Source organism: Pinus tabuliformis, chromosome 7, assembly GCF_031772625.1.
Source record: "Pinus tabuliformis cultivar Carrire ecotype Pingquan chromosome 7, CPIR1, whole genome shotgun sequence".
Lineage (NCBI taxonomy): Eukaryota > Viridiplantae > Streptophyta > Pinopsida > Pinales > Pinaceae > Pinus > Pinus tabuliformis.
In genome coordinates, this window is record NC_142293.1 from 1,963,935,980 (window position 1) to 1,964,008,068 (window position 72,089).

The 72,089-nt window shown below is 36.1% G+C and overlaps 1 protein-coding gene, 1 long non-coding RNA gene and 1 pseudogene across 2 annotated transcripts; 2 read left to right on the plus strand and 1 right to left on the minus strand.

Moving 5' to 3' along the window:
• Window positions 1-13,361: 13,361 nt before the first annotated feature.
• Window positions 13,362-13,847, plus strand: LOC149256323 (cysteine-rich repeat secretory protein 55-like). Its single transcript, XM_089455314.1, has one exon. The coding sequence runs from the start codon at window positions 13,362-13,364 to the stop codon at window positions 13,845-13,847; it is 486 nt and encodes a 161-aa protein (XP_089311440.1).
• Window positions 13,848-21,917: 8,070 nt separating this feature from the next.
• Window positions 21,918-22,679, plus strand: LOC149256324 (uncharacterized). The gene is made up of 3 exons (XR_016266459.1): window positions 21,918-22,176; window positions 22,288-22,426; window positions 22,528-22,679. It is a non-coding gene; the product is annotated as an uncharacterized LOC149256324 (long non-coding RNA).
• A 5,877-nt stretch (window positions 22,680-28,556) lies between these two features.
• Window positions 28,557-40,899, minus strand: LOC149256325 (peroxisomal membrane protein PEX14-like; annotated as a pseudogene).
• Window positions 40,900-72,089: the final 31,190 nt, after the last annotated feature.

Below are 72,089 nucleotides of genomic sequence, written 5' to 3' on the forward strand. Positions count from 1 at the left end.
GAAAGCTAACGGTTGATAGCAGGTTTATAGTTGAACATGCTCTGTGCTTTGCATGGAAGCCAGGACGTCCTTTTCACAATGAAAAACAAAAAACAATGAGTTTTTTGGCTTTATGTGTAAAGTCAAGGACATTGGCAGGTGTAATGGGAAAACGATATTTGGTGCCACTTGGGGAAAATGACGTTTTGTCGTGTAGCGGAGGTGGTAAGCGGGATCCATCGCACCACTTTTGGGGAAAATGGTTTTGGGGAGAGGCTGCCCGTTGCCATTCATCGGACGCCACATAGTAGCGGGGTGAGCAGTGAAACTGCTCACATCGGGTGAGTAAAGGTCGGCCTTTGGAGGCTGCCCGATATGAGCGTTAGACATTGGATCTGAATGGGTTAGATCGTACGGTGATCAGGGGTGTGATTCAATCAAGGAGTTAATAGAGGGGCCTGACGGGATATTTACTCCAGATTAGGTTGGCTTAATGACGCCGGGTGTGATATGATTGGAGGAATGGGTTATTAATTAATCACAATTTGATTAATTAACCCCTTTTGTTTGGCTAAGGGTTATGGCTCTTAATTAGTCGTGGATCGACTATTTAATCCAATTAAATAATTTATTTAATAAGGTTTATATTTCAAACCATTGGGGCGGGATTATTAATATATGGGATTTTAATAAAACATACAGGAAAGGGGTTTTCTTTGGGAATTAAATATAATAAAAATTAGGATTTCATATGAAGTGAATGTGGGAAAGAAAATGTGCCAAGTATAATGTTTTGATATTTATTTTTATATCCATATCTATACATCATTACTTAGGCTAAATGATTTTTTGTGGGTTTTTTGTGGGAAAAAAGGGGTTTTGTAGGTTCAATTAATTTCCCTAGGTAAATGATGATTTCACCTTCGGAAAAGGGATTTTTAGGTGAAATGAATGTATTATGATGGTAGTGAATGTTGGTAAGGGGGTTTTAGTACTTAGACCCTGTAAGTTATTGTGCCGAGGGTCCGGTCCATCCAGAAGTCAGAGAAATGCTCTGAGCTCCTTTAACTCTAAGGTTTTAGGTACCTTTGTCATTGCTTATGGGAATTAGCAAAATTGAAGGTAAAATGTATGGGGGGAATTAACCAATTGGCTTTTTGTAGCTGCTCCATTTTTCATCCATGATTTAATAACTTGATGATGAAAACAATTGATATGATCTTAACTAACCATTCATCATAATTCTACAACCATTCAAATACTTACCCATCTACTCATCCTACCATTTTTTCTACTCTTTATTAGGGTGCACTTGCGCTGGCAAACCCTTATCAAAACTATTTATTTTCCTTTACAATGGGAATCTATCTAAGTCTATCCTTATTACATCCAAGGGCTCAGATTAAACTGATGAGCTCATTTTATTCACTCTACTTATCTGCCAAGATTACATTGTTTGCTCAGATTTTATTTTCTATCTCTAAACATGAAATTCAAAACATGGAATAACCAAGATTAAATGGTTTGATTACCATGGATTGTGGCATGAATAACAAGTTTCACACAATCATTATTATGCAGAAAAGTAAATAGCGATGGCATTTGAGCTTGCACACTTTCATGGTCTTTTTGTTTTTGGGGTTCATTTTTTCATCTTTTTTCACCTTTTTCATTCTTTTTGTCCTTTGATTTTTCTTTTAGGACATACCCTCTTTACATTTTTAATTTTTTTTTTTTAATATGGAAAGCATTTGCAAAAAGCAAAGGTATGTACATATTACAGGTATAAATCTCATCCATTCATAAGTTATGACCCCTATTAGTATAGGAACCTAACAGCATAAACATATAAGTCAACTCTATTTTGGAAAATTTCGAAAGTTGGAACTTCTAGAAGTCATTTAGATGTTGGATAAGTGTTGATAAGTTAAAATAATGTAATTTGAGTTTTTAAACAAAGATTCCTTGTTTTAGTTGATGTTTCTAAATTGCATTAGTCCTGATATAGCAATTACTTGTTTTTTCCTATATAATGAGTGAAGATGCATTGCATATGAACCATTTGACTTTTATGAAGTGAATTAGACCACCTAGAGTGGTAATTCATATTCCTAATTTTATATAATTATGTAAAGACATGGAAAATGAGTTGGGTTGGTCAGATTGGAGAGGAAGGAACAATGTGCATATTGTACTTTTTTCTGAGTTTTAATGAAATTGGTGGATTAGAACTACCTGTTTAAATCTTTTCAGAGATTCATGTGACTAAACTCTCTTATGTGATTGTTTCCTATTTTGTGTGTGTTATATTTCTTCCTATGATGTTTAAATGAAAAATTGTTTCAGAATTCATCTATTTAATGCAGCTCTGTTGTAGTCATTTAGACATTCCATATGTTTTTCTTCCATAATAATTTTAAGATTCATCCATTGTTTGATGCCTTTAGATGGTTATCTACTTTCTTTATTCTTCTCACGTTTGCAACTATTAATTAGCATAAGGAAGTGTTTCTATGTAGCCTCTAAACAACTTTTTCCCAATTCACTGAGCACCCACCACGTCATTGATCTCATTTTTTACTAACTCCATGCTCAATGGGTTTTTATTTGCCCTTCCACCACACCTATAAACTCTTCTATTTGCCAAAGATCTAGCCATTGTTCTTCATTGAAACCAATGTTTAGTGACGGACTTGAAAGAGAGAACCCTCTCTGATGTTGGAAAGGCTAGTTTCCAATTTCGCAAGTGGTTTGTGGTTACCTCTAGGTTTTCTTCCAACATCTAAAGGAAATTACAAAATGATAACATAGTGGTGTCGTTGTCAAGGAGAAAAAACTCCATCTTTCCTGAGAAATAAAGAAAATGATCTAGATCCAATTATTTATGGTGAATAATAGTTAGACATCAAAATGCTATACATTTTTCACCAAGCTATTCCATTGTCATAGAATCTAGATTACAAAACACACATGGTGACTCCATTGTCCGAAGCATTCATAGCTTAAACTATTGATCCTGTTGCCTGTCAAACAATATGGCAGGGTATGATGCAGACCCTATTTTTATTGAAGGTTTCAAATAATATTGGGATAATTTTGATGATGATCAAATTGATAACGCCTTCTAAAATTTTTACCTATTTATTTAAATTCATGCAAATGTAGCTCGGAAGCCAAGACCAATGTTTTAGAAGAGTTCATTGAAAAACTTGAGAAAGATCTTCAAGCCTTAGAAGTTCAAATTCAATCCCACTGCTTTCATTGTCAAAATCAGCCTTTTGAAATAATTTTTTGGCTAGAATGAGAATTGGTAGTGCTGCCTTTTGATATTGAGATATTGGAGTGTTTTGAGAATGGGTTTGATGACTAATAGTTGAAAGTGTATGATGGAAATGAAAGCATATATGAAATTTCCAAGCATTATGATCAATTTATAGAATACATTGAAGATCGACCAATCAACCATGTATTTCATGATCCCATAGCTGTCTATGGAAGAATCATTCACTACAGAGTTCTAATCATGTTTTAGCTATGAATATCAAGCTTACAATCAATTTCCATTTCCCTTACATGTTCCAGTTTTGATTCTACTAAAGCATAGTTAAGAAGCTACAATTGAGAAGCTATTGAACTGGTTACATTGGCATTTTAGTATCACCTAATTCATCTTTTCAGATATCAGCTTAGAGCAGGTTGCTCTATATATAAATAAACTCATAAGAATGAGAACGCTTCATTTTTTAGTTGCAGTAGTGTCCTACTAGTGTAGACTGTATTTTCAGTCTATATATTGGTTACATTGCAACAATTTGGCTTTAGCTGCAAAATGTCATAGGTCAGAGTAGATTGCAGTTAGAATCCATGCCTAATGGATCAAGCTACTATTCTACGGTGTTCTTGGCACTTCACGGGGAGGATTCCATCCCCATTGGAGCCAATGTTAGGATCCTATAGTCTAGGAATCAAAGTGTGTTTGCCTCTTACTATTCATCTAGGAGGTTTGCAGGCATTAGAAAAACTACTTCAAGAGTTCTACACCATTACACAGAAATTTCAAGCCTACCCATTTAATCTATTGTGCTAGAGGAGGTGTGCAAACATACAGAGAATGGAGGGCTACTTGGACTTGCTACAAATTTGCAATGAAATTGATTACTTTTTCCATCATTTTCAAAAGTTGCTTCCGACCAAATGGAGCTAAATTTTGGAAAATTGAAAGAGTGGTTTTCCAAGCACGGGAAAAAGAACAAAAACCTCCTTTGGTTTCTATACATGTGTCATATATTGGAAAACTCAAGTGCATATTTACAGTCTATTTTTCAGGTTTTGGCATTTCCTGTTTTAGTTATAATGTTTGTGTGCAGATTGTGAGGAGTTGGAGAGGAAGTTTTGGAAACTGAGAGAGTTTTCTCTCAAGTACACTCTCATATACAAAAACATCCCTCTTTTTTTCCACAAATGTCCAGATTCAGGATATATGAGCTTGTCTTTGAACTCTATTTTCCATAAATTCAGTGCCCTCTATTGCGCAAACATATGAGTCAACTCTATTTTGGAAAATTTTGAAATTTGGAGATTCTAGAAGTAATTTTAGTTGTTGGATAAGTGTTTGTAAGTTAAAATCATGTAGTTTGAGTTGTTAAACAAAGATGAATTGTTTGAGTTGATGTTTCTAAATTGAATTAGTCCTGATATATCAGTTCCTTGTTTTTTCTTACATAGCAAGTGAAGATGCATTACATCTAGACCATTCGACTTTGATGTAGTGAATTCGACCACCTAGAGTGGTAATTCAAATTCCTCATTGTATATAATGATGTAAAGATATGGAAAATGAGTCGAGTTGGTCAAATTGGAGAGGAAAGAACATTGTGCACATTGTAAATTTTTTTATGAGTTTTAACGAAATTGGTGGGTCAGAAGTACTCGGTTAAAAGATATTCATGTGATTCCACTCTCTTATGTGAGTGTTTCCTATTTTTTGTGTGTTACATTTCTTCCTATGATGCTTAAATGAAAAACTTGTTTCAAAATTCATCTATTTAATGGTGCTCTATTGTAGTGTTTTAGACATTGTCATTTAGACATTCCATATGTTTTTCTGCCATAATCATTTTAAGATTCATCCATTGTTTGATGCCTTGAGATGGTTACCTACTTTATTTATTCTTCTCACATCTACAACTATTAATTGGCATAAGGAACTGTTTCTATCTTGCCTCTAAACGTCTTTTCCCAATTCACCGAGCACCCACCGCATCATTGATCTCAATTTTTACTAACTCCATGCCCAATGGATTTTTCTCTACCCTGCCACCACACCTATAAACTATGCTATTTTCCAAAGATCTAGCCATTGTTCTTCATTGAAACCAGTCTTTAGTGACTAATTTGAAAGAGAGAGCCCTCTCTCGGTTGGAAGGGCTAGTTTTCAATTCCGCAAGTGGTTTGATCTAACCTCTTGATTTCCTTCCTACAACCAAAAGAAATTATGGAGTGCTAATGCCTTTCAAAATATCCAACACTTTGTTCTTACCAAGAATAAGATCTATTCTGACTTTCCAAGCTCTGAAGTTTGATGCTCCCTCTAACTTGTTTTCAGATTTCATGGAGGAAGACACAAATATCAGTGTTCAAGAAGGAATTTAATGAAATTATATCTCTTGGGTTTTTGCAAATTTGATATCATGTACCATCTTTTTGTCACCAAAGCTCTAATTCCATGTTGCTTTTCTAGTGCACTTAGGGTTAACACAATATTTCTGAAATTATGATAGTTAATTTTGATGTAGATATTATTTTGTTTTATTCAAACATATCATTCAACAATTATACTTCAGAAATTCAACAATAAAGAACAGTAGAAGAGTAGAGATTACAATGCACAAAAGGGAGACAAGATTTACCCTAGGAAAACCCACTACATGGAAAATTCCAAAACCATTTTCAATAAAGAAATTATTCCTATTCAATAAGAGACATGCCTATACCTAAGGTCAAACTTGGTCTTCCCCTCCAAGTCGAGCCTCCCAACTTGATCCAACAATTCGCTTTACTGATCTCCCCAAAAATTTTACCTTCTACATTTGCTTCAAAAACTCAACTTTCTATAGCTTCTATGGCTTCATAAAAACTCATCTTTTTGTAGTTTCTGTGGCTTCATAAAATTTTTGGCTTTCTATAGCTTCTATGAATTCTTTAGAAACTTTCCTTTTTGTACTTTTCCGTCTTCTTCAGAAACTCAACTTTCTATAACAAAAATGGCTCAAAAAATATTCAAACCAAAGAAAGGAGAGAAGCTATCCACATCTGCAAGCTAGAAAAGAGAGATAGATAAATTTCATCCTTCTTTTTGTCCTCATTTTCCTTGACTTTCTTGCCCATAAATGATATTTTGTGAGAGAATATGAATTCCCAAGTAGGTGAGTTTAAATAACCTTTATATAGTGATTTGTGTATGTTGAATGGGTCCGTATCTTGGTTAGGGCCGACTTGACTTGGAGGGAATCCGACTTGTCATTTTTGGAGCCAAAGTTTACATTTCAAAAACTCAAATTTACATCTTTTAAAAGTCGTAATGAGATGTTGACTCAAAATAATTTTTCCTCTAAATCAAGCATTTATAAATACGCTTTACAATGATAAATGAAATTACATCAAGTGACCAATTGTACATTATGAAGATCATCTATAGTTACAAATTCAACAGTATGGACTAGTAAAAAACATTCTCTTAAAAATCTCATGGTATTTGGTTGTGACAGTTATGTCCATGTTCCAAAGGATGATAGGAGTAATATAAATAAGAAAGATGGAAAGTTTTTCTTTGTTAGAAATGAAAGATTGCAAAACTTGGAACCCAAGAACCTAAAAGCCTCTGCATGACCAAGATGTAGTATTTAGATAAGTCAAAGGTGTTGTCATTAAGGAAGCCATACCAAGGGAGAAATAAGTAGAGAAGATAAATTTTTAAATGAAGGGTGATGAATCAAACTTTACAAAAGAACATGAATCTTAAGTAGAAGAAGCATAGACTCCAACACCATGGAGACTAGTTCGAGAGTGAACGTAGTTATAAAGGTATTCTCCACTTGATTTTTGCTCAAAATATCCTTTGTTTAAATACTGCTAATGATCCTAGAATTGTTAGGGATGTAATGGATTTAAAGGATAGAAAAGTCTAGAAAAGGGCCATGGTAGAAGGAATGGTAGGCTTCGACCATAATGAGGCTTGGAACAAATCCTATTGAAAGAAAATGGGTGTTTAAGAAGAAACTGAATGTAGAAAATAGAGTGGAGAAATACAAAGTTCAGTTAGTAGCAAAAGGTTATTTTCTAGTAAAAGGAATTGACATTGGTGATATTTTCTCTAATGTTGTCAATTTAACTTCTATTAGATTGAATTTATAGATTATTGTTTCTTTTGAATTTCAAGTAGAATAGATGGATATGACATAACATTCCTACTTGGGGATTTGAAAGAAGAAATCTACATGAAGTAGGGATAAGGCTTTTGATATGAAAGGAAAAAGAGAGCTAGTACACAGGTTGAAAAATCCCTTGTATGAGTTAAAGAAATCACCAAGGATGTGGTACCAAAAATTTGATACTCATATATTAAGACTTGACTTAATAAGGAGAAACGTTGATCAAGCCTGCATTTCAAATTAGTTAGTGATTATGTCATTTATTTGGTATTGTATGTGGATGGAATAATTCTTTTTGAAAATAATAGGGAAATCATCGAGGGTGTGAAAACTCAATTTTTTATATAAATTTGACATGAAGGATATTGGCGCTATAGTTTTTTTTTTGGGCATGGAAATTAAAAGGGATTGGAAAAATAAGAAACTCTCATTAAATTAGAAGAAGTGTGTGAAGACAATATTGTAGATATTTAATATGCAAGAATATGAATCAATGAAGGTGCATATTCCTGTAGATGTAAATTTATCTACTAATCAATATCCCAAGTCATAGAAAGATGAAGAGAACATATCCCATGTTCCATATAACAATGTGGATGGAAGTTAAATGAAGGCAATGGTATTTATTGGGCAGAACATTGCACATAGAGTGTGATTATTGAAAAGGTGGAAGTAAAAGTTAAGGAAGGAGAATTATATTACGCTAAACAAGGTTATTCATATTGACACTACTATGTTTGGATTGTACTACTAGGAAAGACAATTATTAGATAGGGGGTTAGACATACATGGTTGTGTTGATGTAGACTAGGCTAGAGATCTAGCCCACAACATATCTACAAGTGGGTACATGTTAAACATATTTGGGGGAGAAATCAATTGTATGAGAAAGAGATAGTTTGTAGTGGAAATGTCAATTGTATGATAATATTAATACATTATAGCCACTCATGTAATTAAGGAAGTCATATGATTACAAATATTTTGTTCAGGTAGTAGGTTGGTTGAGTGAGCTTGATGATAGATTGTGATAGTTAGAGAGCAATCTCCTTAGAAAATAAGCCAACATATCATTCTAAGGAAAAAATATTGATATTCAGTATCACTTTGTGAGAGATATGGTTGAAGAAAAGAAGATGTTGCTAGTGAAGGTGAAAATTTTGAAGAATGTTGCAAATCCATTAACACAATATGTGACACTAAGAATTTCTCATAATGTAAAGGAATGATGGAAATTATTGCATTGAATTGTTGATCATGTACCACTCCACCCGAATGCATCCAAAGAAAGAAAACAAGTGAGAGAATGTTGGGTATGTGTTGTATTTTTTGCATGTCTATTTTCACAAGTTGTACGTTGCATTGAACATGGGGTGAGGGGAGGTCACACGGTGATGGAAGCCCTCTTGCACGTGGGTTCATGGATAATTACGGTTAACTAACTATGGTTTTATTATAATCCATGGAAAATGGATTTACTATTTATTGATGCCACATGATATATATATTGTTATGTAATATTGTACAAAAGAATATATAATGAAAAAAAAAAAGTGTTTTTCGTGGTTTGGGTTTTCAAGATAAAATTTCTATGTTTTCCATTGCAACTTTTCTATTTTAATTAGGAATATGTTTGCAACAATTATTTTTATAGGGTTAAAACCCACAATCAATAATAAATCTCTAATACATTCTACCGACCAGATGAATTTTAGGCTTGTTTAATGCAATTTTGTTATCTCAAATTGGCTGAATTCATAGATATCTAAAGCATAATCCACAAAGAATAACTCAAGATTGTTGGCTCATGTAGGAGTTAATCATTCCTTTCAATCCCATGGAGAATGATAGTGCATATTTGAATAAGTGTTTGATTTGAATTCATTTCAATATAACCAAGCACTTATAGAAAGAATGATGAGGCCTTAATATATCTAAAGGAAATGTTTGTGATTCAATCTCACACTTTCAACATATCCTTATTAGAAACCAAATAATTTTGATCATCAGCAGATAAACGATTTTTTAGAAGAGAAAAAAACCAACATCTAAATAATTAGATCCAATCTTTTCCTTACATATTTAAACATATGGACAACCATTCTACATTTCATAGCTCAAAAATGTGATATTACAATGTTTAAAAAACAAGTCCCAAAAAATGAAAAGAAAATATGCTTTCACACATATAACTCCATTCACATATTTAAAAATAAAATAATGAAGATTTAGCATGGTATGAGACCCTTGCTCTAGTACTATACAAAAGCCTTTTGATATAAGTCACAATGTATGAAATATGCGCAATATATATATATATATATATATATATATATATATATATATATATATATATATATATATATGCGGAAGTGTAAACTTATATATATATATATATATATATATATATATATATATATATATATATATATATATATATATATATATCTCTATATATATATATATCTATATATATATATATATATATATATATATATATATATATATATATATATATATATATATATATATATATATAGATATATATATCTATCGGAAGTGTAAACTTTTATATATATATATATATATATATATATATAGATATATATATATATAAGTGTAAACTTAGTTAAATATAGCTATAACAATGAAACAAATTATAAAAATACATGTTAACAACTCATATAAGTTAGCGCATTGAAAATGTGTTGCTTAAAAAAGATCAATTGTAACAAAACTACTATTCCTTTAAAGAAAAAATATTTTGTTAAATTAAAAAAACACAATACTTGTTTTTAATATAAATTTTTATTTATTAATCTTTTTTAATATAAATTTCTATTTTTTGAATTTACAGGGTATTAAATTTTCAATTCATTAAAAAGATTATAAACTATATGTACAACATTAAATTTGAATTTTATTAAATCTTATTATTAAAAATGATTGTACTTTCATTTGGTCATCTCTATCTAATAATTTTAATTTGGTCATAATTTAATGCTACTTATATCATTATTATTTAATTCATGTTTTATAATTAAAATGATGTTAATAATTTTTTTAATAAATTGTATTTTTTTTTCAAATTATAATTATAAATATTTTTATGTAATTTGTTGTTTTAAAACTAAGATGAATGTAGATTTGAACTAGCTCTTTTATTGGATAGAAGAATGGTTTTCACTAAGATATTATCATCTTAGAATAATTTAATTCCCCAAAATGACTTTTATCATTAGCCCCTTGTACAATTTAAACAACATTCATTTTCAATCTTTTCCATACAATTTAAACAACATTCATTTTCAATCCCTTCCATACCATTTAAACAAAATATCTAAATAAACTAAATCCACTAACAAAACTTCAGAAATAATAATAAAAGTTCAAAAATAATAATAAAACTACCCCCCTACATCATGAGTGTTTTTATCTAATAATAATAATACTTCTTTAGCCACTGTAAACAATGTGATTTTCAGAAATTAAAAATCCATACCTGAAAGTCAAACCTCACTTTAATATCCCAGCGAACACCCTAGCCATGCGAGTTTCTTAGGAGTTTCCAATTTCATAATTAGTGACAGTGACACTAAAGTAGTTTAAACATCAGATCTAATTATAACAATTAAAATTATGTGCCAATATAAACAATGTGATTCCAGAATTTAAGAAGTCATATTAGAAAGTAAAGACTCACTTTTAATATCACAAACTCACACCCAGGGATGGAATTTGACAGGCATTTTGCCCGTCATAAGCCTTTTTAAACGTATTTGACGGCTGGAATTTGTCCATGCCCGTTTTGACTGACGTGCCCAGAAGAGTTAAAAACGTTTTTTTGACGTTTCAAATTTTTTCCAAAACGTTCTTATACCTAGGGTTGGAATTTTTTTGAAAAACGTCATTCCCTTATCTCACAGCCTGCAGGGCCGTCACTGTTTCCTTCCTTTTGCGTGAAACTCTTGGCAATTGTGGAAATTTCAAGAGGGCGGAGGCTGTCAAATTAGCATGTGGGAGGAACGAAATTAGCATGTGGGAGCAGCCAATGGCAATAGCCATTTTTTCTCAGTCAGAGATTTAGTTTTTTTTTAGAGAATGGGCAATTCCCTTTTAGCCGAAGATTTTTTCTCTGGGAAAATTTGGAATCTTTCCCTGGATGATTTCGGAGATCTGTGCATGCCACTGCATGGTCTCCCTGTCTTTTACCCAACGAATGTGGCCCGTGGGCTTGTTTTCTTTGTACAATCGAGTTCATGATTCACAATGCACACTCTCTCTCAACGCATTGCCGATTCAAACTTACGCCTGTCGCCCAGCTCAAGATTGGCTCCAGCCTCCAAGGAAACTGCGAGGAAATTACAAATTGTGCTTCAAAGTTCAGGTTAGTGATTGATTTTTTATTCTTCAAACACTGTGGGTCTACCGTCTGATTGTTGTTAGCTTTTAATTTTTTATTTCATAAATTTCACAAGAGTCTACCGTCTGATTGTTGCTAGCTTTTAATTTTTTATTAGCATTTTAAGGTATTGTAGTTGTTCACGATTCCCAATGGATTATTGTATTTTACAATCATTTTTTTTTCAAATCTTGCTCTAAAAATAATATATTATACTGTTGTATAGGAGACGACTAGATAACAGTAGAGTTTTAGAAATTGGTACGAGAGAAACCCACTGTGATTTTGAAAAATAGGAACTTGTTCTAAAAAACAACACGGATTTGTTTCAGCAAATTTACATAAACTGTTCTTGAAAAAACATGCTATCATTTAACAGTTTTCCACAAAAAAAAATACTTTCAGTAAACAGTTCTTCAAAAAAAACACAATTTCTCCATGCAAACATTCCCATGATGCCATTTAATTGCTTTCAAAATTTATGCCTGTACTGGAGAATTTATTGTGCCCAAAACTACCGTAAAAAAATTAAATTCAATAAGAACAACCGAAATTTGACTTTGAAAACTATGTGTATGACACTCATTTCATTTTACTCCCACCATCATACCAATGTCGATGCGACATCTAGGTAGACGAAACAGAGAGCCCATACATCAGCCAAACGAAACTATCATTAAATATAAATTATTAAATAATCTAGACACTGAAAAACTATTTAGATATCTTCTATATTATTGCTATTTAGATATCTTCTATATTATTGATCAGATCATGTATTGAATTAAAAATATTTCGAGATTATTAAATCTTGACTATTCATAATTTAAAAATATGAAATTCTTTAAATATAAGTCAATATAGACGAAGCCTTATATCACTCTTGAAGGGCAAAATTTTTAATATAACGTTTCTTGACGGGAAGCATAAGGACCCAAAACGTAAAAAAAAAATTGTATGACGGGTAAAGAGAAATCGAAATTCCAACCCTGCTCACACCCCAAACTCACACCCTAGACGTGCAAGTTGCTTACGAATTTCCAATTTCATAGTCAGTCACGGTCAAACTAAACTAGTTTAAACACCATAAGCTCTTTGACACTATAAATAATGTGATTGTCAGAAATTAAAAATTCCATGTTAAAAAGTAAAGACTCACTTTAAAATCACAACTACTCCCCTAGCCTTGCAAATTTCTTGGAAAATTCCAATTTCATAATCAGTCACAGTCAATCTCACAACCATGCCAGTTTTCCACACTTTGAATGTTCTTTCTCACGGTTCGATGTAGGAGCCCGTTTCATGAAGTTTCTCTCGCTCGAATTTTCTGTGTGTAAGTCAATGGTAGAGTCATTCCATGCCCTCAGACTTGAAAAATGAACGAACATCTTTATCAGAAGTGCAGATTCAGTGTATCTAGGTAAACTGGAACAAAGGGTTAGAAAAGTAATAAATAACGCAGAGCCTTATGATCGTTGGTGCAGCTCCCCTCATCAAATTAGAAAAGAAAAGTTCGAGAGGAAAGCTTCGAGCTCTGTCTTGAGACGCCAATGGAGATGAAAACAATACACGGCCGCATGTTGCTTATCGTCACTGTATGGACGCGCTTGCACCTATTACTAGCTCAACCTATCTGGAGTGGTGAACCTCTCTGGAGTGGTTGTGGGGAAACGGAATATATAAATGGTAGCGATTTCCAGCGTAATGTAATCCAGGTTTTGGAATCATTGTCGGGGAACGCTTCTACCAGCGGGTTCAATACCTCAAGTGTTGAGGGGCAAAACAGCAATAGCGCTGTTTATGGGTTTATCCAGTGCAGAGGAGATTTAAATTCCTCCGATTGCAAAGGCTTTGCTTCTACGGCGAAAGAAAGCCTTGTAAAGAAATGCCACAACACTTCTAGATTCTTTTATATAGATGCCTACTTCTTACGTTACGACAATCATAGTTTTTGGCATAGTTACCAAATTTGCCCGAATCGGGCTAAAAAATTCGAAAATTCGCCCATTCTATACGAATACCGTATTATTCGATGAAATTCGATTCGGTTTTCAACGATGGTTAAATAAAAAATTAAACAAATTAAACGCGTCAAAATCTGTGGTGGGTGGTTTACGTAGACGGAGCAGAGTGTTCATTCACTACAAACGAGAGAATGTGAATGGTGGAACAAATAGTGGTAGGATGGGATCCGGGCCGAAGGAAAGACACTGGAAATTCAGAGTGTGTGAATGGTGGAACAAATAGTGGTAGGATGGGATCCGGGTCGAAGGAAAGACACGGGAGAATCAGAGTGGACCAGGAAAGTTCATAATTTCTAATTTTATTATTGTGTTTATGGGTTAAAAAGCCAGTAAATAAGAAAAGAAGAATTTGTTACACTGAATTTGTAAGAGTTGGTTAATTTGCAATAGATGTTAATTTTGCGATGACTATTTTTAAAAATGTTTATATTTATTATTTGATAAATCAGTTTTAAAATTAGAAAAATATTTTAGATTTAAATTTAGAAATAAAAAAATATTGAATAGAAGTTTTTTTTTGGTGAATTGTATTTTTAAAGTTATTATATTATCTAATTTATTGGATTTTATTCAAAATTCAAAACTAATTTAAAAAAAATGGGCTGAAAATATCACGTTACAACAAGAAATTTTTTAAAATAATAATTTTTAAGATGTATAGTGTCGAATTTTTTTCGAATTAAAAATTTTCTATTCGAATTTTTATCGTATCGAATTCGAATTCGAACTTAGTAACTATGGTTTTTGGAACGATTATGATGAGAGCAGTGACCATCATAGCATTTGTAACAATAATATTGCAAGCGATAAGCCAGATGACTTCACAAATATTACGCTGGAGGCTCTGTCAAAACTTATCAACAAAACTGTGCGGAGTCACACACTTTTTGCTACAGATAAATTCGAAACCAATGATGGAGGTTTCCGGAAATCTACTCCCTAGCCCAATGTGTTAAGCTCCATTAATTTTACACAAAAGCTACCTTGATTTATGAAGTTGCAGTTTTTCTTAACTTATGGAAACCAACTACAGTAGTTTCCTTAAGTTAAGAAAATCAACTGCAATTACTAAATTTATAATTAGGAGCTACTAAAGTGGTCCATTACTTTGATCTCATCTCTACCTTGATTTGTGGTTTTTCTAACACATAGCATTTAGAAGCTTGATGGAAGCTTAGCTATATGTTCATCTGTTGGTCCCCAAGCTCATATCTCAACCCCCTTCAGTTCTACACCATCTAGCTGAGATAGCAGAGCTCGGAAGTGCCTTCAGATCTTTTGTGTTCTTTTTCTTTTGCTTGGATTGAAGCTGGAGTGCTGCAGAAGAAGCTTGTGGACTGTGGCCTGCATCAATACATCACCAATGGCTGGAGGTAACTCGTATCCCTGGGCATTAAGATTTAATGATTCTTTTCAGTTATTCCGCATATAAAAGAATCGTTGTTGAAATTGAAGAATTTCTTACATTTGGTATCAGAGCAAAGTTTACCTCTGTCTTGGTGTGAGATTTAGCTTCACACTTTTCGGTTCGTAATTTTCAGTTTCTCGATTTATTGGTAACGGCCATTAGTGTATTATATGATTGGGTTATGCATGGTATTCGTGAGGTTTTAGATGTGAGTGGTGTTATTTTTGGTTTATTTTCTGAGAATAATTTCAGCTTATCCACTTGCAATCACCGAAGCCGTTACATACATTGCATGACGTGAATGGCCGCCTCTAACCAGCAACCATCTGAATCGTTCCTTTTTCGAGGACGAATATGCTTAGTTTGGATCTTGAATTCAGGAATTCCCAAGGTCGAAACTGATTGAGATCAATCTCGGTTTTTAGTATTTGCTGAGCGGATCAGTTGAAGAGACTCAAAGCAATTGAAGGGTTTCGAGTTTAGGTCAGCATAATTATTTCAGATTCCTGTTATAATGACCGTGCTTTCATTAAGAGCCGCTAAAATTTGTTGATTTATCTGTTAATAGAAGTTTGTGACTACTATTGTTTTGTAGCGGTGAGCGTCTATGCAATGAGTAGATCCCTTGAGTTTTCAACATGAAACAGAAAAGTTCATCTGTGGCATCCATTCTTAGTCTACCTACACTACTAATTTGCTCCTCATCATCACGACAAATGATTGTGCCTTCTTACTGGGTGTGATAAATTTCTTTCTTTTATGAATTTTAACACCTGGTAATAAAAATGAATTTTTCCGCAAAGTGCATGCTCTAACGATGCCACAAGCATAGGAGTTTAATTTACGTGATTTGTTAAAGATTTAGAAACCAGAAGGATAACATAAATTGATAGGCTCCTATCAAACTAGAGATCAAGAGAACCCTATGAGTTCACCATCATTGCATTGGTTAGTTCACTGTTATTTCATCGGTTAATGTGTCAAGATTTGGATGTGGAGGAATGCGGCCATTGATTATGACTGCGCTTCTGAGCTTTCTTTTTTCTCAGCATGATAAACATATTATTATGTTTGTCAAAATGCCTCTCGTGAATTACATGATAAACATGTTATTTGTAAAGTTTGCCTACCGTATCCCAAACTTTACCATATGTTATGTCCACGTGAATGAGGGGATTAATATATATTATGGTTTTGGTTATAACAATATTCCTTTTCATATAATCATACCATTACCTTGCCACGTATTTGTGATACGTTGGTTTTTGTTTTATATGGTATTTACATAACCTTTCATGACCTCCATTTTCAGTAACAGGATACCCGGATTCTATCGAACTAAAGCTTGTTTTCTTTATCGAGAAAATTAAAGAGCGATTGCCATCGCGGTTTTTATTTTTATTTTTTTATTATTTTTCCCCTTTTATTTTTGGAAGTCTCGCACTCAATTGCGAGTATGCAGATATGAAATTATGCAGGTATGCATGGTTTGCCTATTGTTATATGAATTCAAGGGCTAATTGTTTACAACGGCATTTTAGATTTTTGAATAGGCACAGTTGTTTACGGAAGCCATTCTTCTTCTGTTCTCATGATGATTTTATTTTTATTTTTTAAATAAAGAAGTAGTTCCAGCACTGAAGCTACTATTTATAGGTAAAAATTTACTCAAATGACCTGGGCATGTATCCATGGCAAGAAATATGTAATGTAAATTTTAATCTTGTGCTTAGTTTCCACTAACGAAGGAAAGGAAAAAGGAAGTTAGTGCAATTATGGGACAGTTAGAATAAAAGTCACATAAAAGAAACAGTACGAACTAAATGACTTTTATTAAAAATTATGCTATACCCATAACAAGTTTTATATAGACCGTATACAATATATACGCAATACTCACAATGTATGGAAGTATTGTAATATTGTTTGAAGCACATTATTAAGCAGGTCATAAAGGAATTATGGCAGACCGTATTTTGAATATATTATTTATTTATTTAGGTCTATTTTGATCTTCGGATCATATGCATATTTGGAAATTTTTGCAAATGATTGGTTATGTGAGAATTGAATTCTCATGGGTATAAATTATTTTTAATTGTGGAGGCTAGAGTTTAAATATGAGGTTTTTGTATTCATTTTATAAAATATTAGGGGAAATGAATATAAGGATGACCTTTAAAGTATTACTTAAAGAAAATAACTCTAAATTGTGAGCAAAATAGCTTGTTTGCTGGTCTATTTTGTTGGTTTATAAACTCCAGGTTCAGTTTATAAATTGAACAATCAATTTGTAGTCATTTTCGGTAATACTGACTGCTTTTTGATTTTGCTGGAGAATTATTACCAGTTTTATGGAGTTTATTAAAATGTCATTTTGACTTACTCCTTTCAGTAAACATTATTTTTCTCTCTGGTTAAGTTTTGTTTATGCAACAAAATTAATGTCTAGTGATCCATGTAATTTTAATTAATTAGAGAGTAGCCAGAGCATCTTTAATGAAATAAAAATTATATATTGATTGGCAAGATCACATAAAGATTATTTAGACATTAAATTGTAATTAATTACACTGAATATAATAAATTTTATCCCACAGGAATTTTTATTATATTTATGTGACTAATTAGGATAAAATTTCATAACCTACCCACAGGAGTTATGAATTAATAAGTTTTATCATAAAGTTTTATTGAATCTGCTTGAATTGAAAATTTAGCCCACAGGCAATTTTCATGTCATTTGATTCAATTCTTTTTAGCATGTTTTACATTGGTAAAACATGAAAGTTCATAACATTTTATTGAATCTGCTTGAATTGAAAATTTAGCCCACAGGCAATTTTCATGTCATTTGATTCAATTCTTTTTAGCATGTTTTACATTGGTAAAACATGAAAGTTCATGAAGTTTTATTGAATCTGCTTGAATTGAAAATTTAGCCCATAGGCAATTTTCATGTCATTTGATTCAATTCTTTTTAGCATGTTTTACATTGGTAAAACATGAAAGTTCATAAAGTTTTATTGAATCTATTTGAGTTGAAAATTTAGCCCACAGGCAATTTTCATGTCATTTGATTCAATTCTTTTTACCATGTTTTACATTGGTAGAACATGAAAGTTTATTAAGCCTCAACATAAGCATGTGATTCTTTATTTTGATGCAGTAGTACAACCTGCAAATTTCTCTGAAATTCGTTCTGACATTCCCGAACTTGAGGAAGTAATCTCGTTTGTTTGTTATGAATCTAATATGGTTAACGTTAATAGCCAGTGAGAAGTGAGCAAAGCATCTTATCAGGAAACAAGATGGGCTCGCATGTGGAATCTATAAGAACATGTTATTTAACTTTAAGTAGTGGCTTTGTTTTGGAGTTAGAAAAGACCTTTTATGTTCCAAGTTTTTCTAGAAACTTGATTTTAGTTTCAAGGCTCGTACCTTTTGGATATTCCTTAAATTTTTCAGAAGAATCTTTCAGTCTATTCTATAAATCTGATTATGTTGGAACTGGTATTTTGTCTAATGGTCTTTACTGCAAAACAAAGTCACATATGATTCAATGCATGTTCACACTGGCACTAAAAGATGATGATTAATAACACTTCTTCATTAATGATTAATAACACTTCTTCATTAATGATTGATAACACTTCTTCATGAATAACACTTCTTCATTAATGATTGATAACACTTCTTCATGAATAACACATCTTCATTGATTCCCTTCTAGTCATGGTGAGCAATTGGTTTGCAAGCTCAAGAAGTCATTGTATGGTTTAAAACAAGCATCCTCCCAATGGTATTTGAAATTCCATAATGTAATTTCTTCTTTTGGCTTTGTAGAAAACATTATGGATCAATGTATATACCTGAAGTTTAGTCATAAGCATGTGATTTTTATTTTGATGCAGTAGTACAACCTGCAAATTTCTCTCAAATTCGTTCTGACATTCCCGAACTTGAGGAAGTAATCTCGTTTGTTTGTTGTGAATCTGATATGGTTAATGTTAATATTAACACATGGTGGATTGATTCTGGATCAACAATTCACATTTCGAATTCCTTGCAAAGGTTTGCAAAACCTAAAGAAGCCAGTGGGAAGTGAGCAAAGCATATTATCAGGAAACAAGATGGGCTCGCATGTGGAAGCTATGAGAACATGTTATTTAACTTTAAGTAGTGGTTTTGTTTTGGAGTTAGAAAAGACCTTTTATGTTCCAAGTTTTTCTAGAAACTTGATCTCAGTTTCAAGGCTTGTACCCTTTGGATATTCCTTAAACTTTTCAGAAAAATCTTTCAGTCTATTCTATAAATCTGATTATGTTGGGAATGGTATTTTGTCTAATGGTCTTTACTGCATTAATTTACAAAACAAAGTCACATATGATTCAACGCATGTTCACACTGGCACTATAAGATGTGTTATTAATGAAGATTCCTCTAAATTATGGCACCGGAGACTAGGTCATATCTCCATAGATAGAATTAAAAGATTGGTAAATGAAGGAACACTTAATACTCTAGATTTTACTGATCTTGAGACTTGTGTGGACTACATAAAGGAAAAGCAGACCAACAAGTCAAAGAAAGGTGCCAATAGGAGTTCAAACATATTAGAAATCATACATACTTACAGATTTTTCCATCTCACAGCACTAGGATTGTGGAATCAAGAAATGCAAAGTTTCTTGAAAATGACTTGATCAGTGGGAGCGATCAAATCAGAAACGTAGTTTCTGAGAAAGATCATTCAGAATCTCAACTTTCCACTTCAAGTGAAAGATTGGTTATTGTTCATAGCACCCCTCAAGTACAAACTGGTGTTGAATAACCAATTGTTGAAGTTCCACAAGCTGTTGACGATATTCCGGTAGATCAAGGAGTTCAAGAGTTGCCAAGAACTTTTGAACAACAAGTTGAACCACATACTTCTCAGGAAGATGATGGTACAACATTAAGAAGATCTACTAGACCTGACATTGCATTTGTTGTGGGAATGTTGGGACGATATCAGAGTGATCCAGGTTTAGACCACTGGAGAGCTGCAAAGAAAGTAATGAGGTACCTTCAAGGGACCAAAGACTACATGCTTATGTATATCCTGTTTGAGGCTGCTTTACATGGTGTATGGCTTAAGAATTTCATTTCTGGGCTTAGAATTATGGATTCTATCTCTAAGCCATTGAGAATATATTGTGATAATTCAGCTGCTGGTTTTATGGCTAAAAAAGTGGGAGTCGAAATAAACACATCGACATTAAGTTTTTAGCTATAAGGGAACGTGTTAAAGAAAATAAAGTGGTCATTGAGCACGTCAGCACTGAGTTAATGATCACTGATCCTTTGACTAAGGGCATGCCACCGTTTAAATTCAAGGATCATGTATTGAATATGGGACTTGGTTCCATTATGCAGTTTTTCATTGTATGGACAATGTTAATGAAATTCTTAATTATTGTGATGTTTTTTCTCATATTTATGTGCACCTTAAGTTGATTTGAGAAAATTCATTTAAGAAGGACCAAGAATAAACATAGGGTTTATTCATTAAGATATAGTTGCCACATAAATTATAATAAGAATAAATGCATAGTAATACAATGAAGATAATACTCGTCATAAGAGGACTTATCGCCATGATTCATGTATCTATTACTTAATAAAGATTGTCAATGGTTTTTAAGTTGAGACATTAAGTTTGGAAGTATGGACAAAGTGGGAGAATGTTAAGCTCCATTAATTTTACACAAAAGCTACCTTGATTTATGAAGTTGCAGCTTTTCTTAACTTATGGAAACCAACTGCAGTAGTTTCCTTAAGTTAAGAAAATCAACTGCAATTACTAAATTTATAATTAGGAGCTACTAAAGTGGTCCATTACTTTGATCTCATCTCTACCTTGATTTGTGGTTTTTCTAACACATAGCATTTAGAAGCTTGATGGAAGCTTAGCTATATGTTCATCTGTTGGTCCCCAAGCTCATATCTCAACCCCCTTCAGTTCTACACCATCTAGCTGAGATAGCAAAGCTCGGAAGTGCCTTTAGTTTTTTGTGTTCTTTTTATTTTGCTTGGATTGAAGCTGGAGTGCTGCAGAAGAAGCTTGTGGACTGTGGCCTGCATCAATACATCACCAATGGCTGGAGGTAACTCGTATCCCTGGGCATTAAGATTTAATGATTCTTTTCAGTTATTCCACATATAAAAGAATCGTTGTTGAAAATGAAGAATTTCTTACACAATGTTGGAATCATGTGTCACCAACAAACTGCCAAACGTGCCTAGCTGCTGGTCGGTCGATTTTATCCGATCCGGGCGAGGGATGCAAAACTGGATGTCTTGGAGCATGCTACTTAAGTATGTACTGCATGTTGGTTTACAACGTTTACAGCTTTTTTAATACTTCCATCATGCCGTCACCGCCACCACCAAAGGAAAGTCCTCCAGTATCCGGTATCTTCTTTCGCACAGTGATTTAAAATGTATTTTCTCTGTTTGTTTTTTCTATGTGGCGATTGGATCAGAAGATAGATGATGTTTCGTCTGAACACATTTATGGCAATTGAAATTTATTCTCACTGAAATATGTATTTTCTTTTCCATAATAGAAAGAAGTTTTTTACTCTTGAAAAAAAGTGGTATGGTGTTTTTGTTCATTTCCTAAAATAAAAAAACCATTTTACGGAGCCTTAATATGTACTTTCTTTTCCATAATAGAAAGAAGTTTTTTTCTCTGAGAAAAAGTGGTACGGTGATTTTGTTCATTTCCTAAAATAAAAAAACCAATTTACGAAGCCTTAATGTGTGAATTTGCAGGGATAATTGTGGGCATTCTAGCTGCTACGGTGGGATTAGTTACATTCATAAGCCTTTGGAAGTGGAAATTTTTCTGTCGTCGAATGCCTTGGGAACACATTTCCCGAACCGGAGGTTCTGGAATTGCTAAACCACTAGTGTGCGCTTGATATACTAGTGTCTTGTGAACTTATCAACTATTTCTTTACCGCAAAATAAATAGATGCATTGTTAATGTTTTCTCAGGGGAAGGACGAGAAATTGACTTATCGCCTACTATAGCTCATCGGAACTTATATTCAACTACGACATACTGAAAAACGTTGCGTCCAATTTTAATGAGGAAGACAAGCTTGGCGAGGGAGGTTTTGGATCCGTATTTAAAGTGAGAGCTTAATATCATTGCTTTATGTCAAATTAGATATTTGGAATCTGCAGGTTCCATGAAAAATAGAATTAATTATTAAGTTCATTGATCTGCTGTAGGGGGTTCTACCTGATGCAAGAGAGGTTGCAATCAAACGGTTGAACCTAGATTCAAGGTAAGGAGACACTGAATTTCTGAATGAAGCCAACCTTATCAGTGGTGTTCAGCACAGGAATTTAGTGAAATTGCTTGGCTGCTCCGTTAAAAGCTCATAAAGGCTACTGGTATATGAATACCTCGAGAACGACAGTCTCGACAACATTATTTTCGGTAGCTTCTCCCTCTTTAAATACTTAATTGTAAGATTTTTGAGATACACAGATCTAGATCTGCAAAACAATAAACAAGCTTGCAAGAGAAGGAAGGAAGCGAGCAAGAATTGAGAAAAGAATAAAAGATTGATTCTACAATATTAGTTTTAGAATAAAAAAATAAAAGAAACTAAGTTAAGCTTAGTTGTACATGCAATAAGTAAAGCTAACTAAAGCTAAGTGTGATTTATCTTATGTTAATGTGTACATGTGCCACATGCAAGCAATAAGTTAACTGGAGCTAATCTAGGTGCATGTACACCAACACAGCTAGTCTAAGTGCATGTACACCAACACCCCCCTTAAGCATAACTTAGGTGAGTGTGATGCAAAATGAATGAGTCCCGGCAACACGGCCATTTTAGGTACCCATATACAATGCATAAAAAGGAGGAAAGAGGGAAAACCCAGTCGGAAGAAAACCCCCCCTCAAAATATAATGCAAAATTAGAGAAAAGACAACTGCTAGGCAGTTGTGTCCTTCACCCCGAGAGGATCTCGCAGGAATCGAAACTTCTGCTCAGTGAAAGTCTTGGTGAAGATGTCAGCAATCTGCTCGGAACTAGGACAGTACTGAAGATCGATGATCCCATCATGAATGAGTTCTCTAATGAAGTGCATGTGGATCTCGATGTGTTTGGTACGCTGTCGTTGCACTGGATCTCTGCAAAACTTTAGCGTACTTTGATTATCGCACCAGATCACAGTTGGATGATGGACACTAATCCCAAGCTCAGATAGGAAATGTTGTAGCCAAATTGCCTGAATAGTGGCATTGACTGCTCCTCTATACTCAGCCTCTGTTGATGATAAAGCAATGGCAACCTGCTTCTTACTTGACCAACAAATTGGGCCGGATCCCAAACTAAGTACATAACCGAAAGTAGACTTGCGATCAATGGTGTCGCCAGCCCAGTCTGAATCTGTGAACCCGATGAGATTCAAAGAAAAATTGGCTGCATAATGAATCCCATAGGTGATTGTCCCCTGGACATATCGAAGGATGCGCTTTGCAGCATTCCAGTGTAACTCATGTGGCTCTTGCATGTATCTGGAAACTGCTCCGACAGCATAGGAGAGATCAGGATGGGAGTGAGTGAAATAAAGAATACTCCCCAGAAATTGACAATATAATGTGCAATCAACCAACGGTGTGTCCTTTCCATTCTCAAGCTTTATCCCTTATAAGAAAGGTGTGGTTGTTGGCTTGCAGTCACTCATGTGAGATCGTGCCAAAAGATATCTAACATACTTTGGTTGAGAAATCGTAATGCTAGAACTATTATGATTAATCTCTAGTCCAAGGAAAAAATTTAGCAAGCCCATGTCTGTCATAGAAAACCACTTATGCAATGCAGTTTTGATGTTAGTAATGACAGAAGCTGAACTACCCATTATCAAAAGATCATCTACGTAGAGTAATATGATCAACAAGGAGTCAATTTTCTTCAAAAAATAAACATTGGAATCAGATTTACAGCGTACAAAATTTTAAGATAACAAATAAGAATCCATATTTGCATACCATGCTCTAGGTGCCTGCTTGAGGCCATAGAGAGACTTCTTTAGTTTGCATACCAGAGATGAATTCTGCATGTATCCCGGTGGCTGCTCCATGTAGATATCCTCCTCGAGATCACCATGAAGAAAAGTATTCTTCACATCCATATGATGCACCTCCCATCCTCTTGCTGCTGCAATGGAGAAAGCTAGCCGAATGGAATCCATTTTTGCCACTGGAGCAAAAGTCTCATCATAGTCAACACCATGTACTTGCTGAAAACCTTTTGCTACCAATCGTGCCTTATATCGACTAACTTGGCCATTTGATGCTTTCTTGGTCCAGTAAACCCACTTGCATCTCACAAGTTTGCGATTTGAAGGTAGCGGAACCAAATCCCAAGTCTGGTTCTCAATGAGAGAGTTATATTCCTCATCCATGGTGGCTTCCCATTCAGGATGCCCATTTGCTTCTGCATAAGTTTGTGGATCAGATCCATGCATCATATAAGCATGCATGGGCATGGATGGCTCCATAGCTAAGAGTGCTTGCGGATCCTCCTCAAACAGAGGGATAGAGACAGGATCATCAAGGATATCACTCATGCTGCGCCATTTTTGTGTTGAAAGTGGTCGAGAATCTTCTGAACTACATGCAGAAGTATGATCTCGATGTTCAACAACTGGTGGTCTAACAGGGGTCACAGGAAAAGACTCATCTTCATCATAATGCTGGTCTGAAGTTTCATCTGCATACTCATCAATGAGTGGTGATGAAAATTTGGTAACAAGTTCATGTACTGGTGCATGCGAAATATCTTCGTCAAACTTTATACTCCTTTCAATAAAGAGCTCTTCAATGTGAATATCAAGCAATCTGTACCCTTTGACTTCATCAGAATATCCAACAAACATGCATGCTTTGCTTTGAGGTTCCAAAGCCTTTCTCTTCTCTGGAGGAATGCGGGCCCATGCTCGAGATCCAAAAATGCGAAAATGACTAACTTCATGTTGCATGCCAGTCCAAGCCTCAAAAGGTGTTTTTCCAGTAACAGATTTATGAGGAGATCTGTTATGGATGTATGAGGCACAATTAATAGCTGCGGCCCACAATTTCGACGGAAGAGTTCTTGCATGCAACATGCAATTAGCCATCTCTTTCAAAGATCGATTTTTCCTTTCAGCCACGCCATTTTGCTGTGGAGTGTAAGGAACTGTATGCTGCAACTGTATGCCTGCTTCATCACAAAGATTCTTGATATCTTTGTTGACATATTCCGTCCCATTATCTGTGCGTAGTATTTTGATGCGTTTTCTAGACTAATTTTCCACATGCGCTTTGAAAATCTTGAGATGTTGAAAAACTTCAGACTTGGGTTTCAAGAAGTAAACCCAAGTGAATCTCGTGTAATAATCTATAAATGACAACACATATCTTGCTTTGCTCATTGAAAGCACCAGAAATGGACCCATGAAATCACTGTGTACAAGTTCCAAAGGTGAAGAGGCTCTCCATGCATGCCCCTTCTCGAATTTTTCTTATGGATGCTTTCCAAGAGCACATCCATTACAAACACCATCTGAAAATTCAATGGTTGGCAATCCTTTGACCATCCCTTGCTTACTAAGCTATTGCATATATCTGAAATTCAAGTGCCCAAATCTCTCATGCCAAATCATACTTTCTTCATTTGCATGCGTAAGTAGCAAAATAGAATATGATTGAGGAACAAAATCAGAAAATGTATACAGACGAGATTGATCATTTACCTTGCCAGATGCAATCTTCAAATTGGTTTGCATGTCATAAATGCTCACGGAATCTGGGGTAAATTCCACTTTCCTTCCGCTGCCTGTGTGTCATCTGATACACTGAGAGAAGATTCACAGAAAGCCTTGGAATATGCAAGACATTTTCAAAACTTCCATCTTCGAATTGCACTCTTCCTTGTCCAGTTGTTGCAACTGCAGAATTATCCCCCATGAGAATGGGAGGACCTGAGTATGCATGGAGAGAAGAAAAGGATTCCTTTGAAGAAGCCATATGATGTGAATCGATGATCCATTCTTGTGGTGCAGAATGAAGAGAAATCAAAGCATGCCCGTTACCTCTTGGATCTGGTGCTTTTTCTCCAGACTTCTTCTTGGCATTCTCAGGAATGTGGTCTCCAAGATTGTGCTGTTGGAGTGTCTGCGCCATAAGATCTATAGTCTTCTTCATGCATGCAGATTCAGGATGAAAACCATGGTGGAAATAATTGCACATTGATTGCCCTTTCGTTCCTTTCCTTTCCTTTGTGCCAGATTATCCATCAGGGGGTTTGGGATGTCCTCCCTTTCTTGGATCAGGATCCTTCTTCCCTTTTCCTTTCTGATGGTCTTTGGAATTTGCCTTTCCTTTTGCATGCACAGTAAGTGCATGCGCTTTGGAATTTTTAAGTGTGCCCATTTTGATGAGATTATCTTGCTTATGCATCAAAGACTGAATAAAAGAATCCAGTGAGGGCATCTTCCAAGCTGCATCAGTTGTAGATCTGACTGTGTGGAATGTAGAGACGAATACTGCATACTCTGGACCAAGTTTTGATAAAATGGAAAGAATCAACTGATTTTCTTGCTTGGATTTGTCAATCCCGCATCCTTTCAGCTGAACCAACAAGGCTTTATACCTTGTGAAAAAATCTTGAATGTTCTCAAAGTTTCTCGGATCTAATGAGTTTAACTCATTTTCGAGAATGTGACCTTGCATTTCATCCTGTTTTCCAAACAATCCTTCCAAAATTTTCCATACTTCATTTGGAGTTGAACATGATTCAACATGAAATAGCAGTTTCAGAGAAATAGATAAACATAGGATGCCGAAGGCCTCATCCATGCGATTGAAATATCTTGTTTTCTCCATTGCCGATGTTGGTTCAACTTTTGTTTCCATGGTTATTCGAAATAAGCCTCTACTTCTGAGATGAAGTTGAATCTTTGGCTTCCATTCGAAATAATTATATGGAGTGAGAATTGCCGATTGTGGAAACTCCAATTTAGACTCCATTCTTTGTTGTTGCTTCAATCTTCTGAACCTGCAAATAAAATTGCTTGTGCACTGATTACAAATCCATGTGCTCTGATACCATGTAAGATTTTTGAGATACACAGATCTAGATCTGCAAAACAATAAACAAGCTTGCAAGAGAAGGAAGGAAGCGAGAAAGAATTGAGAAAAGAATAAAAAATTGATTCTACAATATTAGTTTTAGAATAAAAAAATAAAAGAAACTAAGTTAAGCTTAGTTGTACATGCAATAAGTAAAGCTAACTAAAGCTAAGTGTGTTTTATCTTATGTTAATGTGTACATGTGCCACATGCAAGCAATAAGTTAACTGGAGCTAATCTAGGTGCATGTACACCAACACAGCTAGTCTAACTGCATGTACACCAACATTAATCCCTTCATGGACCTTGGATTTGTTCAAGTTTTTTAATATGGCTTGCCAATGGGTTTACTTCCTGTTATGCAATCATTGCAGATAGAACAAAACGCCATTTACTTGACTGGAGCGGTAGGTATGAAATCATAGTTGGAACAACACGTGGTCTGGCCTATCTTCATGAGGAATTTGACATTCGGATCATCCATAGAGATATTAAAGCAAGCAATATTTTACTTGATAAGAAAATACAAACCCAAAATAGCAGATTTTGGTTTAGCCAAACTCTTTGGAGAAGATCAGAGCCACGTTAGCACTAGAATTGCTAGAACTTGTAAGAATTCTCTTTACATGTGAATGTCTTGATGTCCCCAACTTTATTTAATGAATTGCAGGATATGAACAAACTACAATTCACATATTTGAGGAAGCATCGTATAATTTTAATTTTAAAAGGGTTAAGATATGTTGATTTCATTATACATGGCATTATGCAGTGGTTACATGGCGCCTGAGTACGCCTTGTCCGGACAGCTGACAGAAAAAGCGGATGTATTCAGTTTTGGAGTACTTGTTCTTGAGATTATCAGCGGAAGAAAGAATCAAAGTTTGCCTCAACACATGGTGTTTCTCCCGGAAGAAGTATGGCTAATGTGGATCTAATATAGTATAAATTTCCCGTATGAAATATGATTCTTACTCACTAATGTTTTATGATTTGTGGATATTGTTCAATTATCAGACATGGAGACTGTATAAGGAAGAGAGAGCATTAGAGGTTATGGATCCCACATTGGAGGGCAAATATTCGTGTGAGGAGCGATGAGAGTGATTAAAATTGGTCTTCTGTGCACTCAAGGAGCTGCAACGTTGCGGCCTTCAATGTCGCTGGTAGTGTCCATGCTAACCAGTGAGCGAGAACATCTTTCCTCACCGACAAGACCTGTTTACATAGATGTGGAGAATTTGATCGAATCTCACCAACTGCAACGTTCTACAGTTCTTGATTCTGACAAAGCATCTAGCAGTACAACAATTTCTTCTGACACACATTCCGATATCCATTCTGCAACTGCTGCTCCTGCAGCTTTTGATCCTGACAGAGCATCTCGCAGTACAGCAATTTCTTCTTCTAACACACATTCTGATATCCATTCTGCAACTCCTCATCCTTCGTCATGTTGGAAGAATCACCGCACCTCTATAGAATCCATAATTTCCACCTTAGGGATCCTAGTTACTGGCTTGTAATGTTTACCAACACTTGCGGGTTTTGGTGTAACAACAAACCTCCACATGGTATTAGAGCTTGGACCCAGGTTCGATTCCCCCAAGTTGTGTTTGAGGGGGGCTGTTGGAAGAATCACCGCACCTCTATAGAATCCGTAATTTCCACCCTGGGGATCCTAGTTACTGGCTTGTAATGTTTACCAACACCTGCGGGTTTTGGTGTAACGGCAAACCCCCACACCTCAAGAGCCTAGGTGAAAATCAGCCAATGTTTAGGTGATAAATTTTTTATTTGTCCACGAGCAATGAGTATGATTATTATTGCTGCGATCCATAAATGACATAATCAAATTGTTCGTTATTGAAAGAAGATTAGGCGTAGATAGGATTTGTAATGGGAAATGGGGGATTTTCATCGCATAACGATTAAGCTCGCTTTTTGCTTATTTCCATCTATGGAGAAAGGCAAAAGAAAAAGGAAAAACCTTAATTAATAAAATATAATTAAAATACTATTCAAGATTATATTATTTTCATTTATTAGCATTATTTCTTTTAGATGACTCGTGCTATCATCTGCGACTAGTCCTCAGACGATTAAGTGCTTCAAGCTCTGCAGTTAAAAACTCTTTAAATTGTTTACTTTGGAATGGACTATAGATTTCTGTTTAAAAATAATATCTATACATATCCCACATCATTTCATCTTGCAAAGATATCATAAATTAGAATAAAAGTTGTAACCATCTGTCACGACTGTAAGGTATTATTCTTTCAATCCATTAACGTCATCAAAATGAAAATATTATTTTTTATTTTTTCATAAAATAAAATTTTACTATTAAAAGCTAAAAATATCTCATTTCAATTTAGAGAGAGATTCTTCGGCGAAAATCACATGGAAAATCATTTGTCGACGCGTTTCAAACCAACAAGTGTGGTTCATCATCAGGACAAGTTGAAGAAACAGAACCAGCTGAGCGAGTTAAATAGGCAGAGCAGAGACTCCTGACCAACGACTAGTTTGACTCAAGAATCGGGGTCAAAAATACTTTATTAGTTTAGTTAGCAGAATTAGGACCAAAATATAAATAGAAGGGTAATTTAGTTAACAAATATTAATAAAAATTAGTTAAATAATGGACCTTAAATATAAAACAATATTATTTAAAATATTAAAATTATAAAATAATAAAAGAACTAACAAAGGTCAAAGGGGGGAAGGCTAGTTAAAATTATTCAAGTAAATAAAAATAAATTAAAAATTAAAAATTGTAAAATACTAAAAAACAAGGATAGGTTAGAAAAATAATAAAATAAATAAATGGATAAATTAAATTAGAAAATAAAAATAAAAATAAATTGGTTAAAAAACATAAAAATAATAATAGTAAATAAAAATAATAAAGAAAAAATAAAAATAAAATAAAATAAACAAATCAAAATTAAAAATTATGGAAGAATTAACGAATAAATAAGAATAACATAAATAGGTTAGTTAGAAAAATTAGTTAAAAAGTCTGAATAAATAAATAAAGGAGGGTAGGTTAGTTAAATAAATAAATAAATACAGAATAAAAATAATAAAATTAGTTAAAAAGACAAAAATCAGTTAAAATAATAATAATAATAATAGTAAATAAAACTAATAAAGATAAAAATAAAATAATCAAACCAGAAGTAAAAGCCTATAAATAATATTTAAAAATTATCGAAAAATTAATGGAAGAAAAAAATGATAAGTAATGAATAAATGAAAAAATAAAAAGAATAAAACAAAAAGGCTAGTTAGAAAAATTAGTAAAAGGTCAGAAAAAATGAATAAACTAAAGACAAAACAAAATATAAGAGGGTAGGTTAGTTAAAAAATTAATAACCGAACAGATAGAATAAGAATAAAAATAATAAAATTAGTTAAAGGACTCAAACAATAAAGGTGATAATAGAATGAATCAACAAAAGTAGATCCATAACTCAGTAAAAATAAAAAGGTAATACTAGATAAATAATAAAAATAATAATAAAAGTAAATAGATAGAAAGAAATAAACCCTAAAGAAGAGGGCGGAAACCAACTAGGAGGAGAGAGCAGGGACCCAACATCTACTGACTTTCCAGCCATCGTCCCTATTAAGATTGCAAGGTCTTTTTTCAATTTCAAGCGCTTCCCTAAATTTACGATGATGGAAATGCGAAACCCTAGCAATAACGCTAGCCTCCTCAATGCAAACATGATGATTGGTTTTCTCAGCATGTTCAGGTAAAGCGGAGGACTTGGCTCTGCGATGCTTAAGGTCTGCAGCGTGCTCACTAATCCTTTGATTAATAGAGCGACCAGTCTCTCCAATATAGGGGGTCCCACAGGAACAAGGGATCAAATAAACACCTTTCATATCCTTAGGGTCGATAGGATCCTTAACAGATCTTAGGGACCCACGAATGGTATTCAGGGGCCTGAAGGTCACAGGGATACTATGATTCCGGAGAATCCTCCCAATCCTATCAGTAGTCCCCTGAACATACGGAAGAAGGACACCTGGGACTCATTCCTTTGGTTCCCTTTTATTCAAAGAATTCTTGGAAGCCTTAAGGAAAGCCCTATGACCCAAGTGTCTACTATAGCCATTCTCAACAAAGACATCAAGCAGATGGGATTTTTCATCCCCGAAACTCTTTTTGTCGGAGATTCTAAGGGCCCGAGTAGCAAGGGTATTGAGGACACCCATCTTTTGAGCCGGGAAATGGTGGGAATTAGCATGAAGATACTGCTCCGTATGAGTTTTCTTACGAAAAACCCGATGGGCGAGGGAACCATCACTATTCTTAGAAATAAGAATATCAAGGAAAGGAAGGCATCCATCAACTTCTTGCTCCTTAGTGAACTTAATGGCTGAGGACTGGTTGTTGAGATGATCAAAGAAGAGATCAAGCTCAACCTGCCCATGAGGCCATATGACATTGGTGTCGTCCACATACCTTCTCCACAGCTTAGGCAAGAGCCGAGAAGAGCTAAGAGCCTTGGATTCAAAATTTTCCATAAAAAGATTAGCAACAATAGGGGAAAGGGGGGAGCCCATCGCAACCCCACAGGTTTGCTCAAAGAACTCTCCTTCAAAACTGAAAAAGGTTGAAGTGAGACAAATCTCAACCAACTTAGCCGTGTCAGGATCTGCTAGGCGATGGATCACCTCCATGGCTTCATTAATAGGGATGCAAGTGAACAAGGAGAAAACATCAAAACTAACAAGAATGTCCCCAGGATCAAGCTTAATGCCCTTGAATTCTTCAATAAATGAAGCAGAGTCTTTCACAAAGGACTCTATTCGACCAACCAAGGGTTTAAGCTTTAACGCAAGAAACTTCGCCAGAAGGTAGGTAGGACCTCCAATGGTGTTGACGATGGGCCTCAAGGGGGCACCTTCCTTGTGAATCTTGGGGAGAACATAGATTCTAGGAGTAATAGGGTTGCTTTCAATGAGCTTATGGTGCAAGGAACTTAAAGAGCCAATGGATTTAATGGCCAAGGCCACATTTCTTGCAACCTTCTTCAAAGGATTTTTTAAAAGCTGCTTGTAGCTACCACTATTATGAAAATGATCCAACATCTTGCTACGGTAATCAACCCTATTAAGAATGACAGCAGCACCTCCTTTGTCTGCTTTAAGAACAACGATATCTTTGTTCTGGTTCAAGGATCTGAGAGCTAAAAATTCATCCTTGCTAAGGTTACTCTTAGGCAGCCTAGCCTTTCTTAAGGCAACAGCACAATCCTGCCTAATCGTATCCTTGATCCTATCAGGTAAACCCCTGATTCCAAACTCAATATCGCAAATAATATCTTCAACTGGAATCTTTCTAGGGGCCAAGGCAAAATTTAAACCTTTACCCAGAACCTTAAACACCGAGGGGGGAAATTCGAAACTAGAAAGATTAATAACCCTTTTAGAAGAAAGGTTGAAAGAACAAGGAGACACCTTATTCTTATTAAAATTCGAGTTAGAAAAGAATTTGTTACTAACCTTCCCCCCTTTGACCTTTGTTAGTTCTTTTATTATTTTATAATTTTAATATTTTAAATAATATTATTTTATATTTAAGGTCCATTATTTAACTAATTTTTATTAATATTTGTTAGCTAAATTACCCTTCTATTTATATTTTGGTCCTAATTCTGCTAACTAAACTAATAAAGTATTTTTGACCCCGATTCTTGAGTCAAACTAGCCGTTGGTCAGGAGTCTCTGCTCTGCCTATTTAACTCGCTCAGCTGGTTCTGTTTCTTCAACTTGTCCTGATGATGAACCACATTTGTTAGTTCGAAACGCGTCGAAAAATGATTTTCCATGTGATTTTCGCCGAAGAATCTCTCTCTAAATTGATATGGATCACAAAAGCCTGAACTCTAATATCTCATTTCAACTTTGAAACCCACACGCCTGCTTGTTCAAAATGATGAACCTTGGTTTCAATGGCTTTTTCATGTAGGGATTCAATTGTTGAAATCAAATGATATTTTATTTGTCACGCGTTTCGAACTGAGTGTGGTTCATCGTCACCACACTGGTTGGTTGCGTCGACAAATGAAATATCATGTGATTTACGCCAAAAAATCTCTTGTAAAATTAAAAATATATTTTTTATTTTTTATAAAATAAAATTTTATTATTAAAACTTTAATTTTAACTTCAAAATTATATTATTAATATATGAAATTTAAATTGAGAAAATTTATACATAATTATATATTAAAATCTTTTAGTATTTATTTAATTTAATTCTATTTAATGGATACTCAAGTTTTTTATTCTCACTCGAGGTTAACCACCACCACCACCACCACCACCACCATCATCATCATCATCATCATCATCATCATCATCATTATATATATATATATATATATATATATATATATATATATATATATAACATTGAGTTTAATTTTAATTTGTATATTTAGATTTTTAGATTTTTAATAATTTGTTAATATAGTTATTTATATATATCAACTTACTTTTAATTCATTTTTATTAATTATTTTCTTTATTTTTTTTTATATTTATGACTGTTACATTAATTTTTAACTAAAAATTATTATATTAATTTTTATTTTTTATTTTTATATTCCAATCATTTAGGATCAATTTTCTCTTTATATTTTCATTATTTGTTTTTATGTTGGGAACAAATTCTCCATCTTAGTCATTATGATGAGTGGTTCTAAAGGCGTCTAGTCAATAACTTGAATGTGATTTTTGGGGGAAAGGCTTTCTTGAGTAAAATATGAATCACACACCAGCACACACATATATAAATATATACAATTTTAAACAAATCTCAATTTTAATAGTAAATTACATATTTTTTTATTGAATATTCGCTCACGCTCTATGTATAACTTTTCAAACCAAGCTAGTCACCTATAATACTATAAATAGACATAGTATTTGAATCCTTAAAAAATACCCTTTTTTATTTTTAATATTTGTGTGAATATTATATAATTTGAAATTTTATAATTATTATATGATTGAATGAAAGAAACTTTTTCATTTTTTTTAATTATACCATTTTGAATCTAGAAATTAATTAGCTGGAGTAATCTCGACAAGGCCCAATATCAAACCTAGCCACTTCCACTATAACAACATGATTATATCTAACAACGAGTAAGTGCAATATAGCAAGAGCTAAGACTTCTCTATGGAGGAGGAGCCTACAAGAATTTATGAGTTAGCAGGAGTCAATATTTCTCAAAGGTGGCAGGGGGGCGCTACAGGAATTTATGACTTAAAAAGGGTCGAGACTTCTAAATGTTGAGGGAGCCTAGCCGTTGAGTGAAATCCCATAAGCCAAATATACCAAACCATTATCACTTAGAAAGAGGGGAAGTATAATCTTTGAGCCTTATCACAATGACTCAAAGATATCCAACCTTGGGATTTGAAACCACTTGGAGGGGATAACATCTCATTGTGACAACTACTCTTTGTCCCATGGGGAGATTGTTGGAAACCTTTGAGCACTATTGAGGTGGGGAGGTGAATCAGTAATGTGACTTATTACAAATTTTTTCCTTTTATTAGTTGTCAATTGAATCACACACTTGTTATTGCAACAACTCACAATATGTTAGTAGGATATGAGTACACAATAAACATGTAAAAATATACGAAACATATAATAAATGAAAACCATCAAAGCACAACCATAAAAACATCATCACACATGAGACACAAGATATCTGGTGGAAAACCCTTCATTGGGAAAAAAATCACCCTTACTACTATTGTGCTGCTCTGAATCATCTCACTCTCATCAGCCTAGAGACTCGATTCTACTGATCAAATCAGAAGACTATGTTCTCCACGGATCTACAAACTATCATCCGTTGAAAGCCACCACGATCAATCGATCCTCACCCACCTCCAATTGGACTATCCAACTACCATTGGATGGATAAATTGTTATGTTCGCTAAAAATTCACAATCACAGCTCCACATCCATGAAGTCACTGCTCCTTTACTCTATACGGGCCTCCTTTCATCTATTTTCAAACTAGATCGCAAGACTTTCTTCTCAACTCGATTCATATCTGTAATACACACTCTGCAGTAAGATAATCTCATCAAGTCAATCAAATATAATACCACAAATATGTTATCTAGAAAAATAATGGCCACAACAAATCTTCAATATCATCACCAATAATAATATCAAACCCTCACATCATAATATAATTGTTGCATATTACAATTAGAAACATACAACACAATGGCTATGTGTCAAATGCAATAACATCTCTTGCAAAAGAAATGTGAGAATCACCAACAAAATATACTCCAACAACATACAAAAAACTCTCCAAACAATATCTACTCTAGTAGCATGAAATTTGATCTATTTTGTAACATGATTCAACTCTTCTCATTGTGCAGCCATTAACACTCATACACTGAAGCATCTATTCTCTCTAATAGATCTGAAACATAATCACTATATGTAGCCTTCTCTTTCACACATACACTCAACATCATCAACCACTAAGCTCCAAAATGAAGAAAATAAAACGTGTAGGGTGAAATTGAGCTTGGCGCTAGGATCAAGGGTGAAAAAATTGGACCAAGTCAATCCACTAACCTCACTACTTGTGCACTACACGAGTTCCCATCATTGAAGGACCTTTTCAACCTATTTCTGACCTTAACTAATCAATTTAGGAGCTTTTGTGAATTACCTAGCTGAATTTTTCCCGATTTGTGTGAGGAATGCAGAGAAATTTACTTTCATGGCATATACACTACTTTCCTTCATAAAGCCTATGTATACAGTTGTTTCCTTCACAAGACCTATGTATGCCTCTCAAAACTGAGTTTTCTCAAGAGTTTTACAACCTTGATCTTGCTTTTGATCAACTCCAAACTTCCAAGACTTGTTTATCTACTTGGGGGGGCGCGGGCATCTCATAACATTGTAGAACCTCTAAAAACCCATGAAAAGTCTATGATAACCATAAAAAAATTAGCCCAAGTGTCATTTCCTCGTTGACCTAAAAGGCCAACAAACATAGGTTGGCAAGACTGCGAACAAATCCTCCACTCTTCAACAAACATCTGCACACGTTGCAACACCTATGACAGACCTGCAATACATTGTAGCACATCTCCATCATCATCATAAGGCCATCCCACTGCAACAAGTTATCAAGTCTTCCATCATCATATGATCAATATCAATTCCAAAACATGCCAACATAAACCTATTGCTCCATCAACAATCTACATCATGATAGGTTGACATAAGTGCATGACCTCATAGGGCTGACATCAATGCCAACATAGCCATCTCAATGCCAAGTCAACTGACTGCAAACCATGCTACAGTGAAGGCATCTAATAATTACCTAGACTACATAAGGTTGACATCAATGCCAACATAAGCTAGATGCCATCATGAACCAATGATAACATCACCTAGTTGGAGCCATGCACACCATAATGCCAACAATCTCCTCCTTTGGAATTGATGGAAAACACACACAACCTCCAAACCAATCTCCTCTATCACTCCCCCCTTGACATCCATGGCAAAGGGTCAACTCCATCTAATAATGCAGCAACATATGAAGCACAAATACTCGAGAAATTTATCTCTACATGGTTGAAAAATAATACATATAAGCCAACATCCATGCCTCTCATGTCAATAAAAACAAGTAGCATATATACCAATCATCATGCAGCGCAACATACCAACCAACAACCTCTAGCGGTAACAACAATATGCCAACATAAGGCAATCATACAAGCATTAATGAGCAGCAACAAATAATATGCAACAACATCCATAGGCAACATCGACCTCTCCGCTCATATAACGAGGTCAAAACCCAAAAAACATAACATAGCATGAGGAACATCATGAACATCTCCAAGCGAATCATAATGCCAACAATATATGGATGAAGAAAAAAGGAGAAAATAATCCTCCCCCTAAACACATGCCCTCTCCAAAACCAGCTCCAACCTACAACGAATTGTTTTCGTTGCAAATAATGATTATTTTCCACAAATAGAAGCACCATGTGCACATAGACTCCACATGACCATGAATGAATGACATATACATGATAAATACATGGTTGTAGTTGTGATATAAAACCTCATATATGACTCTCATACGACCATATCATAACCTCATGACTCATGACTAAATGACCCAAAGATAGATCCAATAAAAGTACATGGCTCCATGAACATTTTACATGAATTTTCAATGAATAACATGACTACTATGATCACCTCCTATGGAGTAATGTCTCAAATACATAACATATCGTGGTTGTTACAATGTCATTATCCCATACATGTGGCTGCAAAATGACTCCATAAGACTCCTCCAAAACATGCCTCATGATGACTCATCATACTGAGAACTAAACTCTTAGCCAACATAAAATGATGATACGATAGTTATTGCATGGTTGTAATAAACTACATATAACAACCCATACATGTTTGCTCCATGCCTGAAATCATCTATGTGTATCCTGTACCAAGTATCTTATTGCATGCATGGTTGTACAACCTTTCAACCAACTATCAGTAGAGATCAAAAACATATATATGGTTGAAAATTGTATTACTTTAACTCAGGAAACAGATGTAAAGAAGCTACAAATAACTAAGTGAAAATGATGGAGAAAAACATCAAATACCTCATGCAAACCTTATACCATGCACACCTCCCCTTGAGTTAAATATAACTCCAATAGACAAAATGATCCTGTGGACCTGAATCTACATGAGGATGGAATGAACTCATCATATGATGCTACAATACTCTATCAAATGGCCCCCATGAGGTTGTGCACCTCTCATGAACTCTACAGTCCTCTATAAGTATGTAGGGAATAATCATGGACTGCAGGAGGGATTCTCTTCACTACTTGAAGAGTTGTTGCTCATTCTTTCTCCACAGTGTCTTGGGCTACTTCTTTTCTTCCTTCATCTTCTCTTCTCTTCCTTCACTAGTTTTGTTCTAGGTCCTCTTTGTTTTTGTTGCTTTTGACGGTTTAACCTTGAGTAACGAGGAAGCAAGAAATCGCTTTCCATATGGAAAAAACTACGACATATATAACACTCCACATGGCCAAGAGGATCAAATATTCTTTTTCTCATGCCAAATCTAAACCTTGCATGACTTGAGTCTCTCCTCCAATGGTTAGACCTGCAATCTATTCCCTTATGGACAAACAGGTGATATGAGTGACAGTAACCATAAAAAGCATAATTATACATGTTGGCCAATATCCTTGGCTGCTTATATTGTTGCAACCTCTATTGATGTGATTTATACGTTCTACTCTAGAAATTAGCTACAACATGCCCAAACTTGTGATAAATGTAGCATTGTATTTCATGCATATATATATATATATATATATATATATATATATATATATATATATATATATATATATATATATATATATATATATATATATATATATATATATATATATATATATATATTATCAAAATTTGTTGCACACGTAATTCTCTAAAGGTTTGTGTGGAATGTGAGCACTCAAAGGGAGTCCAAGAGACCTTGGAATATGGAATCCAATAGTCACTCCAATGTATTATAAAATGTATATCATGCAAATAATATATGTATTCAATGCTTATTCTTTGTATTTGGTCTTCTCCATGGTGATATCTAACATGGTATCAAAGTTGCAGGGGTATTCTTGCCCTGCTCCAATTCGATCCATTTTTCCTGCCATCCTGGCCTATCATTTCTCTAAATGACAATTGATACCAATTCCACCAAGAAGAGAAATTGGTCTAAGATATGTGCATTGATTTGTAAACCAACATTTTCATCCATGTGAGTTTTCTCTTATACCATTATGAGTTACTTTTATATGCCCATTGTATTCGTAACCGTTTATCTATCCTTTTCGGGCTTGGAATCTCCTCAACGCTTTTTGCACTATTCTCTGGTGTTTTCTTGCACCCATGTTGCTTAGTTTTCTGAAAATTAATTCAAAGGTGGCCCCTATTAGCTATTTTGTTCTGGTAGACCCTTTGCTTGGTGCTCATCAAAACTTCGACCAATTTTGACCACCTCTCTTGAAAGGAGTGCTTTAGAATGTGAAAAATAAGAAAATGACTTCTCAACATTCTCCAGACCGTAACGGATCTTGAGATTCTTGGAATATCTCCCTCAATTCTTGAATAGGTGCAATTTCACCATTGTGCACTAAATATTAATTTGTCTTCTGCATATGGATTTACATGGAATCCTGATGGACCAATTAATCAAACACCTTCGTGAAATGAATTTGAGGGATAGATGTTGAAGGACAACCTGGTTTTTGAAGGATTGACATTGGAGGGAAAGCAAACATCTGACTTCCATCCTTACTCATTATTCATCTGAAACCCAGATTGAATTCGCATCGTCACTGCAAATTGTAGTTAATACTTTCACATCCTTTTAATGCCCAACATTACATTTATTACAATCGCATTGATGTCCTGAGTTTGTCTAGTGGGCATTATTATTTTGCTCATTTTTTATCTTTGAAGAAGAAAAATATTTTTATCCGAATGAAGCTTATCAATGTTGGGTTTCTCCCTCCACGCTTCCATAGACTGGTCTCAACACTTGTAGGTGCAGATGAAGGCCTCACTAACCCCTAATCAACAATTCACACATTACCATCCACTTTAATGTTATTGGAATTTGATTCATAAATTCCTCTCCAATCTACTTGCTTTATGGATGAAATGACTCCCAAAGTGCCATTACTGAAGAGAAGTCTTCATTGAATTCATTTCCTCAATTTTTCCTTCCACGTACAGCAGGAGGCCCTCAAAATATTTCCTATCTTCAATTCTTGATTTAACCAGTTCTCGACTAACATTAGCTACCTTAGATGTTTCCATAGAAACAACTTTTTCAACAATTGCAGCTTCTATCGATGGACTTGGCTCTAGAGCCTTCTTCCACTTAGTTTCATCAACTTTAGAAGTTACTTCTCATATCAAAGATTTCAATTTTGGAATAACTGCATTCTTGAACAATACACCGGCACCAGCACCAAAACTCGTTGCAATGAGAAATCCTACAACAATAATCATATGTGTATAGTGAAAACGGGTTGGTTGAACCAATGGTGTTTATGGTGTTGTAATTAGTGGAGCCATTGTATGCTGCAATGTTTGAACTAGGGGTCCACGTACTTTTGGGTGAGATAAAAAATAATTTCAATGCATTTTGAACCTGTTCTTCTCTCATGCGCTTTGAATTTATAAATAGCCAGTTACCATCCTTTTCCTTTGAAAGTTCTCCTTTTACATCTGGAACTCCTTCACCTTCCACCACTTTTGTAGACTCACTTGTATTTAGTACTTTTTCATCCACTTGACTGGACAGAGAATTTTTATTTGCCAACATTGTGGTTCTTGTAGCAAAGATCAAAACAATACTATGAGAAGGTTGTTTGAACGTATAACAACATTTATGTAGTTGGGTCTCCCACATTTGGAGGTTACTCTTCTTTGATTATTTGTGACCAAAGGTTTCTAGTGAAAATCCCAGAGAGTTTGTCGTTTGATGTTGCAGAACCATTGCAGTACACATGAAAAAAAAAAGTAGTGTGACTCTTGCGTACTTGAGAACATTGCGACTTACCTTCTACTATAGGCATTTCTTTTGTAACATTTTTTGCATTCATGAGATCTCAGAGTTGATCCTCTACAACTTATGTTTACCCTCTACTATAGATTTATGAAAGAAAACATGACTCATGATGCACTATCTTAGATGCAAATTGGGGAGGATTTGGAACTTCATGAACAAGATATTTTTGTGTGTCTAAATATGTATATGCAGTAAGAAGCGACATAGAAGCATTGTCACTAGGAGAACGCATTAGAATCCTATTTATTGTGTCGTTCCTTAGTGCATTGAGCGTTGAAGCAACATTGGTGCATTAAGTTGGAGCATTGAACAATCTTAAAGCTCCATGTTGAAGCAGCCTATGGTTAAATATCCCTTCTCTGCATTGTGAAGTTGCAAACATTGGCATACATCGTGTTGAATTGGTATGTGTATTAAGATTTAATTGGATTAGTTTGTTGCATGTTATACAAGTATCATAAAGATATATTTTATGCTAAAGAGAGAGTAAAGTTCTGATTGCAGTGGAGATTGGAAAATCTTTGTAATCATTGCGATTGTCAACTAATACTTCTTTTCTAAATGGCTTTGATTGGTGATGTATTAGAGTTATTAAATATTCTCACTCATTCAACTATTTATGAGATGGTGGAAATCAACAAAAACACTCTCTGTGATATTAAAACATGTCCGTAGAATGCGCAGGAAAAGATAGATTTTTTAGAGCTTGAATCTCAGCTTCAGCGAGAAGAATTACAACAATTGAGTCATCATTCCGAACCTAATTCTGTTCAAAACATTGAGATAGACACCCATCAACAACGAGAAAGTCATCAAGTCAATAATGTTACAGTTGATTCAGATCCAGTGCCCAATGTAGCATTAGAGTTACATGCAAATGCAAAAGTTCAATCTGCACTTCCCAATCCATGCATCAAACCTTGGGAAGAGCTTATCCATAACAAGCATAGAACTAGTCTTGGATATGACAAGGATGTGTCCTTTCATATTCCAGATTACTCAAAGCCCATCTAGTTTCAGAGTTTTAGATTCCTTCATGACAGTTCACCTTCAGCTATTCCAGATTTTGCTCCTCTTCCATAACAACAACAACAGAATGTTATATGTCAAAATTGTGACTGAGTTGGCCATATGAAAGATCATTGTTTAGATATTCATTCGTTCAAGCATTGTGGTTAACGTACTCATTCTTCACATAGATTCTGCAAAAACAAGCCTCCTGCAAGAACAAAGATTCATCTTGGATGGTTCGCTTCTTGGCAATGGTCTTCAATGACCAAGAAGATATTTTTCTCATACAACAAGATTTGTTCTCGAATATTGAGAAGTCTTGTAGTTGAGATATCTTCATCTTCTGTCCTTATATCTGATAGGGGGGTAAGTTATGGTCGTCTAAAATCTTCAAAGCCACATCAGGTGAGCCTGAGCCATAACCCGCCATACCAGATTCAGAGTTGTAGCTAAAGACAAAGATTCCACTGAGCATGCCTTTGGTTGCGTCAGCCTTAAACCATCTATGCGAGGTTGAGACCTCCTTTTCGAGGTTAAGCTTCTTCCTCCTCAAAGAATTTGGGACACTTCCTCTAGAAAAAGACTTCAGCTTCTTGTCATTTCTTGAAGAGTTTGAGGAATTGCATTAAGCATTCTAGAGTTGGAAGTCATCCTTAAACCACTGCAGGTTGAGACCTCCCTTTTCAAGTTGAGGTTATCTCTTTTTATGCAGGTTGCATACCTCCCTTTTCCAAGTTGAAGATATCCCTCTTCAGATTATTAGGAGCACTTGCTCCAGCATAAGGCTTCAACTTCTTTGCAGATTTGGAAGAGTTTCGGGAACTGCACTAAGCATTCTAGTGTTGGTGGTCATCCTTAAACCACCACCTTATGCCAACATTTTAGTGATAACATTTAGCCTAGTGCTCCCATCCATATTTTTGAACATTTTGGACTCATACATACCCCTTTGGATTAAGAGGGGGATGTTGGAAACTTAATCCTCTAAGGGTTGGTGTGGAATGTGAGCAGTCAAAGGGAGTCCAAGAGACCTTGGAATATGGAATGCAACGGTCACTCGAATGTATTATAAAATGTATATCATGTGAATAATATATGCATTCAATGTTTCTCCTTCATATTTCGTCTTTGTGATGGTGATGCCTAACAAAAATATCATTTAAGGATAGTATAGTAAATATTGTCAAGATTATTCTACAATAATATTTAATAATTTTTTAATATTAATATTTTAATTTATTTGAAAAAAATGAAAAGTAAAAAATTTAGTCCTTTATAAATATCTTATTAACGATTTATACTTAAGCGAAAAGATATACTCGAATGAGAAGTACCTTTTTCTTTTTTTTTCTTTTTCTTTTTCTTTTTCTTGTGAGTGGCTTACCTTTATTCTAGTTTTTAATATCTTCGAAGAGCTGAGCACGATAGTTGCTAGCTAGCACTGTGCTAGTTCATAGGTATCATGTTAGTTAGCTAGTTATATGAAAGAATGTGGGATATGTTGATCTAGGTGGATATTGGTGCCCACCCACCAATTCCACTTGGATCCCCACCATTGTTTCTTTCAGTTTTTCAGTTTTCTTGATTATAGCACAGTTTACTATTTTTAGCAGTTTTTCAAGTCCTAAACTTTTGGAGCCGTTTTGAGGCCCTAAACGACATTCTTTTTGGCAATCCGCTGCCAACGATTTTTTCAAAAAATCGTCTTTTTTGTCGTAGTCCTTGGAGAGATATTTCCAATGGGGTATCATGCAAGTCAAATAGAGATAATATGACCAAGTCACGACCCTATGAAGTTGGTTGTCCAACTAACCCCAACGGGACCCATAAACTCTTGGTGTCAGGTCTCCTCGGGTTAGGGTTTTGGTTTTTTAGGGTTTTCTCTTATTTTTCAATAATAAAAAGGCCCTTGAGCCTCATTGTAAGGCAGTTTAGAGGCATGTAACCACCACATTTCTTCTCAAGGATAAGCTACCATCGCCCGAGCTAGTTTATTTCCATTTCTGTTACTAGGCATATTTCAGTATTTTACATTAATGAAATGAAGTATGATTTCTGTTGCATCTCTGTATTTATGGTTATATTTGTAATTTGTTGTGTTCCTATTTAAATCCGGATCAGTGGTATCAGAGAGGTCCGCTCCTTCTCTGTTTTTCTTTGCATGTTCCCAACGAGGTCAAGGTATAAGCACTTAGGGATTGAACTGGTCAAACCTTTGCAAGAATAGCCTCAAAAATCCCGACGACCTCCCATGGTGGACAAAAAGAAAGATGAGGGGGCCAGAGATCCTATCAAAATCTTGCTCGAAGAGGCCGTCGAGTGACCAAGGAATGCAATGATGGACAACTTTGCCTAGATCCTTTAGCGGCTACCCAGGGGTGACACATCTACTTCCAGCAGCTACTCTAGAAGTGCCACACCCCCTAAGGTACAAGTTAACTTTGACATTCCCATATTTGAGGGTTAGATAGATGCAGACACTCTAGATAAATTGTTAAATCTGCTAGAAGGGTATTTTTCTGTTCATGATTTTTAGAGATGGGAAAAAATTACTTTCGCTCTTCTCAACGCCACCCCCACATCAAGGAATTGTGGGAAACCTACTACGAGCAGAAGGATGAAAGTATGACCTCATTGTTTTCAGCCGTACCCACTTGGAATTCATTTTGGGATTCCATCAAGGAGCAGTACTACCCTGTCATAAGCTATGAGGATAAATACATAAAGTGGACCATGCTGCGGCAAGGAAGGGACCAAGATGTGCCGACGTTTACAAATATTTTTCATACCCTTCACACAAAGTTAGGTATCAAGGATACTGAGCAGCATTTGCGACTCAAATACAGCGACTACCTACACAGGTACATCCAGGACGAGATGTAGTTCCGAGACATCTCCTCACTTGACACAGCGTACTGATACGTTATCAAGATCGAGCAGAAGTTTAACATAAGAAGTGAGACTTTTGATCTGCGAATCCAAAGCAATGGAAAGGTGCCCCCAAAATGTAGAACAAAGGACAAAGCCAAGGTGGGGTGGCCAAGGACAATCCGCCAAAGCCGCAAGAAAAGAACAACATCGTGAAGCCAGAGAAGGACATGGGAAAGTGGTGTGAGTTCCATAAGAGCTCCACTCACAATACAAGTGAGTGTCAGGCCAACCAGTCACTGGTGGCCAAGCTAAAGGCTTTAGAATCAGATGCATGTTCTGACTCCAAATCAGAACCTGACAAGGGTAATGACAAAGGGAAGCATATTATCGATGCAGAGCGCAATGCCACCGTTGCTAGGACAAAGATCGATAAGGACGAACCCAAATATCTAGAGGAGGATGAGCACCTCTTCCACTCCTAGAAGTAGGTAAAGAGTTCCTCGATACAGTTCATTGTCAATAGCGGGAGCCAAAAGAACTAAATTTTAGCACAGGTCATGAAGCAACTAGGCTTACTGACCACAAAAAATCCCCAACCGTACACCATCGGGTGGCTTCACCAAGGACGGGATCTTTGCATGAGCCAACAGTGTTGCCTTCCATACAACATCAAGCCCTTGACGAATGAGGTACTATGTGACGTTTCTCCCCTTGATGTTTCTGATGTATTATTAGGCCAACCATACTTTTGGAAGCGACATGCTATGTATGAATCAAGACCTCAAGCTGTTATTGTTACTTTGGGAAATAAGTTGTACAGGATACTGGATGTGGCACCACCTACCGCCATCTCTTTGTTTGCTGTAAAACAATGGAGTAAGCTCATTTCCAAAACCGGGAAATTTGTTTTCCTGATGATACGCCCTCAGGGAAAGCAAAGGATGGTGGCCACTAACTCTAGACAAGGCCCCTCCACACAAAAACTATAGATGGACAAGGTCGTGGAGGAGTACGATGACATCTTCACCTATCCCGCAAAGGTTCCTTTCCGCTGCTAGGTCAAGCACTGCATCGATCTGACCCCAGGTAAGCCACTGCCCAATGGACCAATCTATGAGTGCTCCATTCTGAAGAATGAAAAAATCAATTGGCAGATTCAGGAGCTGCTGCAAAAAGGTCACATCCGATCGAGTTCATCACCCTGTGGGAGCCCGATCATGTTGGTACAGAAGAAGGATGGGACTTGGAGACTCTATATTGATTATCGGGCGCTGAACAAGATCACTGTCTGGAATAGGTACTCGATCCCACAGATTGATGACATTCTGGACCAACTGAAGGGGAAAAATATTTAAGCAAGATAGATTTGAAGTCAGGATATCACCAGGTACCAATTGAAACCTTCGATGTGTGGAAGACTGCCTTCAAAGCCAAGGAGGGCCTTTTCGAATGGTTGGTTATGCCTTTCGGCTTGACGAATGCTCCTATAACCTTCATGAGGCAGATGGATGACATCTTGTGGACAATCATCAACTCATTTTTAGTGGTATACTTAGATAACATCTTGATCTTCAGCCAAAGTTGGGAAGAGAACCTCCACCACATTCGACAGGTTCTCCAAACACTGTGGCAACACAAGCTATGTGCCAATTTGGAGAAATTCACTTTTGGCATGACCCAAGTTTAGTATCATGGATACATTATTGATGAACTGAGGTGCATGCAGATCTAGCTAAGATCCAAGTCATTCGAGATTGGCCATCCCCAACCACTGTGATAGAGCTCCGCAACTTGCTAGGTCTTGCCAATTTCTACTGTAGGTTCGTGTTGGGATTTTCTCATAACACTTGACCCTTGAGTCAAGTCACTAAGGGAGGAGCAAAAGAAAAATTATTTTGGTCTAAATCTCAACAGAAGGCATTCAAAGAGTTAAAAAATCGCCTCTTCTAGGCACCAGTGCCTGCATTACCAAACTTGCAACAACCATTTGAGATCAGGACAGATGCCTCTGACTATGCTATTAGGGAAGTCCTTACTCAACACGGGCATCCACTGGCATATCATAGTGAGACACTTTCAGACACAGTCTGGAAGTATCCCACTTATGACAAAGAGATGTATTCCATTATGCAAGTTTGCCGACAATGGAAGAATTACATTTTGGGGAAGGAAATGATCATCCACACATACCACCGGCCCCTACAATTCATACATATGCAAGGGAAGTTGTAGAATGATCGACATTAGAATTGGTACACATACTTGGAACAGTTCCATTTGAATATCAAGTATAAGAAGGGAAGCACCAATAATGTAGCAAATTGCCTCAGTCGACCACCGATCATGGTGTTAACCACCGTGCTCAACTCTTGTGGGCACGAGACTTCTGATTGGCCACTTCTCTACAAAAACAACCCAGAATTCGACCACACATGCCAGATACTCTTGGAGGGTCAGCATGTTCCAGATTTTCACCTCCAGGATGCCCTGTTCTACCACTTGGGTCACCTTTGTGTTCCTTCAAGCAAGCGTGCCAAGATGATTTGGGAAGCACACTATAGTCGGGCTACTATGAATTTTGGGGTCCAGAAAACGGTTGCAGTACTGCAGAAGTATTTCTATTGGTCGAATCTTCGACAGGATGTCAGGAAGTACATCAGATCCTACACTGCCTGCGCCATTGCCAAGCCAACCATCAAGAAGCAAGGCCTTTATACTCCGTTTCCTACCCCTAGTTGACCTTGGGAATCCATCTCCATGGATTACATGTTGGACCTTCCTTATACTAAGCATGGAAACGACTATGTTTTTGTGGTCGTTGATAGGCTCTCGAAGATGGCCATGATGGCGGCCTGCAAGAAGAATATCACAATCAAAGCCATTGCTAAAATCTTCTTTGAACGAGTGTGGGTACACTTTGGGATCCCAGAGTCTATCATCTCAGATCAGGACAACATTGTCCTCTGAAAATTTCGGTCTAGTCTCCAGTGGATGCTGGACACCAAACTCACAAAGTCCACAACTTCGATCCCCAAATTGATGGCTAGACAGAGGTTGTGAACAAGATGATCGTACACATTCTACACATGTAAAACTCAAAGCATCCATGCACATGGGATGAGAGCCTCCCCTATGTTCAACATAGCTATAAACGGGCTCTCCACAGATCGACTGGCCACAACCCATTTTAGGTGGGCTTGGGATTCCAGCCACTATGTACCATTGATGTGGCCATGCCATTTGCAGCTACTCAGGTAGAATCAGCTCGTGTCCAGTTCGAAACAGATTAGGCAAACAGCTTCATTGAGCACATCTAACATATTCACCAACAGGTCAACGACATTCTGGAGAAATCAAGTTTCAAGTATGTGCAACGATATGATCAACATCGAGTGCCACATAAGTTTCAGGTGGGTGACAAATTTTGGTTGCATTTGCAAAAGGAACGCCTTACCGAAGCCTATGAGAAACTCAGAACACTCCGATATGGTCCTTACACCATTACCAAGGTTATGGGAGACAATTCATTTGAGCTCAGTATTCCCCCATTCCTTGGCCTGCACCCAATGTTTAGTGTGAACCAGCATTGGCCATACTTTCCACCATTACTAGACAAATCCGACATTGCAATCCAACTCATACCAACAAAGTTAAATCTAGATTGCATGGAAGAAGCTACAACTGATCGGATCATGGACACGCAGATCAAGCACACTCCCCAGTAGAGGATCCAACTGTATCGAGTTATCAAAGTAGACCAACTCCTTCGCCAGGGCAAGTGGCTCACCAGACACGAAGTTCAACAAAAGTTTCCTCATCTCATGGAGGAATTCAATGCAATGGGGACCATTGCTTCCTAAGGGGGGAGGAATGATCTAGGTGGATATTGGTGGCCACCTGCCAATTCCACTTGGACCCCCACCATTATTTCTTTCAGTTTTTCAGTTTTCTTAACTGTAGAACAACTTACTATTTTTAGCATTTTTTCGGGTCCTAAACTTCCGAAGCTATTTTGAGGCCCTAAACGACATTTTTTTGGCAATCTACCACGAGTGATTTCGTAATAAATTTATCTTCTTCATCATATTCCTCCGAGATATCTTTCCAACAGGGTGTCATGTGCATCAAACAGAGATAATATGACCAAGTCATGACCCCGAGAAGTTGGATGTCCAACTAACCCCAACGAGGCCCATAAACTCTTAGTGTTACATCTCCTCGGGTTACGGTTTTGGTTGTTTGGGGTTTGCCTTTATTGTTCAATAATAAAAAGGCCCTTGAGCCTCATTTTATGGCAGTTCAGAGGCATGTAGTTGCCACATCTCTTCTCAGAGATAAGCTACCATCGCTCGAGCTAGTTTATTTCCATTTCTGTTACTAGTCATATTTTAGTATTTTACATTAATGAAATGAAGTATGATTTCTGTTGCATCTCCGTCTTTATGGTTATATCTGTAATTTGTTCCGTTCCTATTTAAATCCAAATCATATATTGAACTAGCAATTTTCTCTAAGGGTGTAAAGGTACATTGAAGGAATATAATATTTGAAAATTCCTTCTCGCAGAACAAGGCCCACTGCTCCGTATCATGCTCATGGTTCTTAAATAATTTACCTCAAATAATGATCATTTAAAATACTCACATCTAATAAGGATAACAAAGTTGTGAAAGAACCCTTAAACCCAAGGGTATAATGAATATAAAATAAATTTATCAACCCGAGGATGTAATATATATATGATCAATTTCTTAGATCATTTGTATCATATTGAAATAGAAGAGATCAATGAAAAAAACAATAAAGAAAGATTTGAGTTGCAACAAATAGCTATCCTCAATTATTTGTCGAGGATTTTGCAAATAGTATATAAGAATGCTACGCAAAGAGAAACGAATAAAGCAATGACACACACCCAACGAACAAGTAATAGCTTTCTCTTATAATGGCGCACACCCAACGAAGAAGTAGAAACTTTCTCTTACTTTACTTAGTAGTAGAAGAGGCTAAGGGGTAGTAAAAAGTAGTAAATTGTCGGCTAAGAAACTGGAAAAGTGAGAGATAGGTGCTAGGTGATGGGGCTTTGTCATTAAGTAAAATCATTTAGTTCAAATACAAGTGGGATGATCTTTCCACATTTTTCCTTTAGACAGAGGAGAAAATAAGGAAAATGTTTTATAACCAACCGTCCATCCTAACCTAGAAAATCTTATAACTATCCTATTACTTCCCTTCCAAATAAATGCTATGGTGTTACCTAAATGGGAATAATTTGCTATGTATATTCATTATATTTGTGATAAAATTATCATCATGAATGTAAGATATTATAGTATATAGAAGACAATATATATAGTAATAACCCAAATTTATCAATAAATTTAGTGATAGAAACACTCCGAGATATATAATATATAACAATAAAAAATGGATACAACTTGATGACTACTCATTTCTAAGAAGAAATATTCGAGGATTTTCAAGTGCCAATGACCCCATGCCTACACCTACACCTATCGAGTGAATGACACCAGCAACTTCAGTTGCTCTCGAAGCAATTAGTTTACAAATGTTTTCGGCGGCGGCAATGCCACCTTCCTTCAAAGTCAACTGTCTAGTGAAGGTGAACTCTCCAATCTACGATGTAGTACAGTTGATCCATTAGGATAGATCCTTTAAAAGGGCATTAATGGAAAGAAACACATACATTTTTATATATCCCAATCTTGGTTTAATCATTCCAAGGCCAACAATAACGCAACCTTACACATTTTCCACATAGCATTGCAAAATCACATGTTTTTTTATTTTTTTGATAGACAACATGTGTTACACACATCACAAGGCAAGGACGACATGTGACAACTCCCCTTCTCTTGGTGTCACTGCATTCTAAGTTCCTACGAAATTTGTTAGAGTCGTGGATCAGTTAATCAAATTATCCCATTGAGTGTTCCTAGGTATATATATATTTCTATTGTAGCTATACAAACCCCATTGTTGCTGCGACTTGATTCCATTGTCGTTGCTGCTTGAGAATATTCGAGCATAATTTATATTTATATCTAGAGTTCCTATTTCCATAGGGCTAATGGAGAAGGAAACTGAATTAATGTAAGGATTCAGGGTTGTATAGGGTCCAGGTTTAGTGAAAATTTTAAGTCAAAAGATATGGAGATTAATTTTTTTGTTTAGTTTTGGTTCTACTTAGTGGACTTGTGTTTTATTTGTGAAGGTTTGTAATATTGTTTTCCTATTATTAGCACTCGACAATTCTTCTTTACCTTAACTTTTATAAATGAATCAGAGATTTTGTGGGTGCCAACAATGTTTGTTTTGATAGGCTCCATGAGATGCGAGAAGTTGGAGACTTACACTGGTTTTAAGTCATAATTGGCTGGAGTTAAGGAAATTGTGGAAGAATTAGGCGAGGCCGCTATTTCTAGATATAATTACAATGAAGAAAAGTTGTTGAGGCAATTCAGCAGTCTTTGTACTATGACACATATGAGGAGGAGCAAAGCGGTGCTAAAGTGGCTGCACATTTTGTCCTCGAACCAATTCTTCCTCTCAACAAGGAACAAATTGAGAAAGATAAGGTGTAATTCTTCTCCTAAAAGGGTGATTCAAGAATTCTTTTCTTGGCATGGATAACTCTGAATAATCTTAATTGAGGAAAAAAAAGAAGATATGGCTTGGTAGGAGGACAAGAGCTTGTGAGGATGGAAAGACCATCTGCTTCGCAGTCTAGACATGGAGTCCATAGGAGGTATGGACATTTCTTTAAAGAAATAATGTATATGCTTAGGAGGTATGAACGTTTCTTAAAATAATTTCTATGCTTTTGGTTCGTTTTCCTTGACTTTAAATTGGGCAATATTTTTCTTTTTTGGATTGCAGGTTTCTGTGGAGTGGTTTTTGAGAGATAGAATTCGGATAATCCACAGTGTTCATCTTTTTTCTGTCGACGTTTCGAGTCTAGAGCAAGACTCATCATCAGTTCTTGGGAGGGTTTCTAGGGTTGTAAGGGTTTCATCGGATTTATTGACCTTTTGGTTCTCATTTTAATCATGAAATTAGTGGATTTGCTTATTTTTCCAGTTTTTTGTGAGTGACCACATGTTAGGCCACCTTGGAGGGCATAGGGGAGAGGGAGAGCTACCCCTCCTTCAAGAATGTACTCATCGATACATTTCACACTGCAACCAAGGAGGGTAGCAATAGCTCTCACCACTCTGGAAAACAACATGAAATGCCAACCTTGGGTGCTTAGAGGAAATCTCGTTTGAAAGGTCGATGTCTTCCCAAAGTTGCTTCGAATCCACGGGTGGTGATGCCCAATAATTGTCTAGAAAAATATTGTAAATTTATGCAAGATCACGTTGTTATTTGCAAGCTCATGGGAATTTGGCCCAAGGAATAGGACCTCCTATGTTGGATTCTGAAAAAGATGGTAGTCGAGGGCTCCGATTGAGCTCTCCTTGCGAGCAAAAGGTTTTTCTACAATTATCTTCTTAGATTTGGAGAAACGGAAAAGGATTTTTGATAATGGCCCTTATTTTTGAACAATGTCGACCTATTCATGAGACATTGGGAGCCCTGTTACAATCCTGTCAAAGAGAAATTTTTAGTGGCCCCCATATGGGTTCGATTGTACTCTCTCCTTGAGGATTTATGGGAGATGGAAATTTTAAAATCCATTGGGAATTCCATCAATGTTTTCATACAAGTATATGAAATCACAAAATGAAAATGACAGTCATCATACGTTTGCATCTGCATTTACATGAAAATATCCAAGCCATTTCTTAAATCGATGGAGATCGAGTATCATGATGATGTCTAGATGCAACTGCTCAATTACGAGCACGATCCCTTCAAATGTCGTTTATTCCATGAAAACAAGCATCTCTTCCATGATTGTCATCAAAAACCTATGGAACAATCTCCAACGCCAACGACTCCTCCCAGTGAAGGTTTCTAGGAGGTCCAAAACCAAAGGATTCGGGGTAATAAACGCCACCCCATTTGAGCATCGACTAACAAACCACCCAATACACAACTTCATCAAAGCTCAAATCGATTCGAAATACTTGACGGCATGGAAAATCAAGAAGGCCCAAAAGAAAATGATCTAGTAGTCCAGAAGCGGCAGTCGAAGAATCTCGAGGTAACCTCAGAAAACTCTAAAGATAAATAGGTCAGTAATCATAAATCTCCATAAGAGGCATCCACTGAAAATGAGATTCGACGAGTGTTGGCTGAAGTGAAAAACACTCTGGAGCAAAAAGATCTATTTGAGCATCTAAATTCAGATGGGAGGGCAATGGTAACCTTCTTGAGTAGTTGGGTGAAGTATAGGCAGAAGACATTCCAAAGGAACAACTAGCACACTTCCAAAGACTGTATACGGAGTGGGAGCAAAGGCAACGAACCAATGAGGGATCTACTCAATCTGCATTGGTTATCAAAGAAGATTTGTGGACACTCACAAGAACAAAGAGTGATCTAGGATCGGATAAGCATAAGAAGGGTCAGAAGCCTACTCAAGAGGTGATTTGGTAAGTATTTTGGTATTTTTGGGCCAAGCTAATTTTCTTACAGAGCACTTCTTTTCGTCCACTCTAAATCCTCAATGAAAATAGTATCCTAGAATATAAGGGGCCTCAACTCTAAAGGAAATATTAGATACCTAAAAGAGCGTATTAAACAAGATAGATCGAATATTATGGTATTGCAAGAGACCAAGGTCTTTCAAGCCAAGCTGATAGGGATAATGCGCAAATGTTGGCCACAGCAAGAATGTATGGCGTTAGATGCACGAGGTAGCGTTGGAGGACTTGTAGTTCTCTGGAATCCTCGAACGGTTTCCTTTAATAATTGGAAGGTGTTTCCCCAAATTTTATCTAGATTTTTTGAATGTATAGGTTCCCTAGAGAAATTTTGATTAACGAGCTTTTATGGCCCTTCTACGCCAAGCAAAAAGTAGGGCTTCTTAAGGGATTTGGATCGATTGAGATGTATTTAGGAGGACAATAATTTGATATTAGCGAGTGAATTCAATATGATCAAGCACTAGAATGAGAAGAAAGGCAGAGTGCAACAATTGGACCCGACCTCCTAGACGTTCTAGGAATTCATTTAGGAGTTGAATATTGAAGATGTTGACATTTTCAATAGTAGCTACACTTGGAATCACCAATGGGGAGGTAAGCACCAAATTTATTCTTGGCTAAATCGATTCTTTATTTTGAAAGTGTAGTTATAATATAGGTTACTGATCAAAAAATAAGGTTAAATTAACCAAGAAAGGGAATGCAAATGAACACAACCATAGAAGTAAAACCCAGAATTTACATGGTAAAACCCTGACAGGGTGTCAAGGAAACATCCACAGGGCAAGGGATTGGAATCTCTATTCAATCAATAAATGATTCACCTTACAATAGTTCGAGCATTCATCAGTTTTATATATGAGCCTCCTCAGTTATATAACTATTGATTCGGTATGAAACTAACTTGTCAATAACTACAATTTACCCAAATTTACATTAATTAGTTGTCAATTACCAACAAACTCCACCTTGACAACAATTTTCCTAATCCCTTTCCCATGCCCATTCATCATCTATTCTGCAAGACAAGAGAAGCTAAACACCATCACAGTTTCTCTACTGTAACTGGCTTTGTGAATATGTCTGCACAATTCTCTCGTGTATGGACCTTTTGAAGAGCTGCTTTTCCGCCATCGATCACATGTCTCAGAAAATGATACCTTACATCAATGTGCTTGGTTCTGCTGTGATAAGCAATATTTGTAGCCAAGTGAACAACATTTTGACTCTCACAAAGTACGTTCACTTTCTCCTACATCCTTCTAATCTCATCAAGTAGACCCTTTAACCATATTGCTTCTTTACTGGCATATGAAGCAGTTATATATTCTGCTTCAGTAGTGGACAACACAATTGTTTCTTGAAGCTTTGACATCCAACTAATTGCATCACCTGCAAGAGTAACGACATAACCTATAGTAGATATTCTTTTGTCCAAATCACCTACATAATCAACATCTACATATTTGCAGACTGATCCTTCACTACTATTAAAGATGATGCAATGGTCACTTGTGCCTCTTAGATATCGAAGCACCCATTTCACTGCTCACCAATGTTCTTCACCTGGATTTGCCATGAACCTGCTGACAACTCCAACTGCATGTGAAATGTTAGGTCTTGTAGATACCATCGCATACATTAAGTTTCCTACAACATTTTCATATGGTACATGAGACATATACTGCTTTTCTTCATCAGTTATAGGACTCAAAACCGAAGAAAGATTAAAATGGGAAGCTAATGGAACATTAACAGGTTTCACATTGTTCATACAGAACTTTTCAAGTACTTTCTCCACATACTTCTGCTGTGATAACCAAAGCTTACCATTTTTCCTGTCTCTGTGTATCTCCATGCCCAAGATATATTTTTCTTCTCCAAGATCCTTCATATCAAACTTCCTAGAGAGCTAAGCCTTTAACCTGTTGATCTCTTCCATGATTTTGCTTGCAATAAGCATATAATTAAATAATGAATCCACACAGGTGAGTGTAATTTTTATTAGAGGAGGAATAACCTGTTCTAGAGTTTGAGAACCCAACGTTTCAGACTACTAAGTGAGTCCATCATCAAGGGATGCGACAATATATTTTAAGATATTAGTGATGTATCCAAGAGCTGTATTTTTGTGATTAGTTTTGCCCTAGATAATCTTAGTTTCTCAAATTCTGATGCGATGTCCATCATGTCCCTTCCATGGTAGGACTTGATATTATTAAATAGTGAATCCATACAGGTGAGCATAATTTTTATTAGAGGAGGAATAACCTGTTCTAGAGTTTGAGAACCCAACATTTCAGACTACTAAGTGAGTCCATCATCAGGGTATGCGTCAATAGATTTTAAGATATTAGTGATGTATCCAGGAGCTGTATTTTTGTGATTAGTTTTGCCCTAGATAATCTTAGTTTCTCAAATTCTGATGCACTGTCCATCATGTCTCTTCCATGGTATGACTTGATATTATTAAATAATGAATCCATACAGGTGAGCGTAATTTTTATTAGAGGAGGAATAACATGTTCTAGAGTTTGAGAACCCAACGTTTCGGACTACTAAGTGAGTCCACCATCAGGGGATGCGTCAATAGACTTTAAGATATTAGTGATGTATCACAGAAACTAAGATTATCCAGGGAAAAACTAATCACAAAAATACAGCTCCTGGATACATCACTAATATCTTAAAATCTATTGACGCATCCCCTGATGATGGACTCACTTAGTTGTCTGAAACGTTGTGTTCTCAAACTCTAGAATAGGTTATTCCTCCTCTAATAAAAATTATGCTCATTTGTATGGATTCATTATTTAATAATATCAAGTCCTACCATGGAAGGGACATGATGGATAGCGCATCAGAATTTGAGAAACTAAGATTATCCAGGGAAGAACTAATCACAAAAATACAGCTCCTGGATACATCACTAATATCTTAAAATCTATTGATGCATCCTCTGATGATGGACTCACTTAGTAGTCCGAAACGTTGGGTTCTCAAACTCTAGAACAGGTTATCCCTCCTCTAATAAAAATTACGCTCACCTGTATGGATTCATTATTTAATAATATCAAGTCCTACCATGGAAGGGACATGATGGACAACGCATCAAAATTTGAGAAACTAAGATTATCCAAGGAAAAACTAATCACAAAAATACAGCTCCTAGATACATCACTAATATTTTAAAATCTATTGATGCATCCCCTGATGATGGACTCACTTAGTAGTCCGAAATGTTGGGTTCTCAAACTCTAGAATAGGTTATTCCTCCTCTAATAAAAGTTACACTTACCTGTATGGATTCATTATTTAATAATATCAAGTTCTACAATGGAAGGGACATGACGGATAGCGCATTAGAATTTGAGAAACTAAGATTATCTAGGGCAAAACTAATCACAAAAAAACAGCTCCTTGATACATCACTAATATCTTAAAATCTATTGACGCATCCCATGATGATGGACTCACTTAGTAGTCCAAAACATTGGGTTCTCAAACTCTAGAACAGGTTATTCCTCCTCTAATAAAAATAAGCATATCGTCAACATATAAAGCTAAGATAATGGATATGCCATTGAAACTTTTGAATTATACACAATGATCATACTCAATTCTAATAAAGTTTTGGCTCACCATGAAGGAGTCAAACTTCTTGTACCATTGTCTCGGCAACTGCCTCAGACCATACAATGATTTCCGGAGCTTTCAAACTAATCTTCTGATGAGACCTTGTACAAAACCTTCTGGTTGTTCCATATATAACTCCTCATTCAAATCACCATGTCGAAAAGCTGTTTTAACATCTAACTGTTTTAACTCAAGGTTAGGTAATGCAATTAGTGCCAACACAGTATGAATTGAAACAAGTTTTATAGCTAGTGAAAAAATCTCATGAAAGTCGATACCTTCAACCTAAGAATACCCTTTTTCTACCAGTCTCGCCTTATACCTTTTGATACTTACATCAACTTTTCGTTTCAGTTTGAAGACCCATTTGCATACAACAACACTTCTCTCCTCAGGAGGTTCTACAAGATCCCAGGTATTGTTCTTGGCTAAAGAATTCATTTCTTCTTCCATAACCCTTTTACAATTTTCGCTATCTGTATCATCTACTGCTTCCCGATAACAAGAAGGTTCCCCATCTTCAGTAATCAAAGCAGAACATGAAGAAGAATCTTCATACCTTTCGGGAGTTTTTCTTTACCTTGTAGCCCTTCTTAGAGTGACTGGTTGCTGAACAGGTTCAGAAACTTCAACAACTTCCTTTGTACCTTCAACACCTTTTTCTCCAAAAGTCTGTTCTTCCTTTTGATTGTCACCAAAAGGTCTAGCCTCCAACTGAATTTGTTGATTTGGCAATACCTGTTCCTGTTCAATTCTTCCAACATTTGATTTTAAAAGAGAAGATTCATTAAATGTTACATCTCTACTAATGACTATCTTCTGTGATGTAGGATCCCACAACTTGTATCCTTTCACTGCATAGTCATACCCAACAAAGACATAACATTTCGATTTTGGATCTAATTTTGAACGTTGATTTTTAGGAATAAGAGCATAAGCATCATAGCCAAATATCCTTAAACGTGGATAATCACCAGACTGACCTCACCAAACTTCTTCAGAAATTTTATAATCAATTGCTACTGAAGGTGATCTGTTAACTAAATAACAAGCAGTGGATACTACTTCTGCCCACAACTCCTTTTACAAGTTAGCATTGTTGATCATGCTTCTGGCTCTTTCCATAAGAGTCTGATTCATACGTTTAGCAAGACCATTTTGCTGAGGAGTATAAACAACAGTTTTGTGTCTAACAATTCCTTCATCCTTACAGTATTGTTCAAATATTATTGAAGTGAATTCACCACCATTTTCAGTTCTTAAACATTTAACTGATTTTCCTATTCTTTTCTCTACAATTCCTTTAAATTGTTTAAAGATATTGAATACATCAACTTTCGTTTTTAGCATAAAGACCCAAATTTTATGGGAGAAATCATCAATAAACATTAAAAAATATAGAGCACCTCCATATGATACAACAGGAGATGGTCCCCACAGATCAGAATGAATATAGTCTAAAATATCTTTACTATTATGATTTCCAGTTTTAAATCTTTGTTTACATTGTTTTCCATACACACAATGTTTACAAAAATCCAACTTCAAAGATTTCAGATCGGGAAGAGATTTACGTTTCATCAGTATTTGAAGACCTTTCTCGCTCATGTGACCCAATCGTTGATGCCAAAGGCGAGTACCTTCTTCTTCTTTTTCTAACATAATTGCTGCTTCACTGACCTGCATACTTATTTTGAGTCTGTAAAGATTTCACACCTTTTCTACTTTCATAACAACTAGGGCACCTTTAGAGACTTTCAGCATTCCATTCTGACCTATAAACTTATAACCATCCAAATCCAACACTTCCAAAGAAATAAATTTTTTCTTCAATTCAGGGACATGTCTAACACTAGTTAATGTTCTAACTGTGTTACCATACATTTATTCCTGATATTTCCCATCCCAATAGTCTGACATGATACATTATTACCCATAAACACAAAACTACCATTTACATCTTCATATGAAGTAAACCAATTTCTGTGTGGACACATGTGATGAGATGCACCAGAGTCTAACAACTAGCTTTGAAAACCCTGAGAGAAATTACATATAGGTGAAGTTTCATCTATCATACATAATTCTTCAGTAGATAAAACTTCATCTACCATACCTGAATCAACTTGATTTGCTTCCTTCTTCGGGTTATCAGACTCTTTTCGTTTCCAACAATCTTTCTTCAAGTGTCCAATTTTATTGCAGTGCCAACATTTTGCCTTACATTTCTTTCCCTTTGATTTTGATCTGGAATACCCCCTTGTTTTTTCTCCTCTTTCCTTTGACCGTCCTCTAGCTATCATGGATTCTAATGTTGTTGTTTCAATACTAGATTTCCTTCGTACTTCTTCAGACAAGAGAGCTCCCACAACTTATTCAAATTTCAAAGAATCAATGGTGCTCAAACTGATTGAAGTTATGAAGTGGTCCCATGACTCAGGCAGAGAACACAATAAGGTTATAGCTTTGTCTTCTTCCCAAATTTTAACTTCCATATCTGCTAATTGGTATATAAGTGTATTAAAAACATTTAAATGCTCTGCAACTTTTGAACCCTCCTTCATTCGAAGACTGTACAATTATTTTTTCAAATAAATTCTATTGGTTAACGACTTTGTCATATATAGTTTTTCCAATTTTTCCCATAAACCTGAAGCTATACTCTCTTCAACAATGTTGAAGAGAACTTCATCGGCCAGGCATACCCTGATGGTACTAAGAGCTCGGACATCCATGTCCTCCCAGTCTGAATCTTTCATGCTTGTAGGTTTCTTATTTTCCTCGTCCAAAGCTTTGTGAAACCCTTGTTGCACCAGAAAATCCATAACTTTTAGTTTCCATAGAGTAAAGTTGCTCTTGCCAGTGAATTTCTCCATCTCAAAATTTTCATTCGACAACTTGGCCATTTATTTCCTCCTATGGTTTCGGTCTTTCAACTTCTAGGGTTTTTGGCTTTCACCTCCTAGGTTTTCCTGGTTACTTGAGTTTCCTTTTAACAAAAAAAAAAAAGGACAGAAAACCTACTCCAATAAACTGGGAAATTCTTTTCTTCAATTTAAAAAACCACTACAGTTTTCTTGAGGGAAAAAAATTTCGTTGGTTTTCTTTAATCCACAGCAAATAATTTCTGGAAAAATTTGTTTTCGAACTATTTCACTATAAAAACAATTACCCGGACAAAAAACCCTTCAATAGATTTGCAAAAATACCATTTTTTTTTAACACACAGATGGCCAACACTCTTCCTCGTGCTCGCTTCTTCGGCCAGATCCCTTCACACACAGGAAATGGTTTGCAGTAGGTAGGTTCCACCCTTCACATGCAGCCACACAGGGTTGCCTTCACATGCAGGTGGCTAGCACGCTGAGAACGGGCCACGAAGGGCACGCAGAAGGGAGCAAAAAAGAAACGGACAACCATGCTCCTCGCCACAAGGCTAGCAATAACACCTACACGACGACTCTTCCTCTCTGCAATGATGCAGCAATGGTTCCCTCCAACACACAGAGGTCAAAGCTCTCCTCGACACACGCACCAGACTGGTCAAAGCTTTCCTTGACGCATGGACCAGATTGGTCAAATCTCTCCTCGATGCACACAGAGACTGGATAGGGACTCCTCGCTCCACGTTGGTTCTGGATAGGGCCAGCTTGATTTTTCATGTAGAAAGCAGAGGCAAAGGTTCACATGCATAGAGCTCCTCCTCCTTGCAAACTGTTCCATGCTGGTTCACCTCTGGTTTTTAACACGTAGCAAATTTCTCTCATGCCTATGATACCATTTGTAGTTATAATATAGGTTACTGCTAAAAAAACAAGGTTAAATTCACCAAGAAAGGGAATGCAACTAGACATAACCATACAAGTAAAACTTATAATTTACGTGGTAAAACCCTGACAGAGTGTCAAGGAAACATCCACGGGGCAAGGGATTGGAATCTCTATTCAATCAATAAATGATTCTCCTTACAATAGTTCGGGCATTCATCAATTTTATATATGAGCCTCCTTAGTTACATAACTACTAATTTGGTATGAAACTAACTTGTCAATAACTAATACAATTTACCCAAATTTACATTAATTAGTTGTCAATTACCAACAGGATGGAATCCTATAAAGAGATCTCTATTTTGAAGCAACCATTCTCCCTTGTATGGTTTCAAAACACTGGCCCATTCTCTTGGAGATTGATCTAAAAATGGTTCTGAGGAACCACCCCTCTTGCTTTGAAGGGTTTTGGTTCCAAGGACTAGATTTCATTCAAAAAATTGAAGGTGGTGAGGAGAGATTAGGGTTACTCAGAGATGCCATATGGAGAAATTCCAATGGAAGCTGAAAGAATTAAAGAATGACATAAAGGAATGGAATCAATGGGACTGTGGCAATATTCGCAAAGAGAAAAAATCCTTAGAATACTCAATGAGGGATATACAACCACAGATCATAATTGAAGGAAGAACGGAGTAGTTGATTGAGAAGGAGGGGTGGGTGTTAACTGAGTTAGAGAAAAGCCGTAAATAGGAAGAAATATTGTGGAAACAAATGTCATGGATCTAATAGTTGAGATAAGGGGAACACACCATTAAATTTTTCCACAGATCCTTTGTGAAACATCGTCATACCAAAAAATATTTTCTCTAAATTGCTCAGACAACCAGCGACTTCTTAGACATGAGAAAATTATGGAGGAATTAATTTCTCACTTCCAAAATAAAATTTCGGAATTTGAGGAAGATAGATATGTCGCTGTGAAAGTGAAACAACACATTACTCGCCTCCTTTCGGATGATGAGAATGAGGCCTTGATGAGGGAAATTTCCTTCTCAGAAGTGGAAGAAGTTGTAAAATATTTGCCCTCGAGTAAAGATCCAAGGCTAGATGGATTCACTTCATAATTCTCTAAGGCTGGATGGAATTTCCTAGGGCTAGAAATACATGAGCTTGTTGAGGAATCTAGGTGGATACAAATGGTGTGGTCAGGTCTCAATACTACCCTCCTCATGTTGATCCAAAAGAACAGAGTTGTTTGGATCTAAGTGACTTCAGGACAATAACCCTTTGTAATGTAATCTACAAAATAATTTTAGGGGTTATGGTCTACATATTGAAGCCGTTATTGAAAACCATCATTAGATGAGAGTGATCCATTTTTGTGGAAGGAAGACATTTAATGGATGGGATCATAACTACTCACGAGGTTGTATGCTCTTTAAAGACATCTAGATCACTAGGTATGATTATTAAACTTGATTTATCTAAGGCCTATTATCTTCTTTGTTGGATTAGGTTTAGGTAACCCAAGTTCATATTTTACTACGCACCAACAAAGCCCTCAATCACTAGCCCTTTCGGAAATGAAATGCAAGCAAGTCGCAGTCTCACCCGAAGTGATTATGGGAGGTTGCAGAAACATGTTTTTGCTGCCCTTGAGGGATACTGCAATGTGCCAATTTTCTATTTTCTTATGCTTTAGCACTTATATATTACTTCACATTCATGAAATACTTCGCACTTATATACTACTTTGCATAATTACATTCATCACTTAAACATATCATAAACATCCAGAAACTTTAGAGTATTGAAATAAAATGCAGATAATAAGCAAATCAACACATGAAGACACAAATTTTACAGTGGTTCATCCTAATGTGGGACTACGTCCACAAGAACTGTTTCTTATAATAGATAATTTGGTACAACAAACATTTCTTCACCTGCACACACAACTGCAGGTTGTCTACCCATTAAGATGCAGATGGTCTACACACTAAGTTGTAGACCCAGGCCTCTGTGCACTCAGCTGTGGAGCCTTGCCCCTTTCTCTAAAGTACAGATCACAAAAATACAACCATAAAGATCGATCTCGATCCAATTTATCCATGTCTTCCTTCTTTATTATTCATCCCTATATATACTATTACATTGATGGATTACATCGCTACATTACCATGGACCTAATACCATGGTTTCCAAAATACAAGGGACTATGGTCCAAAACCATTCAACTTTTACAATATTATATGCTTTTACAAAAAGGGAGGGGCTTCACTGCGAAGCCCCTATACTGTGCCATGAGTTTGTTGTGCGGTCTATTGTGCTCCGCTGCTCTACTGCGGTCCATTTCACACTCTGCGACATCCTTTATAGTATGCGCTTTACCCACAAAATTCAGATTCCTTGCCCAAAATTTGGCCATGTTGGGCTACACCCAACATGCCACCAACACTCACATGTGACTCGTCTAGAGTCACTCAGCTGCTTTGCCTCTGATCTTCTCTGTAATGTTGTTGTATGCCTTGTTGAATTGTTGTAGAATCTCTGTTAGTTGATTTTCCTCACTGCGTACTTCCTCTAATACTGCTTTTGTGACATGTTCTGCAACCTTGTTTTTCAATTATTTTTCCCTTTGCTGAAGTCATCCACTGCTTGTGATAGACAGAGGGCCTCATCCCATGAAGGACGAGTCCTTTGTATCAAACTTTTCTCCTCCTTCAACTCTTTGATTTTTTTTGTACATCCTTGGACTCATTAATTTTTGCGACCCTCAACAATATTGGAAAAATCTTCAGAGCTACCTGACTCTCCTCCAATTGATGCTTCTTTTGCTACATTTCCTCCTGTAGTTTCCAAAAATTTGGATCTTCCAGTAGAAAATTCCAGATTTGCATATTCTCATCCAACAATTTCCCATAGTATGTCGAAGTTGCGAAGATGTTGGCCATCCCAGTATTTAAGTCAATCTCCCTCTATTCACGCACTTTTAGTGGTATGGCTAGTTGTAGCTTTAATTGCACCTCACTGATCTTTACCTCATATTCAAACTATAGATCTACAGTTTTCTTCTTTGATTCCCTAACTACAAGGTCAAGCTTCACGACCTTATCTTCCACAGATTCCTCCTCATAGACATCCATGTCCAAAACTTCCCTACAAGTGGCTTTGACCACCTCTTTCAGTCTCTGTTGTTGTAGGTCTGCCTATTCCTTGTCCTTGATGGACTGACCGAGTTGTTTCTTTAGTGCAGTGTGTTATTATTCTATCTAAATGCTTAAGTGTGAGGTGATTTGTTCACGCTCCTTGAGCTCATTTGTGATACCTTGATGCAATTCATGTAGGGCCGGAGTGGCAGTGCTACCATGTTCATATTGACATGGTCCCAACCTTTTGCCTACTACATGAATTTGGAGGATTCGAAATATAGAGCTCTAGCAGGTATCTGCATTATCCTCATCCAAAATGTTGTTTCTATCATTATTTCTCAATGAATTCCTTGACCTATCTGCACTGGTTGTTTAAATGTTTGTGCCAGTATTTTCAGCTCCACAATACTCTGTTTCACACCTGTGATAAGCTCTCTATATTGATCTTCCACCCTATTCCAGGATTCCATTGTTATCTCTTGATCCTTGTCTCCGATTTGATCTAGGTCACCCTCAGTGACAACCATTGGTGTGATTTCTTTCGTTTTATCTGCCTTATGCTTCTTTCTTCTCTTAATGGTAGCTTTGGCTTGGATCTTTCTTTTCTCCGTGGCAGCTTTCTATGTTTCTTCCATTTTTGTCTCCTTAGTCATATCCTCGCCTCCTTGAGGGTCCTCTTCATTGTATTATTCATCATTGTGTTCCTCTTCATAGTGTTCTTCTTCGTGGTGTTCTTCTTCACCTACTTCCTACTCATTTTCGTTTCCACTCGCTTCGCCATGCTACAAAGTGTTCAACTCTTCTTCTTTTGTTGCGTTGTCTCCTACTTCATCCAGTAGAGTCATCCATTCTGAGGTCCATGTCTATACTACCTCTACCATATCATCCTCTTTGACCATATATGGCAATGCATGTCGTTTCTTCTTCGTGTGTTTGTGTGCCTGTATGTACAATTTATGAAAATCTGCCTTGAACCTCACCACAGGACTATACCGTTTGTGCAAACTTAGCAAAAGGCATGGATGCTGGTTTACTAACATGTGTAGATCCATTTGATATAATATGAAAATAATTCTATTCTCTTGCTCTCGCGATGCTTGAGTGGTATGCCATAGCAAATCATACCTCGCGGCCTCAAATGCATCTGATGACACTGAAGGGAACTATGTGTCCTCCAGATCTTTCCATGCTAACATAGAAATGATAAAAATTAACCAGGTGTAGTGGAATGATGTATTTTTATCCTGGACCTCTCGACAGTCGCCAAGGAATTCCTTGCATAAGTCTCCAACCCAGTTATTCTGGACTCCATTTGCACACTGCGTGGCTAAAGACACCACCGACGTAGGAACTTCATTTGCGCAATACTTCCTCATAACATTTCTAGTGAAAATGTTTGCGGTGAAGTGGAATGCTTGGTCGCTGATCAAATTTATTTCATAGCCCCTTTTGCCTTTGATCATCCCATACTTCTTCTTCATATTGTCCGCCAAAGTGCAATCCTCATCCTTTCCCAGGAACTCCTTCGTTGGGTTCCACCCTTGGTATGGAAATGTTGTGATCTTTCATATAAACATTTTGTTAATGGGGATCTTATTCCCCATCCATAGGTATCCATCATGTATTAATACCAACAATTGTCACACACATGCTATGTTTGTTGAACTTTTACCGAAGTGTGGCACATTCAACATATTGAGCAATCCTGACTGTGCCAACCCGTTCGCCCATTGTTGTGGTTCCAATCTCATCACTCCTCTCTCTAGGTAGTGAACTTGCTGCAAGTACCAGTATGATGTGAATCTTGGGTACTTATTCCGATCATTAAAATTATAGTCTGTAAATTTGAGCTGCATAATTTTCCATAAAAACTCTCTGAAAATTAAACAACTTCTAGAAATAGTGGTGTAAATGTCCCATAATTTGCGTCTTCTGAATCCTTTATCGGTTTGGAACTTGGCTTCCTCGGCAGAATGTATGAGGGTAGAGGTGAGATGAACACTGCGCCACCTTCCTCCGCCTGTATTTCCTCTTCTTCTTCTTCATCAATATTGACATTCTTAGGTTGATTCTAAGGTTTCACAGGCTTCTTGTCTTTCTTTTTCTTGGTTCTTTCTTCCTTGGTTTTCTTCTTCCTTGGTGATTGATGTTGTTTCTGTGGTGACGCTGCTGCTACTATGGGTGTTTCAACTGCTGGCATTGACATATCAATGACTTCCATGACTCCAGACAATCCCTTCTCATGAAAATTCCACACAATTTCCTCCCAAGATTGCTCAGACGACATACACAATGATGTCTCCTATAACTTCTTCACACTATTAATTACTCAAGCTCTTGATTCAAAAAAATTCTTAATATAAGTGGGAGTCGACTATTTATAACAATTCTGGACTTCAAACCTCATCATTAGATTTGATTTTTTTCCCGATTTTGTTCAGATTTTGTCATTAAATGCATATCTATCCTTAAATTTTGCCAATTTGTCATCTTAAATGAAACTTTTCATGTGTATTTTCCCTCTTAAATGCCATATTTCTACTTTCCCAGCAAACTTCGACACATTCCCTATTGTAGAACACCTTTGTTTGACATCACGAATTCCTATGAACTTTGACATCTTCCTGACTGTAGCGAAGTACTTTCTTTGTCAAATATCTCTCTCCAATGTAGTTTATAGTCGAGTGCCCACTTTCAACTGCATGTGACACTAAGATATTCCTTCTTTCTTCTTTAGGGTGTAGTTGTAGGGGCAAGGTTATCCCTATATAACTTGAACCTACCTCCATTTACTTCTCCTTGAATTAATTCTCCATTTAACTTCACTAACTGCATTGTGCCTCCATCAATAATATACTTAAAAACATATGGGCCTAACCAGTGTGTTTTGAATTTACTTGGAAATGTCACAAATTTATTGTCATAGAGGAGAACAAGGTATCACATTTGAAACTTCTTGTGCTTAATGTACCTGTCATGCCAAGCCTTTTCTCTCACTTTTTGTACTTGTTGATGAAATCCTACTATAAACCTATCTTCTTCTAGAGAAAGTAACTATGACAACCTTTCTTACATTATGTTAGGGTCTTCCATACTTGTAAAAGCTGCAATTCTTAGGCTAGGGACAATGTATTCCATGGGCATCATAGCTTCTTGCCCATATAACCAACCTAAAGGGTGTTTTACCTGTCAACTTTTTGCATGTAGTATTATAAGCCCATAATACCACTGGAATCCTAAGATCTCAGTCATCCATGTTTACATTACATACCTTGGATAGTTCATTCTCAAAAAACTTATTGAATGCTTCCACAGTTCTATTTGCTTGAGGATGATAAGGAGTTCTCTTTTGGTGGTAAACTTGAAATTCCTTAGTTAATGCTTCAATGGTATTATTCAAGAAATGTGACCCTTGGTCATTTATCAATATCTTTGGGCACCCAAATATCAAAAGTATTTATTCAAAGATGAACTTTGTAGCAATTTCTGCATTGCAATCCTTCACTCGCTATGCTTCGGCCCACCTTTCCAAATAATTAGTCGCAGTGATTATATACCTCGCACCAGTCCTTTTTCCTGGTGGATTGATAGGTCCAACAAAATCAATAACCCACTTATCCAAATCCTACAATGTTACTTGTGGCACTAGTGGAATTTCATCTCTTCTTGAAGGTTTTCATGTTCTTTGGCGGACATCACAAGTTAGAGAGTACTCCTTTGCATCTTTGTGTAGTGTAGGCCACCATAGTCTTGCTATTAAAATTTTCTATGCAGTAGCTTTCCATACATAATGTCCACCAACTGCACTAATATGTATTTTGGTAACATTATTTGTCTTTTGTGCATAGGAGCATACTTACATAGTATTTCATCTGGTCCCATCTTCTACAAATTTCCTTCTATTAGTGAAAATTTTGGTGCCTTAACCACCAATTCTTTCTTCTATTATGTAGTGTATTCTGAAGGAGCCATCCTTGTGGTTAAGAACTAAATAATATCAAAAAAGTGATCATCTGCTGCAAACAATTGTGCATCAGAAAGATTATCGTCTATATTCGTTGGTTCTTCTCCTGTTTCCAACCTTGAAAAATGATTAGGTCCAACATTTAGTCTTCTTGGCTTAACAACAACTTCAAAGTCATGCTCCTGAAATAATAATAACCATATGCAATCTTTTCCTACTAAAACATGCTTGTTAACCAAACATTTTAGTGTGGAGTGATCTTTGAACATATTGGAATGTGAGCCCAACAAGTAAAGTCTAAACTTCTGTAAAGAATATACCATAGCTAGTCCTTCCCTTTCTGTATGTGTATGGTTCTTCTCTGCTTTAGAAAATTTCCTGCTTGCAAAAGCTATAGGGATATTGATTTCTCATGCATTAGGTTGCGCTAATACCACTACTAAAGCTATGCATGAAGCATCAACATGAACATGAAACTCCTTATTCCAGTTCAAGAAAACCAAGATAGGCGTCGTAAACGTATTTTATTTTAGTGTGTCGAGGATATTTTGACATTCTTCATTCCATAGGAATGTTACATCTTTCTTCAACATTTTTTCCATAGGCACAATGATCTGTGCATATCCTTTGATATATTTTCTATAATATCTTGTATGTCCCATGTGGTGAGAAGATGTCTCACTATCTTTGGTGGAGGTAAATTCACAATAATATCAATCTTTGCAGGATCCACCATCAATCCTCGCTTGAAAAAAATATGTCCCAACAATATAAGAAAAGCTACACAAAATATGCTCTTTTTGATATTCAGAGAAATTTGGTACTTCCTGCATGTGTCGAGCATCAGTCTTAAGCTCGCTACATGTTTCTTCAATAACCCAAAAATTGTCCAATCATCAAAGTATACTTCTAAATACTTGTGAATATATTCTTTGAAAGTTGCAACCACCACTCTTGGAAATATGACAGGGGCATTCTTTATTTCAAAACGCATCATTGTATACTAATATGAACCCCATTCTGTAGCTAAGGTGGTCTTATGTCGATCCTCTAGTGCAATTCTAATATGATGGTATCTTGAAAATCCATTTGTAAATGAATAGGCTTCCTCACCTCCAATATTTGTCCAATACTTCATCAGTGAAAGGAGTAGGGAATGGATCATGTAGACATGCATCATTTAACTTCCTTACATCAACACAAATCCTGATTTCTCCTTGTGTTTCCTTTTCTTGTACCACCATAGGACTTACCCACTCTGATTCTTCCATAGTTTCAATGATTCCAGCTGCTATCATTTTGTCAATTTCTTTCTTCACTTTTTCTTTGTACATTGGATTCAGTCTATAAGGTCTTTGCTTAACTGGCTTCACATAATCTTCATAACTCCTAAATCTCCTATTATGCCCTTAATATCTGAAAACTTAGTGGGAAATAACTCCTGGTATTCATTCAGAAGATCTGTCATTTTGCTGATTGTTTCTTCATCCCAATAGTCTCTTATTGTTGCAAAATTTGGCTCCTCTTCCGATCTTATATTCACCTTCTTTGTCATCATTGGATTTTTTATATCGGGCAGCTCTAACTCAAGTCCATTCACTTAGTGGTAGACTTTAGATTCTCTTATGCCAATATTGTGAGGGTCTTCACCTTCTTTTGTAGTGATGTTGTAGAATTCCAGAACATTTTGTAGCTCTGTAATCCAATCAGGCTACCAAGTGAATGAAATTTCATTCTAAAAAATCTTCTTTTTAACTATCTAAACGGAAGAATCTATATATAGACAATCATCCTCAAAGCTAAATTTCAATATAAACCCATCAACCATATCTGCCCAGTTCGCAGTACCATGTCAAAGTTCTATTTCCAGGTACTAGTTTTGAGGAATTGTCTCCAACGTATGGATGAACCCATGCGCCCATTCTTCTCATGGAATCTCCTTCCATGCTCTTATGCAGAGCTGGATGTGCTCTATAGGATTAGTTTGACCATCATAATTATCTGTCAACTTTGTTTCTACCTTACCAAGCCTTATCCATATCAGCTTTCGACATTCTTTCCAAGTTCCTATATTCTTCTTATGTGTACCCCATAATCTAGTAGTAGTAGCTCTTAAGACTATATCTAGAGCTAACGATCTTGGACACTATGGTACATGTTATTCATATTCTTCAAGAAAATATTTATATCACCCAAGCCATCATAAAAAGGTAAGTCACATACTTCAGTTATCGTACAACAAATTGCTTTATTAACTCTTGAACATCGCCTCGTAGATACTTCATGTAACCTTTTTTTTCCAATTTTCCAATTCTTCTTCTGAATCTGAAGCACACGAAATTTCATGCTCCCAACTCAACTTGCCTTCAGTACGGTTAACATAGTCTTGTCCTTTTGTTGGCATCTGATATATGTTATCTATATCAGTTGTGTTGTACTCCTTTTTAACTGGTTCAATACACGTTTCTCTTTCTAATGGATACAAGGGAAAGATCACTCTCATATTGTTGCTTTCAGATATAATTTTCCTCTTCTTTAAGTTTATTATAGTAATTTTGGAAAATGCCCAATCCAGTCCAAGTAATGTAGGATAGGGATTATTGTCATCCACAATTTCTGTTACTTCAAAATTAGTAGTAGTGCACACCCATTCAATGTCCATTGTAATTCCTGATAATCTTCCTAGAGGAACAATATTTTGTTGATTCTCCATTCTTAGTTGAATAGGTGACCATTTCAACTTTTCTTTATCCATTAACTCCGATGTTTGTTTTGTTAAGACATTAGCTTCAGATCCCAGATGTAAAATAACTTGGTTCATGTCATATTCTCCTATTTGTGCACTAAGACTCATTTCCTTTCCAATTCTCTTTTGTCTATGTAATTATTCACTTCGAGCATCTCACTCCGCGGTACTTCTTTATAAGCACAGGAATCTATGAATTCTTGCATCCCTTCTACAACTTTTTGGTTGCTTAAAAACTTCATTCAAGTTTGTAGAAAGACTTTAAAATACCTAGATCCATATCTTGTGCTGCATCTAATATAATGTCACAGTCATCCTTCTACATTGGTTTTAGCCGCATACTAGAGGTCGAAGCTCCAACATCCATAAAGCTTCACCTTGCCTCAATAAACACTTCTTTGTCCTTCTGAACATCAAAGGAAAGAGATTTCTCCGCAATCTTTCTTACCCATGTGGCTTCAGCTTCCTTCTTTCGATCTGCTTTATCATTCCCAGTTGTGCCTCCACTCCTTGTTACAATATTAATGAGAGGTTCATCAATCCTTGGTTCCACAATCATCATCTAAATGTTTTGTGTCGACTATTGATTTTTCATTTCTTGCATTTTTTCCATAAGTACCAGACACTCCTCAATTACATGATCAAATGATTTGCAATACTTACATGTCATAGTAGGATTCTGAAATCTCTTGGAAAGTGACTTGCCTGGTCATAGTTATAGCAGATAATTTGTCGTTGTCCTCGACCAGCTCCACAACTTCGACCCTCACCTCGACCTCGACCTTGATAACCACCTTGACCACTATGTTGTCCATGTTCCTCATTTCCATTTTCTTCAACTTCCATTCTATAGGTATTAGTACTTCGCTCCATCATCAGTTCATAAGCTCAATAATTTTTTCATCATGTCGCATTGATTTTTAGAACTTGTAGTACAAGTTCTTGGGGGTCTGCACATATTTTTGAAATAAATAAAAATCTTCTGCTCAATGTTTGCCTCTATTTTTACATATGTCGCACCATAAGCTGGATCCATCATTCAAGGGATTTGGTTCTCCAATAGCCATGTGTTTTCGGGAAAAGTGTCTATTCAAAACGACCCTATCCCACTGGGTTGTGACAGAGACCTCAGAAACAAACAGGGAAAACTACTCTTGTATTCTCCTTTATGAACTA

Excerpts from the sequence above, each read along its gene's own strand:
- LOC149256323 (XM_089455314.1), top strand. The coding sequence starts at position 13,362 with ATGGAGATGAAAACAATACACGGCCGCATGTTGCTTATCGTCACTGTA.